Below are 72,089 nucleotides of genomic sequence, written 5' to 3'. Positions count from 1 at the left end.
TCCTATCATGCTATATTTCCAACCATTGGTAGTAGCATTGGCTTTGTCTTGGTTGCACTTTCTATATTTGTGTCTTTCTTTTTCTTAGTAAATGAAGCAAATGCTTTATTGTCTGTGTCCACCACCCTGGTACCACAACTTTCTTAACAAATTTAAACTTCAGAAGCTCACTCTTCACTGTAGAGTACTGCACACCTGCAGAAAACTATCATATGGGGATGGCATTCCTAGCTGAGGAGAAAAAGCTGGGTGGAGTCGATTGTGACAGATGGGGCAGGGACACTTATTTACTGCTTCCCATTTGGAATGGGCTCAAAATACTCATTGAAATTGAGTTTTGAAGTTGTTGGGTTTTTTTTTGATGAGATAATAGGATGCTTATTTGTCTTGGATTAGTACAAGAATAATTAATACTCTGGTAATTTTTATTCAGTCAGAATCAGAAATTTCACAGGTACCAAAGCAAAGCATCACATTAAACTACAGACTAAATTTTTTTTATCACTGCTGGTTTTCATCACATTTTTTCCATTTCACTCAGACCATGAAACTTCTTCCTCCCTTGACATGCAGAAGGGTCCTGTGATTACATTAGCACCAGCCCCGGATAGTCCAGAATATTTTCTTTGAAGGTCCAGTGATCAGTAATGCTAATTCCCCCTTTGCCATGTCATTTCACATTCACAGGTTCTGGGAATCAGGATATGGACATCTTTGGGTGGATCTTGTCTTCCCAGCTCAGGAGGGCAGGACATCGACACCTCTCAACTCTGTTTCATTGTTGGCTGGAGATGGTTTCTATCTCCAACATTGTTTTGGCAATGTAGAAATGTGATATTTGCAAGAAAATAAGCATGTTTCCACATAAAATTAGTTTGTGTTGTATATATTAGCACTTTGTTGTATATATGTGACATAGTGTATAAGACAAACTGAAAAACCACAAATTTACTTTGAGGTGATTGTTCATTTATAAAGTAGGGTTCCTTGGCACACCAAGGATGAACACCTGAGTATGAGAATATGTGGATTCTCATCACCTCTGTTGCTAACTGTGAGATTATCACTTAAAAACCCAGTTCCCCCTGTAAAATACAATATTGGGAGCAAGTCCATTTGAAAATTCCTTTTTTACTTTCTTAATGTACATTTTAACAGTGATTATAACAATAGTTGTCATCATTTACATACACAACTAGTTATTAGTTAGTATCAGAGACAAATATCCCAAATAACCCACAGTGTTACACAACATGCAGTGAATCCCTGTTAAGATGAGCTTACCCCAGAGCACATCAGATGTAAGGCTCCATCCAGCCTCTTGCCTCAGGGCATTTTTTCCTAAGGGAAAAAAACAACTCCAAAGCTTCTACAGACTTTCTTCAACAAGGAGAATATTTTATTCTTCCTTTCACCATTTTGCCAGTTTCTTTGTCACCATTTTTCCAATTTGTTTGTATCTTCAGGTAGATTTCAGCCGGGTAATTTATGAAGAACTATTTTGACGATTTGCTATGCTAAATCAGAAATAAATCTAATGGACTCCTAATAGTTGCATATTAGTGTCTATCCAGATTAGAATAAAGGTTTTATTTTATAGCGCATGGATCAATTACAAATAATTTCCCTGAGAATGATTAGACAGAGTGATGCCCAACCTGAGGAGTTGTGGCACTGGTACAGTGCAAGTAGCCATCCCTGCTCTAGGTGGGAGTTGAAATCCTGGGTTTAGATGGCATCCTGTGGTAACAGTGTTGCCAGGAGGAGGAGTGGGGCCCTTGAGACAGTGCTGTGTCACAGGGAGCTGCAAAGGGTGAGAAGTCCAACCCTGCTACTGTACTTGCAAGTGTAGGGACCAGTAAATGTTTCCCTGTACCAGGAAAAGGACTGCACTCACTGAGAGACTTACATGGGTTATTCACAGTAAGTACACTGTTTACACAACATCATTAACTGCAGCAAAGTAATTAATTGCAACAAATATAAATTGCATAAAGTCTTAATTAAATATAGTTTAACATAAGTTTGTACCAGCTATGTAAAAAAATATGAGTAGATATTAATAATGCTGTATATGTTCACCTTTCTTTAATCTACAAACCCACGCCTCAATGTTTAGCTAATTTCAAAATTTGAACCATTTATATGTAACATACTTATTGGTATGTTGGTTCATAACTCTGCTATTTCCTTCATGATTTCTGCTTATTTCATTACTTCCTCTATTTCCTGCCTTTCTGGTATTACTTGAAAATTTTTGTATAAATCCATCTTGGCTTGTCTATAATATGTTTGGTTGTATATCTTTGTGGAGATTTATTTTAGTGAATGCTATAGATTTTATATTATATATGTTTTATTTATATACATACATATATATTTATACATCTATATATCCATATCTCGATCTATCTCTCTCTCTCTATTCTGATAGATTCAATATTTTGGCATTTTGGGTGTAATGTAAATATTAACTATTTTTCCCTGTACCTTCTTATGATCCTAACTTAATTGTATTAAATACAATCAACTCTATATCCATTGGTTCTACATCCTCTAATCCATCCACATGTGGATGTAAAGTATTTGCAAAAATAATTGTGTGTTCTGAACATGTATAGACTCTTATCCTCACCCTCATTTCCTAAACAGTACAGTATAACACCCCTTTACATAGTGTTCACCTTATATTATGTAGTATATGTACTCTAGAGATATTAAGTGTATGGGAGGATGTGCATAGATTATATACACATATTTTTCTTTTTTAGACAAGAAATTGAGCATCTGCACCAATTGATTTCTCAGGGATTCTGGATCCTATCCTACATGTTCATGTATGGATAACTGTATTACTGTACCTACATTTTAGGAGAGTATCAGATAAGGTTATAATTTGGATTTCAATCGTTTAGCATATTCAGAAACTCAAGCAGAAAAGGAAGAGACATTCCATTTAAGGAAATGTTGTGGGATTCTCACACAGAGACAGGACACTGGGGCTTTTCGCAGGAAGCAACATTTATTTGTGCTGGCACTGGCCCAGGGATTTGTATCCAAAGGCTGAACACAGTGGGCATTACCTTATATATGCTCTGTCCGTCCCCCCTTTACATGTGCATTGCCTTATATATGCTCTGTCCGTCCCCCCTTTACATGTCGGCCCCTTTGTATCCCTTCTATGGTAGCATATGTTCTGATTGGATATTCTGTACTATAAATTTGCAGTAGAGCTGGGACAGAGGTGCTACAGAGTTGCAACAGAGTTGTGCATGTGCACACAGACACTGTGCCACAGTTGCCTTCCCTTTGTTCTGGGACAGCCCTTTGCTCTGTGTGGGCTCTTACTACCCACCCCAGCCTTTGATGCCCTGATCTTTTCAGGGTCAAAGAGCATCATCCTGATTCAGTGGCTTATATTTCCATAACATCATAAGGTGTGGCCCTTTTCCTTTTGACAATAGCCTCCATGAGACTGGAGACAGATCTTATAAGCAGGGATAGCAGGAAAATTGGAGTAGGCAGACCCCCAGCATTAAAACCACAACACTTGAGAGTTTTGAATTCTCCAAAAGTTGAATAATTAAGAGTTGAATCCTCCAAATAATTCCCCAGAGTTCCTTCCTTTCCAGATCTGGACCTGGCTCTGGGCAATCTTTCTCATATGATCTGTGATTTCTTCTATGAACTTTCCTTGACAATCTATTTGTAAGCAATAGTTGCTTAGGTTAAACTTTCCACATATTTCACCTTCAGAAGCAAGCAAATAATCTAAGACTAAGCAATTTTGATAAATAGCAGTATGCATTTTAGTACTTCAGGCACTAAACTGAGGGCCCTTGCTGTTTCATTAGTCATAATTTCAACAACAGCCTATAGCCTGATAATGCAGTTTAACATACAGATCAGAGAATGGCACCCATAATATCCCTCCTCTGCCTAGGTGGCAGGGCCATAATAGCGAATTATCTGTTCAGGGGACCTTTCATCATCTTCCTAATTACCAATTGCCAGGGATTGCTGCTCCCTTTGGGCCCCAAGTTCTTCATATATGACTTCATATACTGCTCCCCTCTGGCTAATGGAAAGAGGAAAAAGAAGAGGTGAACAGTTTCCAGGACACAGAATCTGGACCAGAATCAGGGTAGTTTAACATAGGCCCCCTTCAATTTATCCAGTACAGTTGAACATGAACTTACCATTTGATGTCTTCATGGACATCTTTTCAGGCATGTCGGAAGTGAGAGAAGTTGGACAAGGGGTGAGGATCTGGTTCAGAGTGGTTTTCTGGTTGGTTTCATCATAGAATCTTTGACCCAGATATGTTGAAGTCCTGACTGAGATGGTAACTGTTTTCCCTCTTGGGAAAGACAATACTTTCCAATAATTGAGATTTTGAGGAATCAAACACCAGTAGTTGAACAGGGAGATATTATTTCACGATAGGGCTCATGAGATTCTAGCTCTTTAGCCTCCCATGGCTATTGATCCCCCATATTAGTTTCTCCACACACATAGCAAGAAGAGACATTCAGAGATTGTATAATTTCTGCTAAGGTTAGGAACAGGTTTCTGGTTGTGGGGGAGATTGGTAATTCAGTCATCATCTAGTTGTAAAAGGAATTAAAACTTAAATTGTGACTCTTTTGATGTGAACTAGGCCCAGGGTCCATGCCCCATTCATGTATGTAGCTACCCCAATGTTGCAGCCATTTTTCCATCTTGAATTCCATGGGTCAAGGATAGTGAAATTAATTGGGTTGGGGGTTCCCAAACTATACCTGGGCATGGCAACATGCTTTTGGAGGAGTACTGTGTTATCTTTCCCCTGAGAGGTGACCTACAAGACACAGCTCCAGGAGGGGCAGTAACCATTGTTATTGGTGCATCTGGGTTGAGTTGAGGTTTGCTCACACATGTGTTATCATTGAGTCTGTACTGCTGTTCCCAGGATAGCCCTTCACAAACCTCTGTAGACCACCGAGACCAGTACTTAAGTACAGCTTGACACACGTCAAAGAGGACTGAGAGTGGCTGCATTGAATTAATGATCAGTGTTCAGTTAATTATCTGAGTCACTGGCCTTCTTGGAGACCAGGAGCTTTGCCTCTCAGTCTTCTTTATGGTTTCCCCAGTGACTGTGCTGTCCCTCTTTTGATGTTCCCAACAATGCATGAGTGTCACCTTTTTAGGAGCCTATACAGTAACTAAGAGTTCAAGGATTTCTTTCTCATATTTTATATCTTCTCCTCCTCAGTTGATTAAGCCCTTTACTTTATACAAAGCTCCAGGTATGTAGAGAGAGGTAGAGGCATAGTTAGAGTTTCTGTATATGTTGACATATATCCTTGCTGCCACTTCAAGGATCAGCATGATGAGTCCCGGTTTTTGTGCTGAGATTCCTTTTGGCAGAGGTTTCATATCAATGGTGGAATTTAGGGTCACCACGAGTACCCAGCAAGGCATTCTCCCTCTTTCACAAAACTGTAACCATCAGTGAAATGCTCAGTGTGAGGACCTTTGAGAGACTGATCTGTGAAGTCTGTTTGGCTGGAAAATACCTCAGCCATGACTGATGCAGTCATGGTCTGGTTGACCTGGCTGACAGGCAATAGGGTTGCAGTGTTTAAGACCCGTATTCCTTCTAGGTGAATGTGTGCATTTTCACACAGTGTTTCCCAGTATCTGACCATCTGGACACTAGGCAATATCATCCCCTATACTGCATTAATGTCAGCATTGAGTGTGGCACTTGGACAATTAATTCTTGTCACATAGTCAGCTTGTCGGCCTGATGCTAAAAGTTCTGTGGCCACAAGTATTTATAGGCAGGGTGGACAGCCTTGGGCAGCAGAGTCAAGTAACTTAAAGAGGTATGCCCATGGGAGACTCCATGACCCCAGTATTTGGGTTAGGAACCCCACTGCAAGGCCAGTATGCGTGTGTACATACAAGAAGAAAGGCTTGAACATGTCTCGGATCCCAAGTCAAGCATGGGATGAGGGCCCACTTGATTTCTTCAAAGGACTTTCGCTTGGTTCATTCCCATAACAAAGGTTCTGGCTCTCCACACTTCTTGACCTCCAAGATAGAGAAATTAGATATCCAGATTCTACAGAAAACTGCAGCCCTAGGGAATTCCAGAACCTTGCGTCTGGTTAACAGAAACTGTATTCAGCAGTTGGCAGGTTTTCTCTCCAGGCTGAGTTGATGTTGTCCTTGGGATAGATGAAAACCAAAGTATTTGACATTCTCTTGACATATTTGGGCCTTTTTCCTTGAAACATTGTAGCCAGCTTTCCATAGAAGGATAAGGAGTTGTATCCCTTCCATATAATCCTCCTGTGTCTGTCTGGCCAGCGGAGTTTGTCCATATACGAGAGCAGTGTGTAGTTATGTTTGCCCACTTTTAAATCAGAGGCTAACCTGGTGCCAAAAATGGTTAGAGAATTTTTAAAACCTTGAGGTGGTATATCCCGTGTCAGCTGGCCTTTGTCCCCATTCTCAGGATTTTCCCATTGGTAGGTGAAGATTGGTTGGCTCTGTGAGGCCAGATGGATACAGAAGAAGGTATCCTTTAGATCCAGATATGTGAAGAAGGAGCTTCAGTGGAGATGAGACCAGGAGAGAATAGTGATTTAGGGATAACTGGGTGTAGGGTAATGGTGGCCTGGTTTATTGCTCACAGGTCCTGGACAGGTTGATAGTCATCTGTTCCCAGCTTCTGGACTGGCAGGAGAAGTATGTTCCAGGACACCGGGAAGGATTGGAGAATTCTATACTTGAGAAGTCTCTCTAGATGTCTCTGAATCCATTTCTGACCTGTGAGGAGTGAAATATTGTCTTTGGTGGGTGGGCTCAGCAGCTGACTTTAGTCCTACTATTATTGGGGGTATGTTTGGAGACAGGCCAGGAGGATTGTCTTCAGTCCACACCCCAGGAACCTTAAAAACATCTCAGATTCCTGTTGTGACCTTTCTATGAGATTATAGAGGTGCCACTCCTCTTCCTGGGGAACTGTGAGAGTCAGGATTTTCACTTCTGTCTTTCTTAGGGTCAGGGTGGCTTGGTTGTGAGAGTTGAAAGTTATCTGGACCTGCAGTTTTCCCAATGTGTCCTAATCCTTTAAAGCCACAGGGAAGTCAGGGAGGTATGGGAATTTGTGAATAACTTCATGGCCTCCTTGCCAGGGTCCAGCCCGAGCAGGGGTCGGGGGTCCTAGGTAGATGGGAGGTGTTGGCGCGGTGGAGAAATAGCAGACAGAGACACCAAGTGTTCTGAGGCTGAATCTCTACCTTTATTTTTCTGCCAGCCTTTTTATACAGTTTTTCTTTAGTAATGATTATATCGTTTTGTGGTTAGTTTAAAATAAGAAAAACCTTCAAAAGTACAATCTCTGCTTCTTCTCAAAGTACACATTCCCTCTGTATGAAAGCCCAGACCAAAACAACCCCATCCCCCAGCCAAACCGAGGGCACCACAATCTGCCAACTTTCAACCTCCAGAACAAACACGTCACTAGATTTTCTGAGAAACCACCCCCATCATGAACTCCAGTGTTTAACAGTGAAAAGCTTTTACTATTATTAACAAAGGGCGAAGAAATCAACTTATAGTTAATAGTCTATTCTATTTCATTTAATGGTGAACTACAATCTTATTTTTATTCTCAAAGAATTAAACTAAACATAGGAAAAACACAAATTATATTTATGACTAACCCAAATATTTTTATTATGTAAAGTATCTCTAGAATCAATTATTAAAACTAGGAAAGCAACAAAGGCTAAACACTGCATCCAAGCTCAGAGGAATGCCTCTTTATCCATCTATACTTAGAAATTATTATACTAAAGCAATCACAGGCTTCTTTTAACTCGAGCATAGCTACAATTGTTTATTTTTATATATATTATCTATGTATTACTACTAAATTTTTATTGTGTACTATTTTGTGTCCCAATACAGTGAAACATTCCCAATGTTTTCCCAATAAGTTTCTAATGATATATTGATTATTAATATTAAAAAGCAACTACACATGGAGACATGCCATGCCTATGGCCCCCAAGAGGGAGGATGATCTTTCAACAGAACCATGTCAAGTGTCAGAGTTGTAGGAAATAGATGTGGCACCTCCTAAATTGCATCATCAGAGCAATAAGAAGGGGCAGCAAGTTTGACTACCTGCGGCTCCCATAGTAATGTCTTGTGTCTGCAAGAAAAGGCCCACAGGTTGAGTCACCATGGATGTTCTGCCCCAGTATTGAACATGAAATCTATGGGCCAGTTCCCTATGGTCATTCAGACCGCAGGCTCCTGGTGGCCTAAGAAAACGGAGCCCTGCCTGTTATAGTTTTCCTTACAGTTTCTCAGGGTGGCCAGTACAACAGAGTCATCCTTGGGGGCTTCATGTGGTTGCTGTGGTGTTAGGTACCATTCTTGAACCACCCGGCCTCTCCCTTCATGCCGGGACTGGGAAATAATCCTCTGACTGTCGAGGGCACTGGTTCTTTCAATGACCTTATCGATGGCAATGAGCACACTGGTTCCATCCTAATCTCATCTCTGGGCAAGGTGGTCCTTCTTGTTGGCTCCTTCTCTGTCCTCAGCTCTGTCCTGGTAGGATACCCCTCCAGGAGTGTTCTGACTATTCCACTAGGGTGGCAACAAGCAGAACTACCTTCTTTTCCATTTTCCAGTCTGCCTCACGTTGGGCCTCTTGGTCTCTGTTGATGAATACTTTCATTACAACCTCCAGTATCTGACTGGCATTCATTCCAGCAAAGCCCTCTATCTTCTGTAGTTCACACTGGATGTCTCCCTGGGTCTGACCTGCAAAGGCTGCATTAACCATTTGCTGATTCTTGGCTACTTCTGGGTGGAAGGGGGTGTAAAGACATGGAATGTTTCACATAGCTTCTCATAGAATTGATTTGGGCTCTCTTCAGGTCCCTGAAGCACCTCTGAGGTTTTGCTCATGTTGATGGCCTTCCTCCCTCCCTCCTCCATACCTCCCAAAAGAGCCTCTTGATAATTCTCAAACATCTAAAATCCCTGGTCATCCTTAGGGTTCAGTTGGGGATCTTCCTCAGAGAATTGGTTCTGGGCATACACCTGGGCATTCATGATTCCTGCTGAGTGTTTTCTTCCAACCACTTAACATGGTCTGGGCAATTTGGCAGCATTCTTCAGTGTTAAACAGAGTCAGGAGCAGCTGGAGGCAATCAGTTCAAGTAGCCTTGTAGGTCTGATTGATGGGTTGCATTGAGTCAATTGTGATTTAGCCCAAGGTTTCTCAGTGTAGGAGGGGTATGGATTTTCCAGTTAGGAGATCAGTGGTAGTAAAAGGCTGACAAATGAAGGTACATTGTCCCCCTTGCACATGGCCATCTTGATTATAGTAGATGGGATCCCAGGTTTCTCTCAGTGGCATTTGTAGGGCACCTAGGCATCTATTGAGGCGAAGCTTCCAGCAGGGTCCTCTGGTGCTTCCTGTCCAGTGGGGTTAAGACTGATGGCTCTGGGGTGGTTATGGCAGGGGTGTTTCAGGAAGGGTGGCATCAAGGAAGTGGGCAGCCTCTGGCACAGTTCTGACTGCAATAGTGATACCTCCGTTTACCGGTGACGAGTTCTGCTTCTTCTAATGTTGAAGATTGAACACTAGAGAAGCACGCCAAGGCAAGCATATTAAGCAGGTTTTATTTAAAGGTAATAATACAGACTTCTCCCGGCAGGAAGAAGGGGGCCATGGCTGATGTTCTAAAGTACCAAGAAGTGAGTGCACCCTACATCTTTTATAGGTTAAAGTCTCTTTTGTTCTCCAGTTTTCTCCCCCCTTATCTCTCTCTCCTTCCTGCCTACATGACTAGGCCCGGTTTTGCAAAAGTGAGAAGCCAAGGACAGGGGGAGGGCCAAGGTGATTCAGGCAGGTAAGGGCCCAGGGGGCATTAATTAGCAGCTCCATGCTTGCAGTCCTTGATAAAGGCAGGTAAATTTGGTAATCAATGGGCTCCGGAGATCCTTGACATTCCATTCTTCCAGGGGCAGTCTCCAACTTCCAGAGGCAGATGGCTTCATGGCTTCCTTTCCTCGAATTGACCCGATTTCCTATTTCTACACTAACTACCTGTCCTTAATTCTGGCTTCAATAGGACGGGGAGTGCAGATAGCAGTGGAGTGATATATGGTACAAGGTTTGGGGTGATCTCCTCTGGCTCCCCAGAAAGAATGGGCTTCTTGGCTTTTGGTCAGCATTTTGAGGTAGCTGTCACCTGGGCCTTCATAATTATACAATTGTCTTCCAGACAAGCCTTCGACCAGTGTGGTTGATGAGGACCATGTCTTGCCAACAGTCAGTGTAGGGGAACTGGCCAGCGTGACCTTGGTCCTCTACAAGGACCCTAGACACCCTGCTAATTAGTTCTTTATCTAGCAACCCCTCAGAGGGCCAACCTTCTCCAGACAAAAGCCCATCTATTTTACAGACAGTCGGGAGCTCTCCAGGAGTCAACTTTACCCCATAGTCTCCAGCATATCCCTTTTTTGAAATTTTTTTATTATACACTCTAGCAGGATAAGTTTACTCTGTCACCCATTTCCTCCTCCTAAAAGATGACAATCACACACAGGAGAAGGGAAAGGGAAAAAGATGAGCAATTATTTCATCTGCCTCTGGCTGCTCCCCTGACAGAGGTATTTCAGGCACCTTTTACATTGGCAGGCTGGTATAAACCCCCTAACTGGGCCAGGCTTGTAGACTTCGAAGAGGGCCTGGTGCTGCCCAAAGCCATAGGAGGCTTGCCACGGATTCATTGATCAGGACTCTGCACTCACTTAGGCCTGTCTCATTCAGTTACCATTCACTCACATTCAAGTAGAGTCTCCAATCCACTGCTCAATACCTTAGAGTTGTGATCTTGTCTCGCGCATTGAGACTACTGGGGCAACTCTGGCAGTTGGTCAGGATTGCCTTTTGCCACTTAGGGACATTTCTACCTCTTGAGCCCTGGTTCCTACATGTGTGAAGGGCAGCACTTCATGTGCTCATTCCTGGGCCACACCAGATTCCTTGTGCTCCTGGGGTCCTTCCCCGGGCACTCTGGGAGGGCTAGTCCTCTATGGATCAATTGGTCCTCCGGCATCAAGTGAAGTTACCTCTCCCAGCCTCAAGAGGTTCACACCTTAGTGACAAGGGAGGTGAAATCCCTGTCTCCAAATCCCAGATGAGCCCCCAAGAAATGTTGTGGAATTCTTGCACAGAGATCCAATACCAGAGCTTTTAGCAGGAAGCGGTATTTATTAGTGCTGGCATTGGCCCAGTAGATTCTTATCCAAAGGCTGAGCCCTGAGCACAGTGGGGAATTACCTTATATGTCCTCTATTAGTCCCCCCTTGACACATCAGCCTGTCTCCCCATATGGTAACATACATTCTGATTGGGTATTCTACACTGTAGAGTTGCTATAGAGACATGACACAGTTGTGCATGTGCACATAGACCCTGACTGTGCCACATTGCCTTCCCTTTGTTCTGGGAGAGCCCTTCGTTCTGGAAGAAGTCTTACTACACTAATATAACCATCTTCATTGTTTTTACCTCCTTGCAAAAGTTTTCACTGTTTTGTAATTTCTTTACTGATTAGAAAATCTATTTTAGCCCTTTAATGTAACTTGTTGATGAAAAATTCTTTTAGCCTGCCTTGAACCAATGTCTTTATATTCATTTCATTTCTGAAAGATAAATTCACCAAGTACAGAAATCAGGAGTGACCTTTCTGTTACTTCAGTATTTTAAAAATATGGTAGCACTGTCTTATGGTTTTCATGTGTTTTGATATTTTCTGTTCTCCTCTATATACTTTTCTTTCACATGGAAAAACTCTTTCAGAATAAAGATGTAGCTTGCTAGTAGAACGCTTGACAAACACACATTTGCCTTGATTTCAATCCCCAGGATGAAAAAAATAATAATAAATAAAAGCTTTTTCTATACAAATGTTTTAAAGATCTTTTCCTTTTTGTTGTCAGAAATTTGACCAAGATGGACCATAGTGACAATCTCAGTGTGTGTGTGTGTGTATGTGTGTGTGTGTGTGTTTTGGTCAGTGTTATAGACTTAAAGTTTGTATCTTCCTTAAATTTTTAGGCTGAAATCTCAACTCCCAATGTGATAATATCATAAGGGGAGTCTTTGTGTAGTAAAAGGGGTTAGATGACATCATTCATGAAAGGATTCAAGATTGGCCTAAGTGCCGTAAATGAAAAGAGAGCAACTGGAGTCTCTCTGGGCTCTCTGCCATGTAAGAATACAAGGAGAACATGGCTATCTAATAGACAGGACAGGGCTGTCAGAACCTGATCATTTTGACATCCTGCTCTCCAATGTCTAGACTGCAAAACTATGCAAAATAAATTCCTGTTAAAATCATAAACCCAGTTCGTGCTATTCTCTTGCAGAGGTGACAACTGATGAAGACAGGTAGGAAATGCATACAGTTCAAAATCTATACTTTCACGTCTTTTGCCAGGATAGGGGTTTGTTTCCATGAGTTCTGGGGTAGACTTGTTCCTTTTCTCCTCTCCTTCTTGGATGTATATGATACCATATGTGAATTTTCTTATAATCACAGAAGTTACTGAGAGTCTCTTAATTTCTCTTTACTAACTACACAGTTTTCACAGCCTTCTTATTAACTGGTCCAAGCTCAATTCTGCACAGTGGGGGAAGGCTGATGGGGTCACTGCATCACCCCCATGTAAGGGGACAAGTAGCAGTTTCCTCCAGAGTTCTGTTGACAGCTAAGGAAGAGGAGGATATTCATTATGCTGCATGGGAGATGGATTCCTGGCTCCCATTGGTTCCCTCGGGAGGAGTGAGGGGCTCTTCGCTCCTAGATAGGACGTGAGTCCCAGTCCCTGGTCTTCTCTCACACTCCCACAATGGAGGGTTGAGGCACATGCTTTCTACCTCATAAGCATGGAAGTCTAAAATCCACTCTTAAGGTCATGACTTTTTCTGTATTTGTTTGGCTGCCCAAGAGTTATGTCTTTCCAACTTGTCTGCTTCCCGGTCAGTTGTCTGGAAACAATAGCCATTTGTTGGACTTTCTTCCTCTGTGCTCATTGACATTTCTTTGGTTGTGAATTCTTCCGCTACATGTCTGTGATTTTAAGCCAAAAAGAAAGGTAGACAACTCACCAACTTTTCTGCTGTGGGGTTCTTTGTACACCTGCCATATTCTTCCCATCTTTAAACATCTCCTTTTGTATCTGTTATATAAAGCACGCAGGGGATTTACTTGTATTTAGTGGGAGGAAAGGGGAACTTCATTTACTTTAGACATAAGGAAGCAGCAAGAGGCACTAATCTCTTGGAGATTTTTTGACTTTTTTGGAGACATTTGACTTCACTTTCCATATTGAACATCTTGAGGAGATAGACTTGGAGATGTCATTGATCTTACTCCACACAGAGAATAGGCCAGGTCACCTAGATCAAGGTGCAGAATCTTTAGCACCAGAATAGGAAGGAGACTTAGATATGATTCACGTTTACCAGTGACCTTATGATATGCAAGGATGCTTTCCTCCATCAGCATTCCCCTTGATGGCCTTTCTAATTCCATTTGGAATGCTTCTACCTCAAAGATGGCAGTGTTGGTGTTATTTAAACCTGTATTTGTAAATAAAGAAGGACCAAAAGGATGATGCCAGGGTTTACATCCTGTGCCTCCTGGAGGTCCAGCCCAAGTCACCCTTCCACCCACTTTACCCACAGGCAAGGCATTTAGGAGTTCTGCACCAGATTACAGGGAGAAGATCTTCAACATACCTTGGGCACAAAGCTCTGAGGTCCCTCAGGGAAAAGGGACCCTCTCTCAAAGCCATCTGAACCTCAAGGTCCTCTCTTTCTGGACCTGAGATGGGGCTGGCATGACGGGAGACCTCTGGAAAGTCTCCAGGGCATTCTGCCCTGGTCTTCATGAATGGCATCTGCCTTCTACCCACACCAATCTCCTCATCAAACATTTGCTGGCCACTCTCTTGGTGTTGTCTCCCTAATGAACTGTCTTTGTTTTCAAACTGGCCAGGCTGAGTGTTTTCCAAGTCTTTTTAATGTTTTTGCTCCATTTAATGATAAATAGCATTGTAATTTGTTTTTCTTTTCCTACATTTTATTATAAAACTCTGGAGAAGGCAGGCACACCTACAACACATTACTTAGCAATCTCTACCATCTAATATTTCAGATCATAGCTCTCAATTTTGGCCTTGCAGGAAACACAGAAAAACAAAATTCTGTCAAGCTCTTTATCATTTAACAGCAAGGAAGGTCTTTACTGTGCCTGCTAATAATGACTTTCTCATTTGTGTCTGGCTTCTCATCAGAATGGCCTTTGACTCCTCGGATTTCTACCCACATTTTGATCTGATCCCACGTGCATTCTCCATGTACATTTTAGCTTTCCCTACAGCTCTGTTCTCCTTCTGAGACCTCAAAAGAATTTCAAATGATGATTTCAGCAATACAGTCTCTCTCTTGAATCTGCTTCTACCTCTTTCAGAGGCTGCCTCCTCCAAAACTGTGTCTACATTCCCAGGAACTGGTGACAGCCACATCCTGCCTGTTGTTATGAATTTTGATGTTGTTCAACTGAGACAGGAACTAAAAAAATCTCTGCCTGGTATTTTTACTTATTTATTTATTTGTTTTGATTTTTTTTATTTTTACAGACTGCATTTTGATTCACTGTACACAAATCAGGTACAACTTTTCATTTCTATGGTTGTACATAATGTAGATTCACACCATTCTTGTAATCATACATATACATAGGGTAATACTGTCTATCTCATTCTACTATCTTTCCTTCCCCCACTCCCTCCTGCCCCATTTTCCTCTATACTATCCAAAGTTCCTTCATTCTTCTCTTCCCCCGCCTACCACCCCGCTTCTCTATGTATTATCATTCACTTATCAGAGAAAAACATTCGACCTTTGGTTTTATTGGACTTGGCCTATTTCACTTACCATGATATTTTCCAACTGCATCCATTCAGCAGCAAATGCCATAATTTTATTTTTCTTTATGGCTAAGTAATATTCCATTGTGTATACATATCACAGTTTCTTTACCCATTCATCTACTGAAGATCATCTTGGTTGATTCCACAATCTAGCTATTATAAATTGAGTTGCTATGAATATTGATGTGACTACATCATGGTAGTATGCTGATTTTAAGTCATTTGGTTATAAACCAAGGAGTGTGATAGTTGGGTCAAATGGTGGGTCCATTCTAAGTTTTCTGAGGTATCTCCATACTGATTTCCAGAGTGGCTGCACCAATTTGCAACTCCACCAGCAATGTATGAGTGTGCCCTTTCCCCCATATCCTCACCAATACTTATTATTGCTTGCATTCTTGATAATAGCCATTCTAATTGGAGTTAAAGGAAGAGTGGTGCAGGAGGTATCACAATACTGACCATAAACTCCACTATAGAGCATTAGTAACAAAATATGCCTGGTATTTTAAAGTAATAGACGTTTGTTTCTCCCATTTCTGGGTTCTGGGAAGTCAGTTGTCAAGGCACTGCCCCGTTCAGTGTCTGGCAAAAGCACTTTCCTCAATGACATTTTCTCCTGATGTCTTGTTGGGAAGAAATGGCTGAAGAGGGAACAGTTAAGCACTCATTTGGAGGAAAAGAAAAAAGGATGAGGCATCTCTCAGAAGCCCCTTTTAGGCACGAATGACATTCACAAGCTCCCTCAAGGTGAAGACCAGGATTCTGTATTCATCACTCGGTCCTGGATTCCTGTGAAAGCAAGGCACTCATAAGTAACATAGAAGGAAAAGAAGTAAGGAGTGGAGCAATCAGGGAATTTGCAGTGTCATGGGACCAGGGAAGGAGAGTGTGCTGGGGGGATATAGTTGTAAGCCCTGCCCCTCGCTGCTAAGAAATATGTTCAGTAAGAATACTGAAAGATGTCTACTGATTGCAATAACCTGGGAGTCATCATGTCACAAAGAATAATGTTCTTCGCTTTGTCCTGCAAATGTCCTATGAGGACCTAAAGCAGAAGGAATGCAAAAATCAAAGACTTTCCATCTCTGCCTCCATTTGTGTGTGTGTGGTACTGGAGATTGAACAGCGAGCTCTGTACCATGGAGCTACATCCTCAGGCCTTTTCAGATTTATTTTGACACAGGGTCTGGTCAACTTGCTGAGACTGGCTTTGAAGTTGTAGCACGCCTGCTTCAGCCTCTTAAGTCTCTGGAATCATAGGTGTGTGCCACCAATCTCAGCTCGCCTCCACTTGCATCACTCTCCTTTGATCCTAGTCACCTAGGATTTCAGAAACAAGGCTGATGTGATAAACATCTCATGAAGGGTTGAAGCTAACCCTAGACAATGGGAAAGTTTGTATGCCAACAAGGCCCATTTCACCTTTCCTGAGATAATTATGGACAGACCATGCCAAATCGAGATCACCTGCTTGGCAGCTGTCAAAAGCCTCCACCTGTGCAAGAACCCAACCCTGCCTCGTAGCTCCCTTTCTTTATGATTTCAAAGTCACTGTAACATCTGAGGCCTCTGTAAGTTAAAATACTGAACCAACATTTGCTAAATATAAATACAGGTACTCTTGGCCAATGAAAGTATGTGAGTATGTAGGAGTGTACTCACATTCTCAAAGTGCACATGCCTTCAAAATGCAAAACTTAGGAGGGAACTAACCATGCAGATATCCTCAAAGATAGAATTATTAGTTGTGGTAGTCCTTTTCAGGTTAATATACAAGTACCAAATTTAAATGTGTATTTATTTATGTTATTTAATACTTATCAGCTGTATCAAAATCCTGTTAACAATGTCTGTTTTACTCTACTATGCTTCCTACCCCTATACACCTTCCCCTCCCTTCACTTCCCTGTACCTAATCCTAGCCAATCTCCCACTTATTGTGGGAGATTAATCTTCCCCATATCAGAAAAAATGTTTGACCTTTGATTTTTGGAGTTTGACTTATTTCACTTAGCATGATGTTCTCCAACTCCATTCATTTATCAGCAAATGTCATTATTTCATTCTTCTTTAAAGCTGAGTAATATTCCACCATATGTAATATATATGTATATATAAATATATATGTGTGTGCATGTATATATATATATATATAGATATATATATATCACATTTTCTTTATCCATTCATCTTTCGAAGGACACACCTAGGTTGATGTGATCCTACAGTATGTACCATCAGAAAAATGAGAAATTATACTCCATTTATGCCTGATTTACCAAAATGCATAAATGCATTTTACTGTCATGTATAACTAATTAGAACACATTTTTTAAAAATTTAAAAATCCTGTTAACAATGTTACATGTGGAGGGCTTCATTTTTCTTCATATTGGGTTGAGAATTTAAAGTACTTTTGGAAGGATAATAAGGAGAGTTCGATTTATTTAAAAGTTGGCAAATATGGCTCATGAAATATTTTTTTGCTGCTTTATCCACAAAGAAAGGAAATTTGGGGGGGTCGAGGGTGTAGCTCAGTGTAGAGCTGCTTGCCTACTATGCATAAAGCTCTGGGTTATCTCCCCAGTACCAGTGGAGAAAGAAAGAACAAACAACCCTAGAAAGGAAATTAAGAGCTCTCTTAGACTTTTTCTTTGGTTCCTATCAGAGATATGATATTTTTATAATGACATTCAAATAGAATTGGGAAAATATCTATGAGAATTTGTTTTCTTATACTGATAAATAGAACTATATTTAAAAAGGTGCAAAGGTAAAACACTATAACATTTGCCAAAAGGCCTGATGCACCTGGGATAAGGCTCTTGCCCTATTCCATGTTAGGATGACCCCAAACAAAGGTAAGGTTAAACCAATTTAAAGTTTGGTCAAAAGGATGCTTTCTCTTGTAATTATAATGGAATTCCAAAGTAGGAGGATATATAATACAAAAGTAAGTAAGGATCTGGGTAAATTTTAAAAGGTATTTAAAGTCTAGGAAAAGGTTTTAAAAAAGGAAATAAAATTTGTAAGATGTTGTATGGAATGGAATTGACAAATTATTATGGGTTTTATAGAGGCTAAAAAGATATGAAATGTACATTGGTATTATTATAAAGATTATGTTTCTTGGTTCTAAACTACTGTACGAACTCAATGTGTTTCTGCCATTGTTTACTTCATTTTTGTATTTCCCTTTAAAACTTCATCACTTGTCCATTAGTGCTGTATGGAAGTACAACTTCTAACAGAATGACTTAGCTTAAGATAATAAGTCTTCATCTACCAGACAGGCTAGTACCCTGAATCCCAATACACACTAACCCCAATTAAGTGGAAGGTAGAATTATAAATTTGCAAAATTAAAATTTAGACCCACTATTCTTACTTTAATGCTGGGGAAACTAGTCTTCTGGATGTTCAAAATCAAACCAAAATTTGGAAACTAAAGTGAAGGAAAATAAAAGGGCGTGGAAAAAATAGCCAATATATTGGCCGTTGCCCTCTTAGGTTAGCCAGGACCAGAGAAGGACAGTACCCTTCTAAGGGCCCTAAAACTCTGGTGAGTCCCCGAACACCTAGGGAGAAGTGGATAGCGAGTACACTAGAGAACCAGAAGACAACCAGTGTACATTCTGCAGACAGGAGGGTAACTGGAGTGGGAAATGTCCCTAATACTTTCAAAGGAAGCCACATGTAGTCAGCAAGACTGACATGTTCTTGCAGATAGCACAACCAGAAAAGAAAGATAGAAGGACTCCAGAGACTCCTCAAAAATTTCTGAAAGCAACCTCTGAGGAGTGTTGACTGACCTTAAATGTAGGAAAGGAAGTTATTTTTTGTCCAGTGTGGGGGGGTCACCTACTTGTCCTTGAACACCCAGCAGGGAAGTGTAACCAGAGACAGGTGGACTAATATGAAGGTGGAAAAAAAAGTTAAAGAATGCCATGCACAGGCAATTAAAAGGGAAGCACTGGTCCTTTGAAATGTAACTGGAGATGTGCACTCATCCGCTCTTTGCAAAAGTCCAAAATTGATAGGGAAATTGTTCTTATACACAATTTCCTCACTCACAGGTTTTTCCACCAGGCACTGCTGCAGAGACACCTAAACTGATAGCTTAAACAAGGACCATTTATTCAGACAGAAACAAGAAAATGAGTGTATTCTTCTGACCTAAACATGTGGGGTGTTTTCAGTAGTCCATGGAGGTATTTAGAAGGAGATATAACCCCTTTCATGATTTATGTAGTCGGGCATCTTCACATTTTGACATCCTCTGTATTCAGTTTTATAACTTAAGATGTATCTTCTACTTTCAGGCTTATGCATACGACCCTTTTTGATTATAGGCTTCAGCTATTGTCTAAAGACTAGTTTTCACTGAGCCAGACTGGATGATACCTCGGGTCTCTCAAGATTGACTAATGGACACAAACAGGAGGGAAATTAGAATAATCTTCACTTTTGCCTACAGGTGTCCAAGGAGTAAAAGCAGAGTTAAAGACTTGGCAATTCTGCCAACATTTGCAATCTTCTCCTTGCTCTGAGTCACCATGGATTCCTTGAACCAGGCCTGATCTGATAAATATCTTGAATGATCTGAAGCTATCACCAAGTCAGCAGTGATTATCCTAACATGACATGGCCCATCCTGATCAAACAAGAGGTGATTATGGACAGAGCACACCTGGACAAGAACATCTGTTTTGGTAGCTGTGAAAAGCCTTTGGCTATTCGAACCCCCAAACTTACCTTCCTATTTCCCTTTCTATAAAATCTCAGGATAAGTGGGTGTGGTACAACATGCCTAATTTTAATAATTTGGCAAGAACTGAGTTAGTTTGAAGCCAGACTCAGTTATTATTCTTGACCCTTTCTCAAAATAAAAGAAATAAAAAAGGGCTGGGGATGAAGTTTGGTGGAAAATGTTTCCTGATTCAATCCCCAAATAAAAAAATTACCAAATAAACAACAAAAAAATCCCAGGGTCATTGTCAGACCCAGGAAGGTAGGGATAAGGACAAGGATGCCCCTGTCTTTCTGATCAAAGTTCCTTTCCTGCTTTTCACCATTGCCTGTTGTGTTTGGTGTTTGGGGTGAGTGCCGGACCTGATTTCTTTGCATCCCAAGAGGAAGATCTCTGTCTGTTTACATGGCTCATTTACCTGGCAGTGAGACATGGAAATGGAAAACTGGGGAAAATCTTGGCTTATAGACGTGAAGACGCCTTCTGCTATTATCCTCTAACATTTTGACTAAATTGCTCAAATTGGGTGCTACTTAAGTGATGAATTGTGTCACTCCTCCCTCAACTCCGATCACCATCAAGAGTGTTGCTTTTTGCTCAGAGCAGGAAGAAGCAATTTGGTCCAGACCTTTGACTTCAAACCCAGTGCCAGCTGCACTCCCAGAAAGATCCATATGACCCCTGCCTCAGCCTGTCCCTGCCACCTGAGCCACTGCAACTGCACTGGCCAGTATTGCAGGAACTGCAGCCACCACTCCTCCACACCTTGGAAAGCAAAGTTGTGTTCAAGACTCCATCAGTGGGAACAGGATGCACAAGTTAGCACAGCTATTTCCCTTGGAGCTCAGTGCCAGACCCACCCTGGTGAGAGAATGAAGAATAGACGAGACTCTGATTTGGAAGAATAAGCAAAGGAGGCCTTGAAGAAAAAAAGAATGCATGAGGAAAATGCCAGGTACAAGATAGTAAATAAACCCAGGAGGACTGAGACAGAACACAGCACACCAACAAATCGGTCTCCAAAGACAGGTGAGCAGGAATGGATTTCAGCATATGGTTGAGAAAATTTTCTGTATTGAAGACAAATGTGATAAAAAACAAAAACAGTATAGAAACTGACCATGAAACTGAAGGCTCTGAAAATTGTATTAGACCTCCCCTTTCACTTGTATAATTGTGGTCAACCAATGATCAGTGATTTAAAATAGTTTGTACAAGAAATAAAGTCTGAAACCCCATCCTAGAGAACATTCAGGAGAAGGGACAGAGCCTGGAAGAAGTCTTAGCAACATGAAGTTGCATGGGTCATTCTAGGGAACGTGTATCTTGTAGTTCATGTGGATTCCCAAGGGGAGTAGGTCATCCCTTTTGCTCCAGTAACCCCAAGGATATTCATAAGATTAGAATCTATAGCTTACCTGTGTTCTACAACACCATGGCATCTCCAATTATGGCCAGTTCTAGAGAATCCTGGACAACCTTTGTGATGCTGAATGAGCTGGGGGTTAACTTTCTATTACCACATGTTCAAGTGTGGTATCCTAACCCATTACAGCGTTGAGTTGAAATGACCTGTATATCAACATAATTTTGACTAAATATCCAACACATGTGGAAGCTTGCATCATGAATGATGGAGTTTGGGCTACAATGACCAGAGAGAGTCACCATCTTTACTTCCAGATATAGGATCACCGCTGGCAAACATAGACGAGTGTGCCATACACTACTGTTTTCATTTATTTGCCATATACAACACCCAGTGGATGTACAGAGTCACAGTCTCATCAAACAGGCTGAAGTTCAGTTCTAATATCTGTGAATGCACAACCAGTTTCCTTCAATACTGCTGCCCAAGTCACAGATTGTATCTTTCAGAAAAGAGACACTGACAACTTCATGCTCACTCCATCCTGCTGGCCTGAGGTCCCAAAGAGAAAGCAGGGATGCAGGACATCCTAGTGCATCAGGTGTGAGGTCACCCAGCTCAAAGGTTCCACTGTTCTGCTCCTCCTTATAAAGGGCGCTGCCCCGTTTCCCCACAGCACAGACTTGGGAGTAACTGCTGATCCTCCTTCAAGATGCTGGTGGTCCTGCTTACAGTGACCTTGCTGGCCCTGAGCCCAGCTGAGAACTCAACTGAAGGTATAAGGACATGATGGATGGAGGGTGGGGGGCTGTGGTTTGACTGCTTAGGGCCTAGGAGATGACCACACTACAGAGAGAGAGGGGAGAAGAGAAGGAAGGACATGAAAAGACACACTATACTGCAGAATTCCTAGGACAAGGGTAAGAACAGTTATGTTCTCATTCCACATCAAGGCCTTAGCTTATATTTAAAGTATAATAGGAATGCCATAAAAATTTTTGGTCAGAAGAATGACAGGGTAAACTCAGATTTGTAGGCTGACCTCTGTGAAGGACAAAATGGCAAATGGCAGGGCCGAATGGGGCAGTCTAGTTGTGAAGACAGTATCACAATCAAAGGGGGAGTAGGTGCTGGCAGCCTCCCTGTGCAGAGGAAGGAAATGCATGCACGTTAGAGCTGCTCAGGCTTGGAGAATCAGGCAATAATTTGATTCTGTCTGCATGAAGAGATAGAAATATCAGGGCCCGATCTTCATATTTTATTCCCGCCCACACTCAATAGTGCAATGTGCTATAAGTACTATATGTAATTCTGTGCCCAAATGTTTGCTATTGGCTTCCCCACTTGAAAAAAAAGAAAAAAACATGAAGACAAGCAACAGATTTAATGAAGAAAAGGGGAAACGCATGACAAAATGTGACATTGAAATATCCAAAATACTTAACAAATAGTCACAGCAAATTTTGAGGAATCATATCCAGGATGAGAGGGTTTTTTTTGTTGTTGTTGTTGTTTGTTTAGTAGAATTTATTCCATATCTTTACTTCATTTTTATTTTAACTCACTTTGACTAGAGGGTTTTTAAGTTCATATAATTCTCAATTGGTTAATTCTTCCTATTTCCCCTTAGGAATTTTTCAGTTCTCCAAAGTTGTCATTATTTGAGGGAATTAGCAATTATTAGTTCTCAAAAATATATGGACAAACCCTCCCCAAAGCAGATTCTGGAGACCAGGTGCAGGACCACCAACTCGAATAACAGGGAGCCCTGGCTCCCAAGACAAGGCTAGGCTGTCTGCTCCTCCAGGCAGAAATGACTACTGAGGCACAAATGGGAAAGTTAATGATGCACAAATGGGCAGCACAGCTGACATTTACTATTCTTTCATTATGTTTCTCTTCTGTCTTTGGAGATATCCTAAACCTCAACTTTTGATATTAAAAAGCAAATGCTTGTTTCAGAGCCAGATGTGAGTTGTTCCACATGATTAGTATACTGTTGAGAGGAATTCTTCATGAGGAAGGAGAGGTCATGTGAGAGGCTGGCAGTTGTAGGATCTTCCAGGTAGAAAGGGTCTGTGCGATGAGATCAGAGATGGAAACAGCAAGGAGAGTTTTCCACAGCTAAGCTCATGTGTTCTTCTGCCGTATCCATACAGGTATTGATGAACAAAGTCAGAAGAAGCACGAGCAGCCTCAGGGAGCACCTAATGGAGAATTCAGACCTCAACCTGCTGCTGGTAATGGAAACCATGAGGAAGGTCCCGAGCAGGGACCACCTCAACAAGGAGGCCAGCAGCAGCAGCAGCTGCAGCAGACAAATGTCACCCAGGGTCCTGGAAACCAACAAGGGCCTCCTCAACAAGGAGGGCAGCAGCCGCCGCCAAATGATTCCCCTGCTCCTGGAAACCAGCAAGGACCATCCCAACAAGGAGGCCAGGAGCAGCAGCAGCCAAATGCCACACTTGGTTCTGGAAACCAACAGGGATCACCTGAACAAGGAGGCCAAGAGCAGCAGCAGACAAATGCCACACTTGGTTCTGGAAACCAACAGGGATCACCTGAACAAGGAGGCCAAGAGCAGCAGCAGACAAATGCCACACTTGGTTCTGGAAACCAACAGGGATCACCTGAACAAGGAGGCCAAGAGCAGCAGCAGACCAATGCCACCCAGGGTCCTGGAAACCAACAGGGATCACCTCAACAAGGAGGCCAAGAGCAGCAGCAGCAGCAGCAGCAGACGACGACGATGACGATGACGACGACCAATGCCACCCAGGGTCCTGGAAACCAACAGGGACCATCCCCACAAGAAGGCCAGCAGCAGCAGCAGCAGCAGCAGCTGCAGCAGCAGACCAATGCCACCCAGGGTCCTGGAAACCCACAAGGACCACCCCAACAAGAAGGCCAGCAGCAGCAGCAGCAGCAGCAGCAGCAGCTGCAGCAGCAGACCAATGCCACCCAGGGTCCTGGAAACCAACAAGGACCACCCGAACAAGAAGGTCAGCAGTAGCTGCAGCAGCAGCAGCCAAATGCCACCCACGGTCCTGGAAAGCCTCTTCAACAAATAGTGCTGAAAAAAATAGAAAGTCACATGTAGCAAAATGAAATTAATCCTCTATCTCTCACCTTGCATGAGACTCAACTCAAAGTGGATCAAAGAACAGATACCCTGTGCCTAATAGAATAAAAAGTAGGCCCAAATCGTCACTGTTTTTTTTTTTCTTTTTTGAGAATAGGAAGAAAACAAGGAGTTAAATACCCTGTAAACAGAAAATTGTTTCCCCCAAATTAAGCCTCTATAAATTTTTTTCTTTACTTCTATCCTATTTAATACTTCAAAAGTCAGTTACATTGTTTCATCTTTAGCACTAAACAAATACATTCCTGGAGGGTCAGTCTGCCCTATCTTTTGGAATCTAATATTCTGAGTATGTGAACAGAAGAATAAAATATTTCAAGGTTAAATTCCCAAATTTATAACTGTTATATGATTTGACTGGAATAATTAAATCAGATAGAAACATACAGTTCAGAAACTGGTTGGTAATTTTGCTTTTGGGGAATGTAGTCGAAAAACAAAGAGTAAAAAATGAAGTAGCAAAAACGTTTTGTTTCCTATCTTAGGGCAGGAGGAGTAAATCACAGGGTGTTTAAAACCTCTGAAATCCATTTGATTTATCATTTCAGGTCCAAGGTGAAATTTTCAATTTTTTTGAATAGTGCCCATTCTTTCCTTGAGTATCAAACTGTCATATCTCCAAGTACAGACGGAGCATAACAACCTACTGATGAAATATTAATAAGGTTGACAAGACAGCCTAAATTTCAAACTAGAATAAAAATCTAAAGTGTTATATTCAGTTTTTAAATCATTTACTAACATTACAACAGATTTGGCTTAAATCACTCTTGCTTACACCCATAGACACCCCGGTCACTGATGTCTGCATTACAGGCCCATTTAATCAGAGATGACATTCTCCCCACCAAATTTTAAATAGATTTTAAAAAGCAATTTCTAACTTTTACAGAAATGCTTCTTCAAAAAATATTTTCTCTCACTTCCTCATCTCCTATACTGAAGGATGTATACTGGTTCTTTTGTTTGTTAATTTCTCAAGCTAAATCTGAACCCTCAATTGATTCCAAGTGGAAAATCTTTGCAAATTAAAATTATATTATATATATAATATAATATATATAGTCAATATATTATATATTCACACACACACTGAATATATGTATTACATACACACACACACATACACACACACACACACACACACACACTGGAATCCTCCAGCATTTTAAAATCACTTTAGAGATGAATTTGGGGATTCTTCTCCTCACAACTCCAAAATACATAATGATTTTAGGACCTGCTTTGTTTCCTTCCTAGCTACCCACTCCCCTCCAAAATAGTTCAATATAGTCACAGCTCAAGTTTAATGGGAAGAGAAAGTTTTTGAATAATTTTCTTTGTTTGACTTTACTTTGGTGACCTGGGTGGCACATATTGCTCTTTGCCATAACATCAAGTCCTTCCCTGAGGTATAGCCCTATGGCTAAACTGGTATCTCTGTCCCCTGATTATTCCAGCTGCTGCCCTGGGAATGGTATTGCCTCAGAAGCCAGAATAATCCTTACTTGCACTTGCTTCCAGCTTCTCATGTGGTTTCTCAGTGGACTTCTCAGGAGCTTGTGTCTTTTCACTTTGGGTGGGGACACAACATTGGAGTGAAATTCCCGTAGTGGCTGCCCAAGAACTGGAACTGGCCCTTTAGGGGACTTCTGGCACAGTCCATCATAACAACTTTTGAGGTTCCTGTAGTGTCACAGTTCCAGATGCATTTATGTTAGTATTACTTGGTGAAGCAGCATTAACCCGTGATGTCTTTGCAGTGCCTTGGGAAGAAACTAGTAGTCATCTGATTGAGAACATCCTTCTAAACAGTGGATTCCTCTATTAGATACTTTTCTTGCTGAGTTGTGCTTTATGCAGGAATCTCAGCTGCACATGGAGGACTGGCACTCATATTGAGCTGCTGGGCAGAAGTGCACTCTATTCATTCTTTGCAGGCACTGGGCAATTAACTCTCAAGTCTTCATTATCCTTTTCTTTGTAGACACCTTGAATGACATGAGAAATTCTATTTTCCAAAATGAGTTCTTCTGGCATTCCATTTTTTGGGGAGTGGGTACTGGGGATTGAATTCAGGGGCACTCAACCACTGAGCTACCTCTGCAGTCCTATTTTGTATTTTATTTAGAGACAGGATCTCACTGAGTTGCTTAGTGCCTTGCCATTGCTGAGACTGGCTTTGAACTCCTGCCTCAGACTCCTGAGTCACTGAGATTACAAGTGTGCACATCCATACCCAGCTTCACCTGGCATTCTTGATGAACTTCCAAGTAATGGAGGACAATTTGAAGTTAGTAAGTCCAACTTTGATGCCTGAGCCTTTGTTTCAGCTGTTGAAGGATGAGGTCTTGGGATTCTGTCATCTTGTCATCAATCTTTGACCTCTGAAGAGTTCTCTGGCCCTTCCATAGTCCCCATTCTGTTCCATTTGTAAAACAGGAGTCTCCTTGGGAAGGTGAGTTTGCTCCTGATTCCCTGTTACTGTAGGGTTATGCTGTTCAGGTGGAAAATTCCTTGAACTGTCCAATACTTTAGTATTGCTTCACAGTGAACTGTGCACTGAAATTTTATTCACTGATGTGTTCTTGGTCTTTTGGTATTTTGGACAACATTCCAAGATCAAATGCTGGGTTTGCATGTTTTGTGCTCACACTAATTTTGAAAGCTTCCTGGGGGTCTTGGAATGTCCCAGAACTTTGTTTTTTCTCCTTATAAAAAGAAAGATGTTAAAATAATTAGGATTATTTGATTTGTCTATATATGCACAGGAATGAGAAATGATGTTTCGCATTCATTGAGTCACAGAGATATCAGATGACTATGTGTTTCAAATTATATGAAATTCCTAAAAACCTAATATATCCTTGTATGATGTCATCATTCAAAGTTTTGAGAATATTAGCTTACTGGGTATCCAGAGATTAAAAGAATAAAGATGATTGTTTGCTTGTTTGTTTTTGTGGTGCTGGGCATTGAAGCCAGGACCTCTCATGTAGTAGGGAAGTACTCTACAACTGAGTTCACCCAAGGTAGATCATAAAATGAGGCCTGAAGGATTCCAAATTCCTCACCCCTTAAAATTGATCATGCTGTTTCTTTCATGAAATTCACTCAGGTTTGCATAAAGAACATTGGGGGACTTCGGGAGAGTCAGAACTGAGCAATGGGAAAAGAGAAGGGGGCTCCAGTCAAAGGCAGCCTATAAGGGCATTTGTATCCAATGAAACCTGGAAATTTTAAGTACTTTACAACCTCTGAAAATTCTTTGCATTTGCTATGTATTCCTCATTTTAGTAAAAATAAAAGAATTTTACAAAATTCTGAAAATAATTTTTGAAGGTCCTTTTGTTGTACAGAATCCAGGAATATCAGGGGAAAATGGAAGTCTTCTGCCTGGCAACTGGCTTGTGGATGAAGGAGTTGGGAAACTTGTTGGAAGTACCCGTGGGAAGGGGTCCTGGGTTTCTTACATTGTGTTCATAAACCCCTAATTCCAGACTGTCCAGTTCCCAGAAAGAGAGACAGAAATCAGAAATGGCATGCTGATTATTTTATTGGGATATGAAAGAGACAGTTATGACCACCTTGTTCTGATGGCATAATTGTCTGAAGGACATCATCTTCTCCTTTGGCATCTGAAACAAACATGGAAGGTTACAGGGGAGACTTGATGTGGGAGAAAACTGATTATCACTTGTTGCTGTCACCCAAGAGAGGCAGGCCACAGCCCGCCTCCCCTTCCTCTTCCCCTTGTCCTTCTCCCTCCCCGCCCCCCCTTATTTCAGTATTTGTTCTTGTTAGGTACCTAGTGCATAATGTGCTTTAAATTTGGATTTTTAACATGTGGAAATGAGGATAATTCTTAACTTGTTTATCTTCTGGTTGCTACTGAAAATAATCAAGGCTACATGTTCAGAGGGTCACTGCAGAAAGTAGCTATAATAGAAAAATTAAAATAAGTGTGCGCCAACAGAGTTTGGTTAAAGAAGGCATGACAAGTCTCACAATGGAATATAATACAGTTGTAAATATCATAAATATAAGGAAAAACACAAGACAGATATAAAGAAAGAGAGGATTAAATTAGGAAAGGAAGGCAATGAGGGAGGAATGAAGACAGTGGAAGGTAGGAATGAGGAAGGAAAGGAGAAAGGTAGGTGGACAGGCAGGCAGGCCAGCAATATCTGTTATGTATGGGAACTAAAACGAAAGTTTTTTTTTTTTTTTTTTTTTGATAATGGGGATTGAACCTGGGGGTGTGTTACCACTGAGCTTCATCCCCAGTCCTATTTAATTTTTATTTTAAGGCAGGGTCTTACTAAGTTGCTGAGAGTCTCATTAAGATGCTAAGTTGCTAAGGCTGACCTCAAACTTGCAATCCTATGCCTCAGCCTCCCAAGTCCCTGGGATTACAGATGTGGGCCACTGTGTCTGGCTAGTGAAAATTTTCTAAGTTTTATGTTATTTGAGATGAGTGATGTACAGATCTCCATATAATTTATGGTATCAAATGCTAGAGAAAAAGGATGATGAACTTATGTACCCATAAATGTTTCCAAGAAGATGTCAAAAAGAAATTATGATTGTGGTTTTGGTGAGACAAGTAGGAAAGAAGAAAGAATATGTCTTTCAGACTTGGCTTCATACTCTCTCTTCAGCTAGGCTACTTTTTAACATGAGCATAGATTAATTGGGCACTAGAATTTTGAAAGCTAAGTGACAATGAGGAGCATAGATTTGAATATCATTTGTCAGGGGTTCTGGATCTGAGTGCTGTGCAGAGATAGAAATGAGCCAAGAGTAATCAGGGGTCACCTTGAAAAGAGAAGTCATTGAGTTGAGCAAATAGGCTGAGGATCACAGGGAGAACACTGCTGTGCTTAGAGGAAACAACAAGAAGACAGGTAATCATTTGGAAGAAGGAAAATTTAGGGCAGTGCTGCTGAAAATGAGAATTACCTTGTAGTGCTTCTTAACACTAAAGTGTCTTCCTATCCTACCCCAGCATATCTGATCAGGAATATTTAGAAAGAGGCTTTGCTACCATGTACTTTCCCCATTTATCAACAGATGTTTTGGCACACTGAACTTGTTAAGTGAAGTATCAAGGGCCTTTTCTGAGATTGAACTACAACTTAGGTGTTGTTGAATTTTGATTACAGGGGTGATAGGCCTGGTGGGGGGGCTTCATGGTCTATCCTTGGTGAAGATGGTGGTGGTTCTAGAGTCATCCAGGATGAAATGGGGGATGATTCTTATGAATACCTCCTGATTAGAACAGTCATTGTGAGTTTACAGGACGAAGAGGCCGACTTGGCTGCTGCAGGTGCTGCTGGTGCTGCTGCTGCAGGTGCTGCTGGTGCTGTTGCTGCTGCTGCTGGTGCTGCTGGTGCTGCTGGTGCTGCTGCTGCTGGTGCTGCTGGTGCTGCTGCTGCTGCTGCTGCTGCTTCTTCTGCTGCTTCTTCTGCTGCTGCTTCTGCTGCTGTTCCTGGTGCTGCTGCTGCTGCTGGTGCTGCTGCTGGTGCTTCTGCTGCTGCTTCTGCTGCTGCTTCTGCTGCTGCTGCTGCTGCTGCTGCTGGCCTCCTTGTTGAGGTGATCCCTGTTGGTTTTCAGGACCAAGGGGGCCATTTGTTTCCTCCTCCTGCTGCTCCTGGTGGATTCCTAGTTGAGACCCCTTCCGGTTTCCAGGAACAGTGGGGACATTTGGTGGCTCCTGCTGCTCCTGGTGCTGCTTTTCTAGTTGAGACCCCTTCTTGTTTCCAGGATAAGGGGGGACATTTAGCTGCTGCTGCTGCTGCTTCTGCTGCTGCTGGATACCTTGTTGAGGTGATTGCTGCTGCTTTCCAGGACCATGGGTGGCATTTGGCTGCTGCTGCTGCAGCTGCTGCTGACCTTCTTGTTCGGGTGGTCCTTGTTGGTTTCCAGGACCCTGGGTGGCATTGGTCTGCTGCTGCAGCTGCTGCTGCTGCTGGCCTTCTTGTTGGGGTGGTCCTTGTGGGTTTCCAGGACCCTGGGTGGCATTGGTCTGCTGCTGCAGCTGCTGCTGCTGCTGCTGCTGCTGGCCTTCTTGTGGGGATGGTCCCTGTTGGTTTCCAGGACCCTGGGTGGCATTGGTCGTCGTCATCGTCATCGTCGTCGTCTGCTGCTGCTGCTGCTGCTGCTCTTGGCCTCCTTGTTGAGGTGATCCCTGTTGGTTTCCAGGACCCTGGGTGGCATTGGTCTGCTGCTGCTCTTGGCCTCCTTGTTCAGGTGATCCCTGTTGGTTTCCAGAACCAAGTGTGGCATTTGTCTGCTGCTGCTCTTGGCCTCCTTGTTCAGGTGATCCCTGTTGGTTTCCAGAACCAAGTGTGGCATTTGTCTGCTGCTGCTCTTGGCCTCCTTGTTCAGGTGATCCCTGTTGGTTTCCAGAACCAAGTGTGGCATTTGGCTGCTGCTGCTCCTGGCCTCCTTGTTGGGATGGTCCTTGCTGGTTTCCAGGAGCAGGGGAATCATTTGGCGGCGGCTGCTGCCCTCCTTGTTGAGGAGGCCCTTGTTGGTTTCCAGGACCCTGGGTGACATTTGTCTGCTGCAGCTGCTGCTGCTGCTGGCCTCCTTGTTGAGGTGGTCCCTGCTCGGGACCTTCCTCATGGTTTCCATTACCAGCAGCAGGTTGAGGTCTGAATTCTCCATTAGGTGCTCCCTGAGGCTGCTCGTGCTTCTTCTGACTTTGTTCATCAATACCTGTATGGATACGGCAGAAGAACACATGAGCTTAGCTGTGGAAAACTCTCCTTGCTGTTTCCATCTCTGATCTCATCGCACAGACCCTTTCTACCTGGAAGATCCTACAACTGCCAGCCTCTCACATGACCTCTCCTTCCTCATGAAGAATTCCTCTCAACAGTATACTAATCATGTGGAACAACTCACATCTGGCTCTGAAACAAGCATTTGCTTTTTAATATCAAAAGTTGAGGTTTAGGATATCTCCAAAGACAGAAGAGAAACATAATGAAAGAATAGTAAATGTCAGCTGTGCTGCCCATTTGTGCATCATTAACTTTCCCATTTGTGCCTCAGTAGTCATTTCTGCCTGGAGGAGCAGACAGCCTAGCCTTGTCTTGGGAGCCAGGGCTCCCTGTTATTCGAGTTGGTGGTCCTGCACCTGGTCTCCAGAATCTGCTTTGGGGAGGGTTTGTCCATATATTTTTGAGAACTAATAATTGCTAATTCCCTCAAATAATGACAACTTTGGAGAACTGAAAAATTCCTAAGGGGAAATAGGAAGAATTAACCAATTGAGAATTATATGAACTTAAAAACCCTCTAGTCAAAGTGAGTTAAAATAAAAATGAAGTAAAGATATGGAATAAATTCTACTAAACAAACAACAACAACAACAAAAAAAACCCTCTCATCCTGGATATGATTCCTCAAAATTTGCTGTGACTATTTGTTAAGTATTTTGGATATTTCAATGTCACATTTTGTCATGCGTTTCCCCTTTTCTTCATTAAATCTGTTGCTTGTCTTCATGTTTTTTTCTTTTTTTTCAAGTGGGGAAGCCAATAGCAAACATTTGGGCACAGAATTACATATAGTACTTATAGCACATTGCACTATTGAGTGTGGGCGGGAATAAAATATGAAGATCGGGCCCTGATATTTCTATCTCTTCATGCAGACAGAATCAAATTATTGCCTGATTCTCCAAGCCTGAGCAGCTCTAACGTGCATGCATTTCCTTCCTCTGCACAGGGAGGCTGCCAGCACCTACTCCCCCTTTGATTGTGATACTGTCTTCACAACTAGACTGCCCCATTCGGCCCTGCCATTTGCCATTTTGTCCTTCACAGAGGTCAGCCTACAAATCTGAGTTTACCCTGTCATTCTTCTGACCAAAAATTTTTATGGCATTCCTATTATACTTTAAATATAAGCTAAGGCCTTGATGTGGAATGAGAACATAACTGTTCTTACCCTTGTCCTAGGAATTCTGCAGTATAGTGTGTCTTTTCATGTCCTTCCTTCTCTTCTCCCCTCTCTCTCTGTAGTGTGGTCATCTCCTAGGCCCTAAGCAGTCAAACCACAGCCCCCCACCCTCCATCCATCATGTCCTTATACCTTCAGTTGAGTTCTCAGCTGGGCTCAGGGCCAGCAAGGTCACTGTAAGCAGGACCACCAGCATCTTGAAGGAGGATCAGCAGTTACTCCCAAGTCTGTGCTGTGGGGAAACGGGGCAGCGCCCTTTATAAGGAGGAGCAGAACAGTGGAACCTTTGAGCTGGGTGACCTCACACCTGATGCACTAGGATGTCCTGCATCCCTGCTTTCTCTTTGGGACCTCAGGCCAGCAGGATGGAGTGAGCATGAAGTTGTCAGTGTCTCTTTTCTGAAAGATACAATCTGTGACTTGGGCAGCAGTATTGAAGGAAACTGGTTGTGCATTCACAGATATTAGAACTGAACTTCAGCCTGTTTGATGAGACTGTGACTCTGTACATCCACTGGGTGTTGTATATGGCAAATAAATGAAAACAGTAGTGTATGGCACACTCGTCTATGTTTGCCAGCGGTGATCCTATATCTGGAAGTAAAGATGGTGACTCTCTCTGGTCATTGTAGCCCAAACTCCATCATTCATGATGCAAGCTTCCACATGTGTTGGATATTTAGTCAAAATTATGTTGATATACAGGTCATTTCAACTCAACGCTGTAATGGGTTAGGATACCACACTTGAACATGTGGTAATAGAAAGTTAACCCCCAGCTCATTCAGCATCACAAAGGTTGTCCAGGATTCTCTAGAACTGGCCATAATTGGAGATGCCATGGTGTTGTAGAACACAGGTAAGCTATAGATTCTAATCTTATGAATATCCTTGGGGTTACTGGAGCAAAAGGGATGACCTACTCCCCTTGGGAATCCACATGAACTACAAGATACACGTTCCCTAGAATGACCCATGCAACTTCATGTTGCTAAGACTTCTTCCAGGCTCTGTCCCTTCTCCTGAATGTTCTCTAGGATGGGGTTTCAGACTTTATTTCTTGTACAAACTATTTTAAATCACTGATCATTGGTTGACCACAATTATACAAGTGAAAGGGGAGGTCTAATACAATTTTCAGAGCCTTCAGTTTCATGGTCAGTTTCTATACTGTTTTTGTTTTTTATCACATTTGTCTTCAATACAGAAAATTTTCTCAACCATATGCTGAAATCCATTCCTGCTCACCTGTCTTTGGAGACCGATTTGTTGGTGTGCTGTGTTCTGTCTCAGTCCTCCTGGGTTTATTTACTATCTTGTACCTGGCATTTTCCTCATGCATTCTTTTTTCTTCAAGGCCTCCTTTGCTTATTCTTCCAAATCAGAGTCTCGTCTATTCTTCATTCTCTCACCAGGGTGGGTCTGGCACTGAGCTCCAAGGGAAATAGCTGTGCTAACTTGTGCATCCTGTTCCCACTGATGGAGTCTTGAACACAACTTTGCTTTCCAAGGTGTGGAGGAGTGGTGGCTGCAGTTCCTGCAATACTGGCCAGTGCAGTTGCAGTGGCTCAGGTGGCAGGGACAGGCTGAGGCAGGGGTCATATGGATCTTTCTGGGAGTGCAGCTGGCACTGGGTTTGAAGTCAAAGGTCTGGACCAAATTGCTTCTTCCTGCTCTGAGCAAAAAGCAACACTCTTGATGGTGATCGGAGTTGAGGGAGGAGTGACACAATTCATCACTTAAGTAGCACCCAATTTGAGCAATTTAGTCAAAATGTTAGAGGATAATAGCAGAAGGCGTCTTCACGTCTATAAGCCAAGATTTTCCCCAGTTTTCCATTTCCATGTCTCACTGCCAGGTAAATGAGCCATGTAAACAGACAGAGATCTTCCTCTTGGGATGCAAAGAAATCAGGTCCGGCACTCACCCCAAACACCAAACACAACAGGCAATGGTGAAAAGCAGGAAAGGAACTTTGATCAGAAAGACAGGGGCATCCTTGTCCTTATCCCTACCTTCCTGGGTCTGACAATGACCCTGGGATTTTTTTGTTGTTTATTTGGTAATTTTTTTATTTGGGGATTGAATCAGGAAACATTTTCCACCAAACTTCATCCCCAGCCCTTTTTTATTTCTTTTATTTTGAGAAAGGGTCAAGAATAATAACTGAGTCTGGCTTCAAACTAACTCAGTTCTTGCCAAATTATTAAAATTAGGCATGTTGTACCACACCCACTTATCCTGAGATTTTATAGAAAGGGAAATAGGAAGGTAAGTTTGGGGGTTCGAATAGCCAAAGGCTTTTCACAGCTACCAAAACAGATGTTCTTGTCCAGGTGTGCTCTGTCCATAATCACCTCTTGTTTGATCAGGATGGGCCATGTCATGTTAGGATAATCACTGCTGACTTGGTGATAGCTTCAGATCATTCAAGATATTTATCAGATCAGGCCTGGTTCAAGGAATCCATGGTGACTCAGAGCAAGGAGAAGATTGCAAATGTTGGCAGAATTGCCAAGTCTTTAACTCTGCTTTTACTCCTTGGACACCTGTAGGCAAAAGTGAAGATTATTCTAATTTCCCTCCTGTTTGTGTCCATTAGTCAATCTTGAGAGACCCGAGGTATCATCCAGTCTGGCTCAGTGAAAACTAGTCTTTAGACAATAGCTGAAGCCTATAATCAAAAAGGGTCGTATGCATAAGCCTGAAAGTAGAAGATACATCTTAAGTTATAAAACTGAATACAGAGGATGTCAAAATGTGAAGATGCCCGACTACATAAATCATGAAAGGGGTTATATCTCCTTCTAAATACCTCCATGGACTACTGAAAACACCCCACATGTTTAGGTCAGAAGAATACACTCATTTTCTTGTTTCTGTCTGAATAAATGGTCCTTGTTTAAGCTATCAGTTTAGGTGTCTCTGCAGCAGTGCCTGGTGGAAAAACCTGTGAGTGAGGAAATTGTGTATAAGAACAATTTCCCTATCAATTTTGGACTTTTGCAAAGAGTGGATGAGTGCACATCTCCAGTTACATTTCAAAGGACCAGTGCTTCCCTTTTAATTGCCTGTGCATGGCATTCTTTAACTTTTTTTTCCACCTTCATATTAGTCCACCTGTCTCTGGTTACACTTCCCTGCTGGGTGTTCAAGGACAAGTAGGTGACCCCCCACACTGGACAAAAAATAACTTCCTCCTTTCCTACAGTTAAGGTCAGCTAACACTCCTCATGGATTGCTTTTGAAGCTTCTGAGGAGTCTCTGGAATCCTTCTGTCTTTTTCTCTTCTTTTTCTCTTTGCCAGGTTGGTCAGGGTCTTGCTGACCACATGTGCTGCATATTAAAGAGGTATGCAACATTTTTTGTAGGAGTCTTTACATTTTTCTCTGTGTAAAATCATGTCATTTGCAAACAGAAATATTTGAACTTTCTGCTTCTCAATACTAACTGACTGTGTTTCTCTGTCTTGTCTAACTGATCTGGCTTCTACCTCCAGGATTATGTTGAATAACATTCATAAAGTAGACATCCCATATTGTGTATGGTGTGGTGGTGGGTTTGTCTTACATATTATTTATAGTGCTGAGGTTGATTTCTTCTATGACCAATTTATTGAGCATTTTTATCAGGGAGAGATGATGAATATGATCAACTACTCTTTCTGAGTCTTTTGAGAGGATCACATTGTTTTGCTCTTCATGCAAATGATGTGATGACCTAGGCTTATTGCTTTCATATACAGAACCATCCTCGCTTCCCTGTAAAACTTACCACTTGATGATGAGTATAGTTTTTATATGCTGGAAGAGTTTTTTCCCAGTGTTTCGTTGAGGATTTTAGTACCTGTATTCATCCTGATTATTTCTCTGTACTTTTCTTTGTTGTGTGCTTGCCTGTGTTTGCTGTCAGAAGAGTGCTGTCCTCAGGATGAGTTGGTAGGTTTCCTTTTCAGGTTTTGAAATATTCGGAGAAATATGGATGTGGTCCTCCTTACTTGCTTTGTAGAATTCAGTAGTGAGCATTTCCATGATGGGGGATTTTTAATTATTGATTTAATCTTGTTAGGCATTAATGGTCTATTTTGATTGATTCCATTTAAATTAAACAATGAATTTGATCCAATATGGTAGGTTATATGTATCTAGGAACTCATCTACTTCTTCCAGGTTTGCAATAGTGTACTGTATAATTCTTCATAGCAGTTGCTCACGTTCCTTTGTCTTTCTATGGATGTGAAAAGTATCTCCTTTTTCACCTCTAATTTTATTTATTTGAGTTTTCTTTTTATCTTTCTTAGTTTACTTAAAATTTTATATGCTTTGTTTGTCCCTCATAGAACCAACTCTCCATTTCCAGGAACTTTTGCATTCATTTTAGCCTCAAATTGATGATTTCTGTTTTCATATTTTTCCATTTGGGTTCAATTTGTTTTTGCTGGACTAGGCCCTTGTGAATCATTTTTAGATAGTTTATTTGCATTGTTTCTGATTTTGGCAAAGAAATTTATTGCTACAAACTTCCATCTTCATACAATTTTTGCTGTGGGATCCACAGAAGCTGATATTTTGTGTTTTCCTTTTATTTTTCTGCACAAACTTTTTTGATTCTCCTTTGGATTTCTTCAGTGAGTCATTGGACATTCTTGAAAATGCTATTCAATTTCCATGCTTTCGTATACTTACCATTGTTCTCTGAGTTGCTTATTTCTAGATGTATCCCATTGTAATCTGAGAGAATACATGAAGTGATTTTTAATTCTTAAGTATTTATTGAAAATTGTTTGGTGGCATAACATGTGCGGTACCACAGGAAAAGTGTTATTTGCTAATGAGACACATAAGTTTTTGCAGGTATTAACTGAAATTTTCCCTAGCTGTCTCCTAAGTTCATGTGGTCTGCAGGGTAGATTGATTGCTCTTTTTCATTGCTTTTCTTTCTGAATGATCTGTCCATTGCTGAAAGTGGGCTATTGAAGACTCCAGGGTACATTATTGTTGTGTCTGTTTATCACTTTTGCTGAAATACATTTGTTTAATGTGTCTGAGTGCTCATTTTTGAGTATGGACAAATTACCAATTGCTCTATTTTCAGGCTGAATTCATTCCACATCCTTACATAATGTTCACCTTTGTATTTCTTTGCAGATTTTGACTTGATATCTGCTTCACTGATATAACTAGAGTTAGCCCTTTTGTTTCTCATTGACGTGGAACTACTTTTTGACTTTTTTACATTAATCTTTATCTGTCTTAAACAGTGGTGTGAGATTCCTATAGGCAATGTTCATACTTGATATTATATTTTTTCCATTTAACCTGTCTGTAGGATTCTACTTGAGAGGAGGAGGAGAAGGATTGAGCCTAGGAACACTTTACCTCCTGGCTACATGCCTAGTTTCCTATTTTTTTAGTTTGAAACAAAGTCTTCCTGAAGTTGCTGAGACTGGCTTGAACTTGAGATCCTTCTGTTCCCAATCTCCCAAGTCCTTGGATTTATAGGCAAGTGCCACTGTGCCCAGCAGAGTTTACTCCATTTACATGCATGATGATTATTGTCTAATGATTCTGGAGCCTGAGGCAGGTGGATCCTGATTTCATAGTCAGCCTCAGCAATTTATCGAGGCTTAGCAACTTTGAAAGACCCTGTGATAAAATAAAATATAAAAAGGACAAAAGGGCTACAGATGTGGCTTAGTGGTTAAGGGTCCCTGTGTTCAATCCCTGGTACTAAAAAAAAAAAAAATTATTATTGGTATGTAATAACTGATTCCTGCCTTTTCATGTATTATTTTTGGTTCTTTTATATATTCTTGACTTATTCTTCCTTCATTATAATTTTTAAGTTTTTTGTTGCCGTTGTTGCTTTTTGGTAGTGTAAAACTTGATTCTGCTATGAGAAAGACCTAAATTTCTCTCAAGGGTACAAATGTCAATGCTTCTTCTTTAGATTGTTTCCATGGGGAGCTGGTGCAAACTTTTGGAAGTAGGAACTAGAAAGAGATAATGGGAAAGATTCCTTGAGTGAATATTGGAATATGAGCTCTTTCTTCTTTCTCTCTTTCTGCCACATTCTCCTGCACATGTTTCTGCAATGTTTGGAAGCCTTGCACAGGTCCAGGAGAAACAGAGGCCAACTGAACATGGACTATTATCTCCATATCTATTCAGCCTAATTGATCCCTTCCTCTTTTCAAGGTGATTATCTCAGTTATTTCGTACTGTATTGGGAATCCGACTATTGAGATTCTTTTTTCTCTTTCATTAGTGTGATTTATTTCCTGTGACTTTGATTCCTTTGCCTGTTTTCATGTTACCATTCTTTGGATGGAGATGTAGGTTGCCTTAGGCATTTCTTACAGCATAATTCCATTGAGAGTGAATCCCCTCAGCTTTCTCTTGTCTGTGTAAGAATTTATTGAACCTTAGTTTTTTGAGGATAGTTTTGCTGACTATCATATTCTTGGTTGTCATTTATTTTCTTTTGGGATTTGAAAATATCCCATTCTTTTCTGACTTAAAATGTTTGTTGAGAAATCTAACATCCTTCTGAAGGGGATTTCCTTATATTTGACTTGCTGGTTTCTGCTTTTGTATTTTGTTTTTCCTGCCATTTGAATTCTCTTTGACTTCTGACAGGTTGACTAAAGTAGATTTTGGAGAGGGACTTTAAACAAGTGCCTTATTCTGTCATATGGTTTCTATGTATTCATTGACTATCTCATTTAGATAATGAGGATGCTTTCCATGTAGTGTGTCCTGAGACTCCACTTGGGTAAACTCAATAGCATGTCAGTAGCTGTCATGCTAGACCATCATCTGAGGAATTGATCCATAAACCACTCGGAGGTAGTGCCAATGATGCTGGTGACTCTGGAAGCACCAGCCATAATGCCAGATTCAAGAGTCAGATTAGAGTGTCCTCAGGTCCTGCTTAGTGGATTTGATAAGCTGCAGTGACAGCTAAGGTTGTGAGAGCAAACAGGGAGAAAAGGCTCTTAGGACAAGAATGTCAGCTTTTCTTTCTTTACTGATTTTTGTTTTGGGGGAAGCCCTCCTTGGACTTTGGCCCAAGTGTTTTCTGAAATACAAGGTACAGAGTTGAATGGACTTGGTTGTTAGGGTTACAGTTACATGGCTTGTTGTAATTGGGTTTGCAAATTTGCAACCATGTGTGTGAATGTGTTTGAATGTGCGTGGTGTCCCAGGCATGGGAAAATTCAGTAAGGTCCTTCAGCCAGGCTGCACTCTAGGATGAGTCCTTATCTCAAGGAGACACCAGGCAATAGCAACTTCTGCTGTGGTGATTCAGTCAGGGAGACCCAGTGTGAGTTCCTGGTATGAAGCAAACATGTCACAGGGACCCCAGGCAGCTTTGCAAACTGGCTTCAAATGCTATAGAAAGTATTGAAATCTCCTGATGTTAAGATGAATGATCTGTGGTGACCTTGGGGGACAACTGGTCTTCGCCGGTTATCTTTTTTGGCAATGTGGAGTTCCCCTCAGTTGGGGAGTCAGGATCTTCTTTCCAGGTTGCAATCTCTAGTCTTTGTGCCTTATGTGGTCTCTGCCACTTCCTTGCTGAATTCCAGTGTTCTTCCTCAGTCCCTCTCCTTGGCTAATGGCCATTCATTTGTTTCCTTGGTTGCTACCTGTGGCCGAGATGAAGACTAGGCACAACTCTTCCAGCATATTAGATTTTCTCCTGGGAGAAATTTCATAATTACTAAGGTGAACTCTAGGGAAATTGTTCTTCTGGGGAAATTACTCTTCAAAGATTTTCTGGTTGTTGGTAATTGCCAGTGCACACTCTGCTCCTAATTATCAGTGGTGGAAATATATGGGTGCTGTTTCCAGGAAGGATGAGATTGGTGTAGGTAGTGAGGCTATTGTTCTTGTACTCCAGTGTGAGAACATTTCTGAGGCACAGGAGTTATAAAACTGGGACCATTTAGAATCTTGACCATTCACTACACTGGGTAGCTAGAACACTACAAGTACTGATGGAGAAGAACATTTTTCAAGGCAAGTTTATTCTGAAGGGAAAATAATTATTGGACGAGCAAGAGTTTAAAGGCATATAACTAACCACATATTAATAGTCCCTTCAGCCTAATTTACAATTTCCAGATTCTTTCAAGTATGGTTCAATAGCCAGACAAGCTGAGAGCAGGTCTAATATAAATATGCTCTTATCTGTAGATATATCAGATTATTCAGATTATTTTCTAGGTGTGGTGCCATTTAGTAGAATTCTTGGCATCCCTCAAACTGTTGAAGCGTTGAGTGGGGCAAAAAGTGTTAAAATTTAGTGAACTCTTGAGTAATTGGTAGGTGGAACAAGGAAAATTGATGGAGAGTTGTGAGACAGTGGCACAGATAGCATGACTGCTCATTGCTGATTGGCGAGGTTTTAAAATTGACTTTTCTTCTGTTCAGTCTATAGAGACTTGCAAGCCACCTACACATAAGAGGGCACAAGGAGCATTTGCTATATTTGTTTTGTTTAAATTTGAATTTGTCCAAATGCAACACATGAACTTTCTTTGAATCACAAATTTCCCACATTAACTTCCAAATTTTCAATTATGCAACCACTGAATCAAAATTGCCACAGGTATTTTAAAATAGGGTGGAAATAATAATCTAGAACTCTATATCTGTATATATTTTCCACATGTATGTGACATATATATACATTATTTTTCAAATGCTCTAATAAATCACCTACTACTTTTCTTAAAAGAAATGACCCTTCAAACACAAGAATTATTTCAAAGTTACCATAAATATAATATTGCTTGCTCATTTTAAAGGTTTTTTGTTTTCCATATCTGGGATGATAAGATAAAGTGGATTAACAAACTTGCATTTGTTCTACCCGTTTGCAAAATACTACGTCAATACACCAGGAAAACTTGAGTATAGACCAAATTTAGACAGAAAGCACATGAAGTTAGGGAAAAAATGATGATCAATTCAAACATTATGCATCTTCCCCAAAACTCAATTTTTATTTAGTTGATTAACAAAAGGGAACAAAGAATTTTCCTGTCCTATGAAAAAGTTTGTTTTGGTAACTCACTGAGTGACCAACAGGTAGACTCAGTTTCCTCATGGGAAATGAATATGGAAGAAAATTATACTAGCAAACAGGATTTATTTACTATTTAATAGTGTCTCTGAGTTTCCAGAACTACATTATGCAAACTCATCTATCTTGGGAAGCTTCCAACTAATGCTAAAGAATGGCCATATAATTTTAATACATTCACTAAAAATATAAAAAATGTAAGAGTAGCTTATTTGCAATTAAATTCAGGGAAGCACAAAGCAGAAGTCTGCCTAGAAAGGTAACTTGAACACATAAGCATTTTGAAAACTTCTTTTAAATAAAGTCAATCTCTCTCTCTCTTTCTCTCTCTCTCTCTCTCTCTCCTTCCCCTCCCCCCCTTTTTCTCTCTTTCTCCCCCTCTCTCCCCATTCCTCTTCCTCTCTATATCTCTTATCTCTCTATTCATTGGACTGTAAGGTCTAACCTACAGATGTAAGGCATTGGTGAATTGATCCATATTAAGTTTCTGTTTTTTTCCCTCAATGTTGACTTAATGCAGGTAATCATCAAAGGCTGTTATAAGGCATAGAACATGTCATAAATAGTAAGCATGTTAGGAACAACATAACAATACATAAATCTTTAGTTACATAACCAGGCAAGAAGGGTAATTTATGGTATGATAAAGATGGTATTCAAAACTATTTGGTGAAAATAACAAATCCAAATATTTTTTAGCATACGGATCTTTACCTCTCAGCATGGGTTTCCTCACAGCATGTGGTCAGGTTCCCAAGAATACAAATTTGAATTACAGGACACTTCAGTGCTCTAGAATCAGTAGACCCAAATCAACATCTCTGTTGGTTAAGGTGATCACAAAGTGCCTCCAGGTTTCAAGAAAAACAGTTAGATCTCTGCCCTTGAGGAGAAGACATCAGGTCCTTGTTAAGACATCATCATTGAATGAGAGGCAATGCTGTGGCCATTCTTTCAAATATGTAAGCTGCCATACATCTCAATTTTCAAGACGTTAACTCTTTATAAATGTACAACTTTTGAAATAATAAAATATGGCAGTTGTACAAGTAATTATCAGTGTTGTTTAGCAGAGAGGCATCCCAAGTTCTGAAGGAAAATAAGCATTTTCACATTGAGTAAAAGGGAGTCATTCAAAATCACTTGGAAAAAACTCTCTTAAGGAATCTGACTACCTGCATTTTGCATGTCTTTATAAAACTATGAGGGAGAAATGCCTTGCCTCATACCTTATGTGGAAGAAGTAGTGACCATATTTCTCTCTGAACTTAGAGGAAGAGTACCTGGAAGTTCAGAACACAGCTTGACACAGGTAACCAGGGGAGGTCTGGGACTACAGGCACTTCCCTCTGGGGATGCGCAGCAGTGCCTCCTCTCCAGCCTTCTACTCTGAGGACACGACTGCCCCACATGGGCAGGACAAGGGAGGCCACTTGGGCAGAAGACTGCATTCAGGGCAAGGGATGTAGAGTACATGATTTGATACACAACACTTTGTCCAGTCTTCCTCTTGATTTTCTAAAAATTAGTGGTTGTCATTAGCAGAACCTTAGAATAATCTATGTGAAAGAGCCTCCAGAAAATGGACTAATGTTAATACACCACCCTCAGAAATTCCATTTCAGATGCATAAGAAATAAGTGGGTGATGTTCACTGCCAGGGTTTTTGTATTAGAAAGAAAAAAGAAAACCTACTCTGTGACATCCTTGAATGAAGAAGAGTGACAGGATAGAACAAACCCATGTATGTGGGCAAACACCAAAAGGCCAACTCAGTTTTTTAGGAAGAAAACTTTCTCACCTCATCTGTTTTGGCTCAGGAAGCATGTCACCTTGACCATCTCCTCAGGTGAGTGCCTCATTTCCTCTCACCTTCAAAGCAAACATACTGCAGGAAGCAATGGGGCACAGACACAGGAAGGCAGGCCCTGGTGTGGCTGCCTCCTAGACACTGAAGCCTTTACATCCACCTTGGCCTGTGTCCCTGTCATCTCACCTGCAATAGTGATCATGATACTAATTAAACTACAATGTAAGATGTTTCTGAAGAGAAATGGCATGTGGCAGGTACTTCATAAATGTTACCTGTTATGTGAATAGTGGGCTCTGTTGGCACAATACTGATAAGCCAGGAGAGAGACCATGTGTGACTGACTCCAGCAGGGACTTGAGGAAAGATTATGCAAGTTGTCATATTTGGGATCAAATTAGAAAGCAGATGGAAGTGGATTTGTTAGCTGACACTGAATGGGGGAGTGAAAAGTCAATAGTAACTCCTGGTTTTGAACAATGAGGTAAACAACCCTCACTAACTGAGAACAGATTGGGAGGTGTTGAGGGCTGATTTTCCCACCCCACTTCCCATGTTGAAGCCTAAACCCTAGCACCTGAGACTGAGACTGTATTTGGAGACTGACCTTTACAAAAAGATTAAGTTATAAGGAAGGTGTTAGTGTGGCACACAATCAAATCTGCCTGGGACTTGTTTCTTTTAAGAAAACGTCCTTTGGACACACAGAGACAGCAGGGATGAATGTGCATATAACAAATCCACCTGAGGACACAAAATGGAGGTGACCCTCTGGGAGTCCAGAGGAGATCTCTAAAGAAACCTAATCTGGCATGGTAGAGCACACTTGTAATCCTAGTGACTTGAATACCAAAAGCAGGACATTGCAAGTTCGATGCTAACCTCAGAAACTTGATGAGACCCTTAGCAACTTAGGAACACTCAGTCTCAAAATAATAATAGTGATAACTCAGTCATAAAGCACCCCTGTGTTATGGTTTAGATATTAGCAATTTTCCAGAAACTCATATGTAAGGCAAGGCAATAAAATTTAGAGGTGAAAAGATTGGGTTATATGAGCCTAACCCTATCAGGACATCAATCCTCTGATAGGGATTAATGAGACAGTAACTACAAGCAGATAGCGTGTGGCTAGGGGGGTTGGTAATTGGGGAATGACTTAGGGGTATACATTTTGTTTGTGGTGATAAGAGTCTCTCTCTCTCTCTCTGCTTCTGAGATTGTTAAGTCCTGAGCCTCTTTCCTCTGCCATACCTTTCCACCATAATTTTCTTCCTCATTTCAGGCCCCAAGAAGTGGGGTCTGCCATGTATACATTGAGTCCTCTGAAATTGTGAGCCCCAAAATAAACTTTTCCTCCTTAAAATTGTTCTTGCGAGGGCTATTGGTCACAGTGGTGAAAGAGCTGACTAAAACACCTAGGTTCTATTCTCAGTATTAAAAAAAAATCAATAACAGAACCTGCTTCCAGCTTTTCCTGAGCTGAGCCACCAAATCTGAGTTAGCATAAATTTCTGTTATTAATTTGACACAGTTCATGCACATTTTTACCAAACTGCACAAAGATTGGGAAGGGGGAAATTCAGATGTGGAAAACTAGAATTCTTTCTGGTGTGGTAAGGGTTCCTTATGTATTTCATTTATTGATATTTTTCAATTTATCTTTTGTGTGGCAGGCACTGTTCTGCTGTTCCAACCTCTTTTTATTTTATTTTGAGACAGTCTCACTAAGTTGCCCATTGAGACCTCCAACCTCCGATCCTCTGTTGCAGCTTCCAAAATCACTGGGATTATTGTAGGAACAACTAGGGTACATATTTCAGAGAGGACCCTTCCTTGAGGATGTCCACTCCCCTGCATCTCCCCGAGCTGCCTTCTGCAGCCTTGCTCAAGGCTTCAACCACGCCCTTCTTAACAGACAGACTCCCATCAGTGCTGCTGTGGCCTCAGTGTGCTAGTGTCTGGTGAGTCACAGGTGATATTTTCCTTTCAGGCATTGTTGATATAGGAGAAGGCCAGGAAAGGGCCCTGGACATTTAGAAGAATCACCTGCTCTGTGCCAGGATGCACCAGGCCAAGGACAAGGCTGACTGCCACCAGGACTGCAGCTTCCACAGTCTGCTCCTTCTCTCTGCAGTTCCTGTCCATCTAAAGGTCAGTCGTGGGTCATCTGGTGAGGACCACTCATCACCTGGTTCCCTTCTCATGTAGTGTCTGCAGAAATCAGTCTGTCATGGCAGCAAATGCAGGGATGTGCCAGGCCAGAGCAACTCTACTCTGTCTCCTAATAAACCCAGTAACCTATTAACTCTCTTTTTAACAGAGTCTGCAAAGGATTGCCAACTGGTAATATATTCCCCATTTGGAATATCTACATGATCATTCCAGGGAAAATCCATTAGCCTGCTCACCTTGCAAGGGTGGACAATATCTGCAGCCAACCCCATTGATTAGGAGGCCTTCATTTAGTGTGCTCTGGCAAAAGGGACATTCACACACAGGAAAGGACCCAGTTGTGCCCTCTTGATAAGAGGCTTTTCTTTACAATTTCCAGTCACATGTCCCTCCCTGCCATTCCTCCAACCAAGCTTCTCAGCTTACTACCAGCCCTGCATAACTGCACACTTACACACACTTGGAGAAGGTCTGAAATGATACATGCAGCTGGTTATACAGAAGATTTCAGACTCTCCCTGTTAAGTGTGCGCAGGAGAATGAACAGGGGATGAAAGAGCAAGTCATGCAGGAACTCAAAAGCCCTGCTGGAAACATGATACCTTGTACCAGAATTCTGTAACAAAAAATGAAACAAAGTTAATGAAGAATAGAATAGAAATTGATTTGTAAGATTAAATAAAGGAATACTCCTAAAATGCATGGATGGAAATAAAGATATAAAATGATAAATAAACACAGTGAGGATTAGTTCAGAACACAGAAAATCAGTTGTTCGATTCCAAAGAAGAGTAGGGAGGATTGCCTATTAGAATACTGCAGAGAGTATTCTCTGTGAAGACCAATGTCAGAAAACAGGATAGAGTCTGATTGTAACACAGAATGTGAATACAATGAAATTGAGACTTCAAAAGTTGCTATCAGGGTACCTTAATAAAGTACATAATTATGACAGACCAATTTTCACTGGCAGTGATAAATAATATTTCTTAGAAGATGTGAGGTCCAAAATTGAAGATATAGAACACTGGAAAATGGTAGTGCTTTGAATAAGTGTGAAACACATGAACTAGAACTGCTCATCTAGAAACTGTGTACCTCTGTTGCTCTACTGTGGAAATTTCACAGGGTATTTTCTGTTAATTTTGCTTTAATAATACCCAAGGATATTAATGAAAATAGAACATTTTATGTTCGTCTGTTACAACAACACCAAGGCTTCATTGTAACAGCCAGTTCCAGTGATATCTGGGCAATCTTTCTAGGTCTAGCAGGCTAAGGGTCAACATTTAGTTACCTCGTATCCATGTGTGGTCTCCTAACAGAGATCTGAGGAGAAAGTGCACTCTCTCTTCACAACTTCATCCATATCCAATAACATGGGGATACATACATCTTCATCTACTGAGTTTAGGCTCTAGTAACAAACATATAGATCATATCATTTTTTGCAGTTAGGGTCATTGCTGACAAATAATATGTGTGCAGTACCACAATCCACAAACACAATCACAACAGAAGAACCAATTCATAGTCTCAATAAAAAGACAAATTCACATAATTATGAAACTTCAGTTCTAATGTCTGTGCTGACTGCAAGGACAGTTTTGGTTCAACACTGTTGCCCAAGTCACATGCTGTAACTCCTAGAAAGGAGACACTGACAACCTCCTACCCACCCCATGCAGCTGGGCTGAGGTCCCAAAGAGAGGGCAGGGATGCAAGGCATAATGTGTCAGGTGTGAGGTCACCCAGCATGGAGCTCAAAGGCACCACTGTTCTGCTCCTCCCTATAAAGAGAGCTGCCGGGCTTCCCCCAGGACAGACTTGGGAGCAACTACCGATCCTCCTTCAAGATGCTGGTGGTCCTGCTCACAGTGGCCTTGCTGGCCCTGAGCCCAGCTCGGACCTTATGTGAAGGTAAAAGCTAAAGGGGATTGTAGTAACTCCTGTGGTTTAGATATCCTCACTGCAGAGGGTAAAGGGGAGGGAGGAAAGGTTCTAAGGACAGGGCCGCAGAGGTTTTATGAACACTGTGTGAGACTACTTATGGCCCTGTTTCATGTCGGGGCTTTAGAAATTCAGATAAAATTAGAAAATCCCTCAAAGTTTTCATCCGGAAGCATGGAAGGTTAATTTCACATTTGAGGAAAGACCTCTCCATGTTGTCAGAGATTCAAGGAAGGTGGGAGACTGACACAGGGAAGCCTGCTGTGGAAACGTTATTGTACTTCACGCAGACAGCCTGAATGCTGCCTGGTTGTACAGTAGACGCTGGACAGAGGAAGAAGAAACCCACGCATCACAGCCATGTCAGAGACAGAGATCCTGAGACTAAATTGGACTCTGTCTATACAGAGGAAGGAAAAATCTGGGATCAATTTCTCATTTATCTCTGACCTACATTCAGTAGTTCAATGAGTTGTGTGCATGAGGTGTATCATTGGACCTATAAGTTCATGGAAGTTCATAAAAAATCAAGTGAAGTAGAGTTAAGGATTTGAAAAAGAAAGAGGGTTAAAAAAAAGTACAAAAGTGAGATACTGAAATAACCAGAATACTCCTCAAATATTTATTAATCATGAGGTGTCAGAGATGCTAATGAAGATCAAAATGGTTTTGATATTTTACCAAAGCAGGGAGACTAAGCATAGGCACCACCAGGCAGGCCATTTTCTTACATCTTCCTCCCATTTCATCAGCATCGTAGTGTGGCTGAGAATTCACTTAGGGGGTGTCCAGGTTGGGGTTGGAAGTCACCTTTTGCAATAGTACATGGGTAACCCTGAGATTGTTAACTAACTTTTCACTTCATCCTTTCTAACTTCCTAGAGGTCATCTATGAAGACCCTTCCTCCCTTTCAACAGGTAAGGCCCATTCATAGTCAACCTTCTCCTCCTTTCCCTCAGGAATGTCCATTTCTACAATGTCTGATTACCATCATTTTATTTTCAGAAATCAATGAAGGTCATTTCCTCCAATGGTATAGACAAGCCTTTCCAAAGTTTTGTTCTTGGGAAAATGAGCAGGACTACCATCTTGATAACAAACTACTAGCTTTGATAATAAAAGGCAGAGTTTGCCTGTCACCCAAACAGAGAAATTATGAGAGTTGACAGACAAATAAATGAAAATATTCTAACCTGTGTCCTCAGTGCTCTTCAATGCTTCTCTGAATCCCCAGTGCTCCTCTTTGGAGTTGTATGACTCCATTGTGAAATCCACAGAATTGTTCTTCTGTGTACTTTGTCTTGGATATTATTAATCCATCCTTGTAGCTGATCAATATAAGCAACAGGTTCTCAGCAAATCCCCTGTGGTCCACCACCTTGGGTTTCCCTTCATTCTATTATGTTTTATCAAGGTAGGTCTAGGTCACTAAATGACTACAGGTCTTGATTCAACAACTGGCTTACATATTTGACTTGGATTCACAGCCAACAAGTTATCACTGTATCCCGAAATAAAACTTGGAACAAAACTGACATATAACACCTTTGCTTTGCCCCTCTATTGTTTTGGAAACATAATTGGGAATTGGAAGCTATCAAAGTCTTCCTTTACAGCAAACTAAACGGAGTAACATTTTCAAGTGTAGGTATAAATAACCCATATGATGAGAATTTCAGTTAAGAGGAGTTCATCCTGAGGAGGCAGGGGAAATGAAGGAGGCGACAATTGACAGGCAAGTTCTAGGATCTGTGTGTCACTGACAGAGTGGTGCACACACCACATCTACTCTTGTGCTGTACTTACGCAGAGGTTGAGGACCCAAGCCAGAGCTCTGAACAAGGACCTCAGAGACCACCTCCTGGAGGACGCCCACCCAGACCCCCTGCAGATGGTGGAGATGAGAATGAAGATGAAGAGGAAGATGATGATTCACAGCAGGGACCACCACAAGGAGGCAACCAGCAGCCTGCTCGCCCTCCTCATCCTGGACACCAACAGGGACCACCCCAACAAGGAGGCCAGCAGCAGCAACAGCAGCAGCCAGGTCGCCCTCCTCGTCCTGGTAACCAGCAGGGACCACCCCAACAAGGAGGACAGCAGCAGCAGCAGCAGCAGCCAGGTCGCCCTCCTCGTCCTGGAAACCAGCAGGGACCACCCCAACAAGGAGGCCAGCAGCAGCAGCAGCAGCAGCAGCAGCAGCCAGGTCGCCCCCCTCGTCCTGGAAACCAGCAGGGACCACCCCAACAAGGAGGCCGCCAGCAGCAGCAGCAGCAGCAGCCAGGTCGCCCCCCTCGTCCTGGTAACCAGCAGGGACCACCCCAACAAGGAGGCCAGCCGCAGCAGCAGCAGCAGCAGCAGCAGCCAGGTCGCCCCCCTCGTCCTGGAAACCAGCAGGGACCACCCCAACAAGGAGGCCGCCAGCAGCAGCAGCAGCAGCAGCCAGGTCGCCCTCCTCGTCCTGGAAACCAGCAGGGACCACCCCAACAAGGAGGCCAGCAGCAGCAACAGCAGCAGCAGCCAGGTCGCCCTCCTCGTCCTGGAAACCAGCAGGGACCACCCCAACAAGGAGGTCAGCAGCAGCAGCAGCAGCAGCAGCAGCCAGGTCGCCCTCCTCGTCCTGGTAACCAGCAGGGACCACCCCAACAAGGAGGCCAGCAGCAGCAGCAGCAGCAGCAGCCAGGTCGCCCCCCTCGTCCTGGAAACCAGCAGGGACCACCCCAGTCAGAAGGTAATTGGGAGCTTCCTGCCAGTCTTTCTGCAAAGCCCTGGGCATCACTTTCACTTTCCCAAGTGAGGTATAAACTCCTTCCCAGCTAAATCCACCCCAGTTCTAGAAGTCAGAGGCAGCTGTGATCTAAGCTCACTCTCTTGCAAAGGCCCTCACTCTTGTGCTTCTAAAACTTCAAGGTGTTAACAAATCATCTGGGTACATGTCGAAAGTACATGGTCATGGAACACATTTCCACATGTTTATAACCAGGTGTTGTTGGTCAGGGTAGGATGGCCATGTAGGTTCTCTAAGGTAACTCTGATCTTCAGCCACACTGCACCGCATGCCTTTTTGCCAGTGTTTCCTGAGCATGGTTGTTTTGTGTGCAGAGCAGTGTTTCCTTTTGATCCTGTCTCTCCATTTTCAGACTCTAATGGTCCCTTTTCCTCTTTCCATCTGACCGTGACAAGTCAGTTCTGTCTCACACTAGGCCTTTGTGCAGAATCCCTGCTACATGATTTCTCATCTGTGCTCCAAAATGTAAACTAGATTGTATATGCTTTTTGGCATATTAACTCATTCTTGTGCTGGAAAATTCAACTGAATAGAAAGCTGTTCAACTAAATCAGGAAATCACTTACCTTACCTCCTCATATCCTCCACCAAAAGTATGGATCATTGATTATTGTGTATCTTCTTGGAAACATTTATGCACATATAAGCACATCACTCCATTTTATTCCATAAATGGGTACCATAATCAGATCTCATTGTTTCTCATATGAAGTACCATATTTTACAATTTCAAGTAAGTTCGTGAGATACAAACATCATTCCAGCATCTTCCTTCCTTCGTTCTTTCTTCCATTCTTTCTTGATCTTGTTTGTTCTTTCTAAATCAATTTCTTAATTTGTGAATTTCTTCCTCTCTTCCTCTGTAAAATTTCTCTTCCTCCATCTTTCTGTGTACATCTCTGTTTATTATTGTGCAATTTTTAATACTTCATGGAGTTACTGTACGGTAATTTCTTTAATCAACCTATGTTTAATACTCCTATTATTATTGGGCATTGCAGTTATTCTCTTTGAAAATATGATCATGACTATTTTCAATAGTACCCCCAATATAAGGAATTCAGAAACATTCTTTTTATATTGTTATTGATTCTTTAAAATTATACACTATATTGGTATGTGTTGTTAAAAGTCATACATCCACACAATGCAACAATATAACTTACTGAGTTTCACTCCATATACCTCTCCTGGGAATAATCTTTATTTCATCATCTTAAAAGTGACGTTGCAGAGCACAGTAGGTGTTGCCTGCCTAACCAGAGTGAAGGAAAAGAAATAAGGAAGGGAAGGGCGGAAGGAGAAGCAGGAGACCAGAGGAGGTGGGCTATCCCCAACAGGGCTTCAGTGATGCCAGCCAGGGATTAGAACCTCCTGCATGTCATGTCTTCCCTACAACCTTCCCTGTTTGTTTGTTTCAGAGAGTGAATAAGAAGATGATGGCCTTTGGAAAGTTCTGCCATTGGAATGATATGGTCATACTCATGCCCTCTATAGACCAATAAAATAAACAGCATGCATTTTCTGATTGCTGTCTGTCATTCTGGCGTGGTAGAATGTGGCATCTGAGGGTCATGAACACAGTGTAAGAACATCCAGGACTCCTCTCACAGATGCTTCCAGAAAACTTCCCTCCCTCTTCATCCCCAAGCCAGGTGAAATCACTCCAGCATTTCTGACATTCCATAACACAAGTGCAAGTTGTAAAACTCTTTGAGAATACATCTACAAATACCCTTGTAATTTTGTGAAAAGGAATATAGAACAATAGTGAATAATTAGCACAGGCTGAGAGGTTCAAAATATTCCCCAAATCATTGACCCTGGTTTCCAAGAACATGAATGTGGGTTTAGGCTACTTTCCCCTAGAACACAACTCCTCTCCTCTTAGATTTTTTTTTTATCATTTTCTAATTCTATTCCTCCTTAGTCTTCTTCCTGTTCTTTTTTGAAACCTGTGTGAATTTCTCAAATAGTCAGATTCAAGAAACTAGAGTCCTAAAGACATGATTTTCAGGTTTTTGGTTGTTTTTTGTTTGTTTGTTTTGTAGACTATCATCAGTTAATAGAATAGGGATGATTGGTAATGGGGTACCAGGATGTATTAGGTGCATAGGTATTTCCATTACCCACAGCTTCTTGAACACATACTAATCACATATATTCATACAACTCAACAGAGTAAAAAGTCATTTCTGATTTGCCATGCAACTTTAACATAATGAAATATCCTAATTGTTTTATTTATCTACATATCTATTCATTATTTAATGGAGGGTCTTGCTCTGTTGGTGAGGCTGACCTTGAATTCACTCCCCTCCTACTTCATCTTCCCAAGTAGCAGGGATTAAAGACTGGGTGTCTGTGCCCAGTGAGTCCGAATTAGTTCAATATCCCCCTTCCTGTTTTTCATAAGAGAAAATAACTTGACTCATTCCAGGAACCCTCTGAAATCTCCCAAAATTCTATAAAGCACCAAAGGACTTCAGTTAGAATTTGGTTTTTGGAAGAGTTCAAACTAATGAAAAGGTTCAAAACACTTGAATAAATACAATCACAACTCATCTCAAACAATATAAAAATGACAAAATTACTGCAAATACATGGGTCGAGGTAGTTGTAAGATGAAAAATGAGGTGTAGTATTGAGAAGACTCAGTTATTAAACAATGAAAGAACTTCATAAAATACAACAGGAAGAAAAATAAAGTGTATTGATGAAACTAAATCCTGTTTCCTGGGCCACTTACTTCAAAGATGAGGAAAAAGGTTACATTTTAAGAACAACATTCACAGGGAGTTTTATCATTCTAAGAGATCAAAATGGCTTCTTCATGTTTTTCAATAGCCACGTGATATTAAGAATCATCAACTTAAACAATAATTTGTGAATAAATGCATTCATGTCTTAGGTTATCTACACAGAGAATTCATTTTTCAAGATTCCCATTCCAATGACCATCTATAATTTCATCCAGTTCATCACCCTATCTATTTAGGTTTTGTCCTATAGTTTCCTGGTGTGAACCAATTGAGGAATTCTACTTTGGGACAAGAATTGCTCTCATTTTTCTTCACAAAAACAAATCCTCCATACACCATGGCTTCACTTGTCAGAAACATGATTAACTTTTCTCATATAAAGTTTTCCTACTTTTATTTTCCATACTTCAGTTAGGCTTAACCTAGTTGCTTAATTTTGTAAGCTTGTGTTTAGTCATAGTACAACTTTGTAAGTGGCACAAAGTATAGTTGTGAGCACACTGAAATGTGTTTTGTTTTCTATAAGAATGTAAAAATGCATAAATGTGTGTAGCAATTAGCGATTGAGTTTGTTCAATCCCAGGGCTGCTAAAGCCCCACTTTTCTTTCCCAAGGAAAGAACTGAGAGGCCTCAAGGGAGAGCTTTTGGTCATTTATGACTCACTCACTGTTCAGCAGCAGTGAGCCTGGATACAATGGAGAGCCACATGGAGCCAGCAAGCACGGGGAAATACATACATCATAAGCCTCATGACACCACGCAGAGGCTTTTAAAATTTTTATTTGATGTAATTAGTTATGCATGACAGTAGAACCCACTTTGACACATCATGCATAAATGGAGTATAACTTCTCATTCTTCTGGGTGTACATGATGTAGTCTCACACCAGTTGTGTTATCACATGTGCACATAAGGAAACAATGTCCAATTCATTCTACTGTCCTTCCTACCCCCAAACCTCCTCCCCTCTTCACTCTACTCTGTCCAATCCAAAGTTCCTCCTTTTTCCCCTAGCTCCCCTCCCCCCATTGTGGATCAGCATCAACATATCAGAGAAACATTTGGCCTTTGGTTTTGGGGGATTTGTTTATTTCAATTAGCACGATATTCTCCAGCTCCATCCCTATACAAATGCTGTAATTTCATTCTCCTTTAAGGCCAAGTAACATTCCATTGTGTATACATACCACATTATCTTTATCCCTTCATCTATTGAAGGGCATCTAGGTTGGTTCCATAGTCTAGCTATGGTGAATTGAATTGAACTGCTATAAACATTGATGTGGCTGTGTCATTGTAATATGCTGATTTTAAGTCCTTTGGGTATAAACCAAGGAGTGGAATAGCTGGGTTGTATAGTGGTTCCATTCCAAGTTTTGTGAGGAGTCCATGCAGGGACAGTCTGCAGATACTTTACAGATATTTTACGAGTACACTTCCCTGCTTTGCGACCAAGGTCACTCTTTTCATATCCTCTTCCAAGGATTGCAGGTGGGGGAAGTGACCAGGACCCATCTCCATTTCCCTTTTTAACACATTCTTTTAGAATCCTTCTTACCTCATGCTGGTTTTCCTAGACATTGATGAGTGTTTTTCCGAAAAGCATTTTCTTATGTAAGCTTATTTAGAAATGATGTAGGTATGTAGTAAACATGCATTATGAATGCAACTGATCAAAATCTTAAGAGATCAAGGTGTGAATGAGAATTGGAAATTTTCTGAGACATTAAAAACACCATCACTGTTGAAAATTTTGTGTGTACTTTTATCTTCTCACATGTTTGTTCTTCACAGTTATGCTTGGATTACTCATGCAGCCCTGGGGTTAAACAAACACTAATTGCTAGTGCTAACACATACTTGTCCACTTTGCAGTTCTATTTTTAAATTATTTATTTATTTATTTTTTATTTTTACAGACTGCATTTTGATTCATTGAACACAAATGGATTACATCATTTCATTTCTATGATTGTACATGATGTAGATTCATACCATTAGTATAATCATACATGTATATAGGGTGATGGTGTCTGTCTCATTCCACCATTTTTCATATCCCCTCCTCCCTCTCATTTCCTTCTACATAATCTAAAGTTCCTTCATTCTTATTATAGAAAAATAAAACACTTTTCAGTGTGCTCACAATTACATTCTGTGCTCCTTAAATACTTGTTCTGTGACTAAACACAATTTTGCAAAATTAACTCAGTTAACCCTTAATAAGATAAAAAATAAAAGTAGAAAACAATTATGCTTGGCTTGCTCATGAAATTTTTATGGTTTTAGACAAAACTAGCTATCCTGTCCTCAGAGTGAGATTCATAAAAGTTAAATGCATGGATTTTTCTTTGTTACAATTCTTAACCTTGATAATTCAGTTGTAGTTCTACTGTTTCCCTCAGCATAAAGTTCCTATTTAGGGTTCTCAGCATGTTAATAATATTTGGTATGGGGGATTTCTTTCACATGGAAATTTTACATCTTCCCTAAAAGAAAATAAAGGAAATTCAAAGAGCTTGTAGCTTATGCCTGGGTCTGCTCCTGTGATGATAAATCTCTGGATTTTTACCAGTAAAGAATTAATATTCTGCCTTTCAGTATAAATCAGAAGACAGAGGACACTTCTAGATCTGATTTTTCTCAATTACCTTCAAAAAGCATCTACACAAAATGCCTCTTTGTGCTCACTTCTTATTTCTTTGTGACTGTGACTGATACACATAAAGTAACATATCCTGCAATTCCATTCACCCATTTCTTCCTCGGTTGGACTCAAAGTCATATAATCTCCACTTTCACTCGACATGTAAAATCTCAGGAAGAAAAAAATGTTGTGCCCATAGAATCTTAAGAGTTTATATGTTAGAATAGTTTTACTGTATCCAAAAATTAAGGTAGTCTTATTTGCTAAAGATTTATTCAAGTCACATGAACTTGAATAACATTTCTGTTTATTTTTAAACTTATGAGAGTGATGACTCATTTTTCATGAGTACTTAATTTTCTTTAAGACAAAGAAAACTATTATCTTAATTTAATTGCTTTTGTCAATTCTTTGGGTATACCACCAAGTTAGCAACTACACAATTAAACAGTTTTTTTGAACCTATATAAACATTCACATTCAAGTACATCTGATACTTTAGTATTTTAGGATCTGTGCATGTCAATAGGAAATACATCTTATTTTTAAATCAGACATGCAAGATCTCTCATTTTTCCTAATCTACCACACAGATAAGCAATATGTAAGATGAAAATTCCTCTCATTGGGCATAATAGCCTTAAATCATTTTTTGGTAGTTTATTAATGTCTTTGGAGAAGTGCCGTTTCTGGGATGGAAGAGAACCAGAGTCCCTGGGTTGAAACGAGCCCATTATAACCTTTATATTGGAACCTGTCCTGTCTGAAGCCTCTTTACTAGAACCAGTCCATTTTCAGTGAAAATCCCTGGCATGGAAACCAGAGTGACTTTTGAACCTGTGTGAGACTGATAATGCTCAAGTATGTTTGGCAACTCCAACACAAGTGTAGCTTTCATATTTGGGAGACATCCAAGTGATGGCCTCTGCTGTGGTTGCATGTGGTCTGAGTGTCCAGCAAGGCTTCAAGTGTTGCAATTTTATCTCATTATGAAGTGGACAGAGGATGGATTCAAAATCATCCTGGTGATGATCTCTACTTGTTCACAGAGAAGCAGTGAGCACTGGGAATTCACATGGCTCCTATACTGTTGCCTTCTGGCTTCTTGAGGTCCATGTCCAGGGTCTCCTGCAGATTACAATTCTGATACTGTAACAGATTGAAAAAAAAATTGAACACATGTTGTGTCTCCTCATTCTTAGTGTATTTGTGCTATTAGAGTTTCACGTAAGCAACATATGGTTGAGTCTTTGTTAAATCCATTCAGTTAATGTGTAATTTTTAATTGGAGAATATAGTCATTTATACCCAAGGTAATTTTCAATAGGTAAGGGCTTATTAAAATCCCCTTTTCAATTATTCTTAGAGTGTTGTGATAGTTTTCCTTTTTCTCTGGTGGTCTTGTGCTTAATTTACTGACTCTAGTAGTGCATTTTGATTCTTATTGTTTGATTTTGTCAATTATAGATTTTGCTCAAATCATACCAGTGTTTTAATAATAATGAGCTAAGAAGAATAAAATCATGGCATTTGCTGGTAAATGGATGACTTTGGAGAATATCATGCTAAGTGAAATAAGTCAAACCCAAAAAACCAAAGGCCAGATGATTTCTCTGAGAAGTGGATAATAATACATATGGGGGGGGGGGGATGGCAAGAGAAGAATGGAGGAACTTTGGATTGTGTAGAGGGAAATGGGGCAGGAGGCGATGGGGGAAGGAAAGATAGTGAACTGAGACAGACATTATTACCTTATGTACATGTATGATTACACAAATATTGTGAGTTTACATTGTGTACTACCATATAAATAAAAAGTTGCACCCCATTTATGTATAAATAATCAATATATAGTCTGTAAAAATAAAAAAAAAACAAGTGACATTAAAATGATAGCATGGTGGCACATGACTCTAATCCCAGGGACTAAGGAAACTGAGGCAGTAGGATCACAAATTCAAGGACAGCCTCAGCAACTTAGTGAGACCCTCACAACTTAGACCCTGTCTCACAATAAAAAACAAAATAAAATTAAAAATTAAAAGACTGGGGATGTATCTACAAATGATGAACAACTTGGCTGAATAGAGTTTCTGTTCCATTTTTCTGTAGAGACAGAACTTAAGAGCAATGAAGTGAGACATCAGGTGGTGTAAATACACAAGCAATATGTTGTGGGTGTTGCTTCACTTCTCCTGACAGTTTATGGTTGATGTGGGAGGAGAGCAACTATGATGCTTTAAAGGAAGAAGAACTTCCAGAGTTGAAAAACACTTAACGTGTCAAAATGAGAAGGACGCACACTAAGTGAAATAAGCCAATACCAAAAACCAAAGGCCGAATGTTTTCCCTGATAAGTGGAGAAGGATATATAATGGATTTGGGGGGTGTGGGCAGTGAGAGAAGAATGGAGAAACTTTAGATAATGTAGAAGGAATTGAGAGGGGGAGGATATGAAAAATGGTTTGAGACAGACATCACTACCCTATATAAATATATGATTATCCAAATACTATGAATCTACATTGTGTACAACCATAGAAATGAAATGATGTGCCCCATTCGTGTACAATGAATTAAAATGCAGTCTGTAAAAAATTTAAAAATAAATAAATAATTAAACTTTTAAAAAATTGAGGAGGACACTGAGGAAGAGAACACCAAGAGTGTGATCAGCGATGCTTGATAAGGAGATTAGTATGGAAAGAGGATGGCAGATGATGTTCACAAGGACAATGGGGGTGATCCAAGATGGAGGACTAGAGGGTGACTGCATCTCCAGTCGCTCCAGAACCCTGGATTCAAGAAGGGAGGCATTGAGAGAATCAAACTAAAATAGAGCCACGGGGTGAGACTCCCCCACCAGGTGAAGCTCGGCCTGGGTGGCAGGCCTGGATAGAGGTGGCTTATCAGAGCAGGGCAGGGCAGCTGGAGCCTTCCCCAAGCAGCCCTGTGCACTCCGGTGGTGGGCTCCTCCCACACGCCCAGGTTCTCCAGCTTCTCAGAGCAGGCCCTCCAGGGAGGAGAGCCTTTACTGAACAGAACCAGCTTCAAGTCCCAGACCCAGCGCGTCGAGCTCCAGCCCACAAGCAGCTTCAGGGACCAGGACAGGACAGCCATAACTTCCCCAAGCAGCCCGGCCCCCTCCAGCAGGAGGCGCATTTGAAGGCTAGCTTCTCGGAGCAGAAAGCCCAGTGAGAGCCCTTCTACACAGAGCCACCCACAAGCCCCGAGCCAATGGAGAGCTCCGACCTGCAGGAAGCCTCTGGGATCAGGGCAGGGCGGCCAGAGACTTCTGTAGGCAGCCCTGCCACCTGGCCGCAGGCTCTTTCCACGGGGCGATCCAAGATGGCGGAATAGAGGGTGACTGCATCTCCAGTCACTCCAGAACTCAGGATTCAAAAGCGGAGGCATTGAGAGACTTGGACTAAAATAGACCCATGGGGTGAGTCTCCCCCACCAGGTGAAGCTTGTCCTGGGCATCAGGCACAGATAGGGGTGGCTGATCAGAGCAGGGCAGGGCAGCTAGAGTCTTCCCCAGGTAACCCTGCATACTCTGGCGGGGGCTTCTCCCACACAACCAGCTTTTCAGAGTAGGGCCCCCAGTGAGAGCCTTTCTGCACAGACCCAGCTCTAAGCCCTGGAACCAGTAGGGGGCTTGGGGCAGCTTTCTTCAGAAGCACTGCATTATCAAATTCCTCCAAGATTTCAGGCTACTGAAGGCTGGGAGGTGATACACTGGAAATCTACAGGGACACTATAAGCAATCTGCAATATCTCAGAGTCCCACAGACATCTGAACAATATGGGAAAACAAGGGAAGAAAATGTCCCAAACAAACCTAGATACTATATCAATAAAACCCAATGACAGCACAGCAGAAGAAATGTCAGAAAGGGAGTTCAGAATGTATATAATTAAAACAATCAGGGAAGAAAATGAGGAGATGAAAGAGCAAATGCAGGCATTGAAGGAGGAGATGAAAGAGCAAATGCAGACATTAAATGATCACACCAATCAACAGTTAAAGAGCAAATATGGGAAGCAAGAGATCATTTCAATAAAGAGTTAGAGATACTGAAAAAACAAACAAATAGAACTCCTTGAAATGAAGGAAACAATAAACCAAGTTAAAAACTCCATAGAAAGCATAACCAATAGGATAAAAGACCTGGAAGACAGAACCTCAGACAATGAAGAAAAAATATTTCTTCTTTGAAAACAAAGTTGACCAAAAAGAGAAGATGGTAAGAAATCATGAACAGAATCTACAAGAATTATGGGATATCATGAAAAGGCCAAATTTAAGAATTATTGGGATTGAGGAAGGCACAGAGAAACAAACCAAAGGAATGAACAATCTATTCAATGAAATAATATCAGAAAATTTCCCAAATCTGAAGAATGAAATGGAAAATCAAATGCAAGAGGCTTGTAGGACTCCAAATATACAAAATTACAACAGACCCACACTAAGGCACATTATTATAAAAATACCTAACATACAAAATAAGGACAGAATTTTAAAGGCTGCAAGAGAAAAGAATCAAATTACATTCAAGGGGAAACCACTAAGAATATCAGCAGATTTTTCAATCCAGACCCTAAAAGCTAACAGGGCCTGAAACAAACTTTACCAAGCCCTGAGAGAAAAGAGATGCCAACCAAGAATCTTATACCCAGCAAAACTTACTTTCAGATTTGACGACGAAATAAGATCCTTCCATGATAAACAAAAGCTAAAGGAATTTACAAAAAGAAAATCGGCATTGCACAATATTCTTAGCAAAATATTCCATGAGGTTGAGATGAAAAACAATGATGCAAATCAGCAATGGGAGGAACTAGCCTAAAGGAATAGCCAAATAAAGGAGAAACCAAATCATGTCAAAAACAAATATGAGTCAATTGACTGGGAACACAAATCATATCACAATAATAACCCTGAATGTTAATGGCCTGAACTCATCAATCAAAAGACATAGACTGGCAGATTGGATTAAAAAGAAAAATCCAACAATATGCTCCCTGAAAAAGACTCATCTCATAGAAGGAGATACCCATAGACTAGAGGTGAAAGGATGGGGGAAAACATACCATGCACATGGACACAGCAAAAAATCTGGAGTATCCACCCTCATTTCACATAATGTGGACTTCAAGCCAAAACTAGTCAGAAGGGATAAAGAAGGACATTACATACTGCTTAAGGAAAGCATAAATCAGCAAGACATAACAATCATAAATATCTATGCCCCGAACATTGGCTCATCCATGTACATCAAACAAATCCTTCTCAATTCCAGAAATCAAATAGACCACAACACAATAATACTAGGTGATTTTAACACACCTCTCTCACCACTGGATAGATCTTCCAAACAAAAATTGAATAAAGAAACCATAGGTCTCAATAAAACAATCAACAATTTAGACTTAACGGACATATATAGAATATACCATCCAACAAAGAACGAATACACTTTCTTCTCAGCAGCACATAGATCCTTCTCTAAAATAGACCATATTTTATGCCACAAAGCTAATGTTAGCAAATATAAGAAGATAGAGATACTACCTTGTACTCTATCAGATCATACTGACTTGAAATTAGAAATAAATGACAGAATAAAAAACAGAAACTTGCCAACAACTGGAGATTAAATAATACACTATTATATGATGAATGGAAACAGAAGACATCAGGAGTGAAATAAAAAAATTCTTAGAAGTAAACAAGAACAAAGACACATCATATCAAAATCTCTGGGACACTATGAAAGCAGTACATAGAGGAAGATTTATTTCATGGGTGCATTCAACAAAAAAAAGGAGAAATCAACAAATAAATGACTTAACACTACAGCTCAAAGCCCTAGAAAAAGAAGAGCAGACCAACACCAAAAGTAGTAGAAGACAGGAAATAGTTAAAATCAGAGCTGAAATCAACGAAATTGAAACAAAAGAAACAATCGGAAAAAATAACAAAATAAATAGTTGGTTCTTTGAAAAAATAAACAAAATTGATAAACCCCTAGCCACACTAACAAAGAGAAAGAGGGAGAAAACTCAAATTATTAAAATTCGGAATGAACAAGGAAATATCACAACAGACACGAGTGAAATACAAAACATAATTAGAAGCTATTTTGAAAATCTATACTCCAACAAAACAGAAAACCTCAAAGACATCAACAAGTTTCTAGAGACATATGAATTACCTAAACTGAACGAGAAAGACATACACAACTTATATAAATCAATTTCAAGCAATGAAATAGAAGAGGTCATCAAAAGCCTACCAACAAAGAAAAGTCAGGGACCAGATGGGTTCTCAGCTGAGTTCTACAAAACCTTTAAAAAAGATCTCATTCCAATATTCCTTAAAGTATTCTATGAAATAGAGGAGGAGGGAACCCTCCCAAACTCGTTTTATGAAGCCAATATCACCCTGATACCTAAACCAGACAGAGACACATCGAGGAAAGAAAATTTCAGACCAATATCATTAATGAACATTGATGCAAAAATTCTCAACAAAATTTTAGCAAATCGCATACAAATATATATTAAAAAGATAGTGCACCACGATCAAGTGGGTTTTATCCCAGGGATGCAAGGTTGGTTCAACATCAGGAAATCAATAAATGTCATTCACCATATCAACAGACTTAAAGTTAAGAATCACATGATTATTTCAATAGATGCAGAAAAAGCATTCAATAAAATACAGCACCCCTTCATGCTCAAAACACTAGAAAAAACTGAGGTAGTGGGAATATTCCTTAACATTGTAAAGGCCATGTAAGCTAAGCCCATGGCCAATATCATTCTAAATGGTGAAAAACTGAAAGCATTCCCCCTATAAACTGGAAAAAGTCAGGGGTACCCTCCTTCACCACTTCTATTCAACATCGTCTTTGAGACTCTAGCCAGAGCAATTAGACAAACCAAAGAAATTAAAGGGATATGAATTGGAAAAGAACTCAAACTATCCCTGTTCGCTGATGACATGATTATATATTTAGAGGAACCTGGAAACTCCACCAGAAAACTTTTAGAACTCATAAGTGAATTCAGTAAAGTAGCAGGTTACAAGATCAATGCTCATAAATCCAATGCATTTTTATACATAAGTGATGAATCTTCAGAAAGAGAAATTAGGAAAACTACCCCATTCACAATAGCCTCAAAAAAAATAAAACACTTGGGAATCAATCTCACAAAAGAGGTGAAAGACCTCTACAATGAGAACCACAGAACACTAAAGAAAGAAATTAAAGAAAACCTTAGAAGATGGAAAGAACTCCCATGTTCTTGGATAGGAAGAATTAATATTGTCAAAATGGCCATACTACCAACAGTGCTATACAGATTCAATGCAATTCCAATTAAAAACCCAATGTTGTACCTTACAGAAATAGAGCAAGCAATTATGAAATTCATCTGGAAGAATAAAAAATCCAGAATAGCTAAAGCAATCCTCAGTAGAAAGAGTGAAGCAGGGGGTATTGCAATACCAGATCTTCAACTCTATTACAAAGCAATAGTAACAAAAATGGCATGGTATTGGTACCAAAATAGACAGGTAGATCAATGGCACAGAATAGAGGACATGGACACAAACCCAAATAAATACAATTTTCTCATACTAGACAAATGTGCCAAAAATATGCAATGGAGAAAAGATAGCCTCTTCAACAAATGGTGCTGGGAAAACTGGAAATCCATATGCAACAGAATGAAATTAAACCCCTCTCTCTCACCCTGCACAAAACTCAACTCAAAATGGATCAAGGACCTCGGAATAAGACCAGAGACCCTGCAGATTATAGAAGAAAAAGTAGGTCCAAACCTTCAACTTGTTGGCTTAGGATCAGACTTCCTTAACAGGACTCCCATAGCACAAGAAATAAAAGCAAGAATCAACAACTGGGATAGATTCAAACTAAAAAGCTTTTCTCACCAAAGGAAACTATCAGTCATGTGAAGAGAGACCCTACAGAGTGGGAGAATGTCTTTGCCAACCATACTTCAGATAGAGCACTAATTTCCAGAATCTATAAAGAACTCAAAAAACTCTACAACAAGAATACAAATAATCCAATCAACAAATGGGCTAAGGAAATGAACAGACACTTCACAGAAGAAGATCTACAAGCAATCAACAGATATATGAAAAAATGTTCAACATCTCTAGTAATAAGAGAAAAGCAAATCAAAACTACCCTAAGATTTCATCTCACCCCAATTAGAATAGCGATTATCAAGAACACAAGCAACAATAGGTGTTGGAGAGGATGTGGGGAAAAAGGTATACTCATATATTGCTGGTGGGGTTGCAAATTAGTGCAGCCACTCTGGAAAGCAGTGTGGAGATTCCTCAGAAAACTTGGAATGGAACCACCATTTGACCCAGCTATCCCACTCCTTGGCCTATACCCAAAGGACTTAAAATCAGCATACTACAGAGATGCAGCCACATCAATGTTCATTGCTGCTCAATTCACCATAGCTAGATTGTGGAACCAACCTAGATGCCCTTCAGTTGATGAATGGATAAAGAAACTCTGGCATATATATACAATGGAATATTACTCCCCCATGAAGAATGATAAAATTATGGCATTTGGAGGCAAATGGATGAAATTGGAGAATATCATGCTAAGTGAGATAAGTCAATATCAAAAAACTAAAGGATGAATGATCTCGCTGATAAGCGGATGAGGACATATAATGGGGGTTGGGAAGCAAAAGATCATTTCAATAAAGAGTTAGAGATACTGGAAAAAAAAAGAACAAACAGAAATCTTTGAAATGAAGGAAAAAATAAACCAAATTAAGAACTCCATAGAAAGCATAACAAATAGGATAGAACACCTGGAAGACAGAACCTCAGACATTGAAGACAAAATATTTAATCTTAAAAACAAAGTTGACCAAACACAGAAGAACTCAAAGAAAGACAAAACTCTCCCCCATGTCAAAAGACATAAGCCTACAGATATTGAAGGCTCTTGTAATCCCCTACTGACTTCATTCATTGTGCTGCTCTAAGAGAATATTATCAACTATGTGTCCTATAGTCAAGAAGAAATGTCTCTTTCTAATCAGTAAGGGAATGATGAATCAATGAACTTGAATTCAGAAGAAAGAAATATAAACATGGAAAAACGTGCCTGCAAGTAATATACCTCAATTTTCTTCTTTGGTATCTGAAGACTTTTGATGGTTGAAGTCAAGATTGTATCATAAAATAGAAATATGAAAAATTCAGTTTTTTCAGTATCCTTAGTAGATTCGGTACTCTGTGATACAAGAATCTTGAACATTCAAATTCCTATGTAAAATGAGAACATTTGTATATAATCTATGCACTTCACTCTATGTTTTAGTCAAGTCTAGATAAGCTATGATACCTAATACAATGTAAGTACTATGTAAATAAGTATTCTGGTGGATCATTCAGGTGTTAAGTAAGTAAAAAATCTGTATTGTTTAGAAAAAGTATTTTTCAAATATATTTGATCCACACAAGGTTGAATGAAATAATGTGTAACCCAGATACAGCAAAGTCACTCAATTAGGTAGGAATATGTTTCAAACAGAGGTAGATAAAGGGACACATAGTACATAAGGTTTTCACACTTCAAAGTGCTACAATGTTGACCCTATTAAATTGTGATTATATAAATTATATATTATAGGTATATATATGCACATCCTATAGATTCACATCATATATATGCATCATACATAATATGTATTTTGTATGCACATTAAATATAAATGCTGTACTTGATGTAAAACCTACAGCATCCAGTAAAAATAATAAGCAGAGAGACACACCGAAGAAGAATATGGAAAAGGCAAAATGGAAATCATAAAATATGCCCAAGTGACACACAGGAAGATCAGAACACAGAAACATAGGGAGCAATGAGATAAATAGAAATCATAAGGTACAATTACAGAGTTAAGACTCTACTATGAGTAATTACATTACAGAGCAATGGCTTCAAATAGACATAAGGTTGAAAATTGACAGTGCTCCTGGATTACAGAGACAGAAAAGCCCACCCATTATCAAAATCTACCTGCTATTCATATGTGTACATGGGAGACCAAGATGGCACACTAGAGGGTGACTGCATCTCATATCACTCCAGAATTCAGGATTCAAGAAGAGGAGGTATTAAAAACTCAGGACCAACTCAGAGTCACCCGGTAGGTCTCTCCCACTGGGCAAGGCTATGCTGGACCAGGCGGCAGGCCCAAATTGGGCGGCAGTCCTGGTCCGCAGGCAGCTTCATGGAGCAGGGCTGTCTAGCAAGAGACTTCCACACACAGCTAGGATCCCCGCTGCCAGGGAGGTAGACCCGGACCACAGGCAGCTTCTCAGAGCAGGGCTGCCCAGAGAGAGACTTCTGGGCACAGCTAGGCTCCCCCAGGCCCAGGTGGAAGGCCCACACTACAGGTAACTTCTTAGAGCAGGGTCAGGCTCCCCAGCCCAGGTGATAGTTCTGGACCACAGGGAAAGTTGCAGAGGAGGGCGGTCAAGGGAGAGATCACTCCTAGGACAAGGCTCCCTGGACCAGGTGGTAGTTCCAGACTGAAGGGAACTTCTCGGAGGAGAGCAGCCCAGTGAGACTTCCACACTGGGTGATTTTTCCACGCTGGGTAAGACTTTTCCACTGGGGTGGTAGAACTGGAGACCCAGACTCAGACCAGCCATGCCCCAGTACACAGTCTAGTTCCCGTTTGGCAGACCATCGGTCAACAAGTGGAGGCGCCTCTGCCCAATAGCAAGAATATACCCCACCTGAATGCCACCACCCTTAGAGGGGCAGCTTCCTTCTGGATCACTGCATTATCAAGTTCCTCCAAGACTTCAGGCTACTGAAGGTTAGGAGGTGAGTTATTAGAAATCTACAGGGACACTATTAGTCAATAGAGGAAATCTGCAATAACTTAAGAGTTTCACAACTAGAGGAGAAGATACCTGAACAATATGAGGAAACAAGGGAAGAAAATGTCCCAAACAAATCTAGATACTACATCAATTAAATCCAATGACAGCATGGGAGAAGAAATGTCAGAAAAGGAGTTAAGAATGTACATAATTAAAATGATCAGAGAAGCTAACAATGAGATGAAAGAACAAATGCAGGCTTTGAATGATCGCACCAATCAACAGTTAAAAGAGCAAATACGGGAAGCAAAAGATCATTCCAATAAAGAGTTAGAGATACTGGAAAAAAAAGAACAAACAGAAATCTTTGAAATGAAGGAAAAAATAAACCAAATTAAGAACTCCATAGAAAGCATAACAAATAGGATAGAACACCTGGAAGACAGAACCTCAGACATTGAAGACAAAATATTTAATCTTAAAAACAAAGTTGACCAAACACAGAAGATGGTAAGAAAACACAAACAGAATCTACAAGAATTATGGGATATTATGAAAAGGCCAAATTTTAAGAATTATTGGAATTGAGGAAGGCACAGACATACAAAAAAAGGAATGAACAATCTATTCAATGAAATAATATCAGAAAATTTCCCAAATCTGAAGAATGAAATGGAAAACCAAGTACAAGAGGCTTACAGGATTCCAAATATACAAAATTACAACAGACCCACATGAAGGCACAATATAATGAAAATATCTAACACACAAAATAAAGAAAGAATTTTAAAGGCTGCAAGAGGAAAGAATCAAATTACATTCAGGGGATATACAGTATCCCCTAAATATACCTAAACCAGACAGAGACAAATCGAGGAAAGAAAATTTCAGACCAATATCCTTAATGAACATCGACGTTCAATATCTGGAAATCAATAAAGATCATTCACCATATCAACAGACTTAAAGTTAAGAATCACATTAATATTTCGATAGATGCAGAAAAAGCATTTGAGAAGCTCAATGTCAGTTACCTCTAATGCATCAGGCTACTGAACACTGGAAGGTTTCATTACTATATGACTATTATACTGTAGATTTTCTTGTTTCTCCTTATTGAAAAATTTTAAGTTTTTATTTCTTTGCTTTTCTTGCTCTCTTTTCCATTTGTTTACCTATTCCCTCAGAGTCTCTTTCTCCCTTTTTTCAATGCTAACATCCAATTTCCTTTGATTACACTCTCACCCTTTCTATTATCTAGAACTTCTGCATATTCTTTTCTTATCCAATTAACACCACATTCTACGTCCCTCTGCATCCTCTATGTCCTCCATTAGAAACTGCAGACCTTATTGCAAATCTGTTTGTTTTGTGAAAATAATATTTGAATTTGTTCTGTTTATTATGACAATTTTGTTATTGTTCTCATAGAGGCTATTTGGTCTAGAATTGCATAGTGTCTGAACGGGGAACTGCTAATATTGATCTCCCCTTAAAAAAAGGGTTTTGGAAACCTATAGGGTCACTATAAGCCTATAGGGGGAAATCTGCAACCCCAGCTCTGCACTGCTAGAGGGGAAGATACATTAACAACATGAAAAAACAAGGGAAGAAAATGATCCAAACAAATCCAGATTCTATATTAATAGAATGCAATGACAGTATGGTAGAAGAAATATCAGAAAAGGACTTCAGATTATACATGATTAAGATGATTCGCAAAGCAAAGGATGAGATAAGAGAGCAAATGCTGGCAATGAATGATAATACCAATAAGCTGACAGAGCAACTGCAGGAAGCAAAACATCATTTCAACAAAGAGATAGAGATTCTCAAAAAAAAACCAAACGGAAATCCTTGAAATGAAGGAAACAATAAACCAAATAAAAAACTCAATGGAAAGCATCACCAAAAGACTACACCACTTGGAAGACAGAACCTCAGACAATGAAGACAAAATATTTAATCTTGAAAATAAAGTTGCCCAAACAGAGAAGATGGTAAGACATCATGAACAGAATCTCCAAGAACTATGGGACATCATAAAAAGACCAAATTTAAGAATTATTGGGATTGAGGAAGGCACAGAGATACACACCAAAGGAATGAACAACCTATTCAATGAAATAATATCAGAAATATTCCCAAACCTGAAGAATGAAATGGAAAATCAAATACAAAAGGCTTACAGAACACCAAATGCACAAAATATCACAACAGATCCACACCAAGGCACATTATAATGAAAATGCCTAACATTCAAAATAAAATAGGATTTTTAAGGCCACGAGAGAAAAATATCAGATTACATATAGGGGGAGACCAATACGGATAGAAGCAGACTTCTCAACCCAGACTCTAAAAGCTAGATGGGCCTGAAACAACATATTTCAAGGTCTGAAAGAACATGGTTGCCAACCAAGAATCCTATACCCAGCAAAACTAACCTTCAGATTAGAGGATGAAATAAAATCCTTCCATGATGAACAAAAGTTAAAAGAATTTACACATAGAAAGCCTGCACTACAGAATGTTCTCAACAAAATATTCCATGAGGAGGAAATGAAAAACAACAATGGAGGTCAGCAAAGGGAGGAACTACCTTAGAGAAAAACCACTCAAAGGAGAAACCAAGACAAAGTAAAAACCAAAAATAAGCCAAATGACTGGGAATACAAATCATATATCAATAATAACCCTGAACATTAATGGCCTAAATTCATCAATCAAAAGACATAGACTGGCAGAATGGATTAAAAAGAAAGACCCAACAATATGCTGCCTGCAAGAGACTCATTTCATAGAAAAAGACATCCACAGACTAAAGGTGAAAGGATGGGAAAAAAAATACCATGCACATGGACTCAGTAAAAAAGCGGGGGTTTCCATCCTTATATCAGATAAAGTGGACTTCAAGCCAAAGTTAGTCAGAAGGGATAAAGAAGGACATTGCATACTGCTTAAGGGAACCATAAATCAGGAAGACATAACAATAGTAAATATTTATGCCCCAAACAATGGTGCATCCCTGTACATCAAACAAATCCTTCTCAATTTCAGGAATCACATAGACCACAACACAATAATTCTGGGTGACTTTAACATACCATTGTCACCACTTGATAGATCTGCCAAACAAATACCAACCAAAGAAACCATAGAACTCAATAACACAATCAATAACCTAGACTTAATAGGCATATATAGAATATTCCATCCATCAACGAGCGGATTTGCTTTCTTCTCAGCAGCACATGGAACCTTCTCGAAAATAGACCATATGTTATGCCACAAAGCAGCCCTTAGGAAATGCAAAAAAAATAGGGATACTGCCTTGTGTTCTATCAGATCATAATGGACTGAGAGTAGAAATCAATGACAAAATAAAAAAGAGAAATTACTCAAACACCTGGAGACTAAATAATGTGCTATTGAATGAAACATGGATAACAGAAAACATCAGGGAGGAGATAAAAAAATTCTTAGAGGTCAATGAGAATGATGAAACAATATATCAAAATCTCTGGGACACTATGAAAGCGGTACTAAGATGAAAATTCATTGCATGGAGTGCATTCCAGAAAAGAATGAAAAGTCAACAATTAAATGACCTAACATTACAGCTCAAAGCCCTAGAAAAAGAAGAACAGAATAACAGCAAAAGTAGTAGAAGACAGGAAATAATTAAAATCAGAGCTGAAATCAATGAAATTGAAACAAAAGAAACAATTCAAAAAATTGACAAAACAAAAAGTTGGTTCATTGAGAAAGTAAACAAAATCGACAAACACTTAGCCACACTAACAAAGAGGAGGAGAGATAAAACTCAAATTACTAAACTTCGGGATGAAAAAGGAAATATCACAACAGACACCACTGAGATACAGAACATAATGAGAAGCTCCTTTGAAAATCTGTATTCCAACAAAATAGAAACTACTAACGACTTTGACAAATTTCTAGAGACATATGCTCCTCCCACACTGAACCAGGAGGGCATACACAATTTAAACAGATCAATATCAAGCAATGAAATAGAAGAAGCCATTAAAAATCTATCATCCAAGAAAAGCCCAGGACCAGATGGATTCTCAGCCGAGTTTTACAAGAACTTCAAAGAAGAACTCATTCCAATACTTCTCAATGTATTCCAGGAAATAGAAAATGAGGGTACACTACCAAACTCATTTTATGAAGCTAATATCACCCTCATACCCAAACCAGGAAAAGACACATCAAGGAAAGAAAATTTTAGACCAATATCCTTGATGAATATAGATGCAAAGATTCTTAACAAAATATTGGCAAACCATATCCAAAAACATATGAAGAAAATTGTGCACCACAATTAAGTGGAATTCATCCCTGGAATGCAAGGTTGGTTTAACATCCATAAATCAGTAAACGTAATCCATCATGTCAATAGACTTAAGGATAAGAATCATATGGTAATATGAATTGACGCAGAAAAAGCGTTCAACAAAATACAACACCCCTTCATGCTCAAAACACTAGAAAAAATAGGGATAGTAGGAACATACCTGAACATTGTAAAGGCTATTTATGCTAAACCCATGGCCAACATCATTCTTAATGGAGAAAAACTGAAACCATTCCCTTTAAAAACAGGAACAAGACAGGGATGTCCTCTTTCACCACTTCTATTCAACATTGTCCTCAAAACTCTAGCCAGAGCAATTAGGCAGACTAATCAAATTAAAGGGATAGAATAGGAAAAGAGGAACTTAAGCTGTCACTATTTGTTGATGACATGATTCTATATTTAGAGGATCCAAAAATGTCCTCCAGAAAACTTCTAGACCTCATCAATGAATTCAGCAAAATAGCAGGCTATAAAATCAACAGGCATAAATGTAAAGCATTTTTATATGCAAGCAATGAAACATCTGAAAAGGAAATGAGAAAAACAACTCCATTTGCAATAGCCTCAAAAAAAAAAAAAATACTTGGGAATTAATCTTACCAAAGAGGTTAAAGATCTCTACAATGAAAACTACAAAACATTGAAGAAAGAAATTGAAGAAGACCTTAGAAGATGGAAAGATCTTCCATGTTCTTGGATAGACAGAATTAATATTGTCACAATGGCCATACTACCAAAAGGGCTATACAGATTCAATGCAATTCAATTTAAAATCCCAATGATGTACCTTACAGAAATAGAGCAAGGAATCATGAAATTCTTCTGGAAGAATAAGAAACCCAGAATAGCTAAAGCAATCCTTAGCAGGAGGAATGAAACAGGGGGTATCACAATACCAGAATGTTAACTATACTACAAAGCAATAGTAACAAAAACGGTATGGTATTGGCACCAAAATAGACAGGTAGATCAATGGTACAGAATAGAGGACACAGACACGATCCCAAATAAATACAATTTTCTCATACTAGACAAATGTGCCAAAAATATGCAATGGAGAAAAGATAGTCTCTTCAAAAAATGGTGCTGGGAAAACTGGAAATTCATACGCAGCAAAATGAAACTAAACTCCTATCTCTCATCCTGCACAAAACTCAACTCAAAATGGATCAAGGACCCTGGAATCAGACCAGAGACCCTGCACCTTATAGAAGAAAAAGTAGGTCCAAATCTTCATCATGTTCACTTAGGACAGGACCTCCTTAACATAACTCCCAAAGCATAAGAAATCGAAGCA

At 40.4% G+C, this 72,089-nt stretch overlaps 2 protein-coding genes across 2 annotated transcripts; both read left to right on the top strand.

Annotated features, from left to right (window-relative positions):
• The first annotated feature begins 21,864 nt into the window (after positions 1-21,864).
• On the top strand, positions 21,865-24,165 carry LOC124982793 (acidic proline-rich protein HP43A-like). Its single transcript, XM_047549713.1, has 2 exons — positions 21,865-21,928; positions 23,312-24,165. The coding sequence occupies exons 1-2, from the start codon at positions 21,865-21,867 to the stop codon at positions 24,163-24,165; spliced, it is 918 nt and encodes a 305-aa protein (XP_047405669.1).
• Positions 24,166-47,192: 23,027 nt separating this feature from the next.
• On the top strand, positions 47,193-52,159 carry LOC124982792 (acidic proline-rich protein HP43A-like). The gene is made up of 4 exons (XM_047549712.1): positions 47,193-47,266; positions 48,179-48,214; positions 49,108-50,028; positions 52,137-52,159. Exons 1-4 carry the CDS (start codon positions 47,203-47,205, stop codon positions 52,157-52,159), a joined length of 1,044 nt encoding a protein of 347 aa, XP_047405668.1. The 5' UTR covers positions 47,193-47,202.
• Positions 52,160-72,089: the final 19,930 nt, after the last annotated feature.

Source organism: Sciurus carolinensis, chromosome 4, assembly GCF_902686445.1.
Source record: "Sciurus carolinensis chromosome 4, mSciCar1.2, whole genome shotgun sequence".
In the NCBI taxonomy this organism is placed as follows: domain Eukaryota; kingdom Metazoa; phylum Chordata; class Mammalia; order Rodentia; family Sciuridae; genus Sciurus; species Sciurus carolinensis.
This window is presented reverse-complemented; position numbering and strand designations above follow the sequence as displayed.

Excerpts from the sequence above, each read along its gene's own strand:
- LOC124982793 (XM_047549713.1), top strand. The coding sequence starts at position 21,865 with ATGCTGGTGGTCCTGCTTACAGTGACCTTGCTGGCCCTGAGCCCAGCT. Across the intron at positions 21,929-23,311 it reads AGCTGAGAACTCAACTGAAG|GTATTGATGAACAAAGTCAG; the intron begins GTATAAGGACAT and ends GTATCCATACAG.
- LOC124982792 (XM_047549712.1), top strand. The coding sequence starts at position 47,203 with ATGCTGGTGGTCCTGCTCACAGTGGCCTTGCTGGCCCTGAGCCCAGCT. Across the intron at positions 47,267-48,178 it reads AGCTCGGACCTTATGTGAAG|AGGTCATCTATGAAGACCCT; the intron begins GTAAAAGCTAAA and ends CTAACTTCCTAG. Across the intron at positions 48,215-49,107 it reads CCCTTCCTCCCTTTCAACAG|AGGTTGAGGACCCAAGCCAG; the intron begins GTAAGGCCCATT and ends GTACTTACGCAG.